Below are 58,796 nucleotides of genomic sequence, written 5' to 3'. Positions count from 1 at the left end.
TTTTAGTTCAGATTTTTACATATTCAATAGAGTCAGAAAATTCTAATCGCATTGTTCTCTATACAACTCCATTTTTTTGATAATTCAATTTTAATTCTAATCAGATACGTTCAGGATGGTAAGAGCCGAAAAAAAAGAGGACAAAAACGACTTGTAGATGAAATCCTTAGTCAAGAGCACGACGAAACAGGGAAGATTTTTGTACAAAAAGTCAAATCGGTGCCCACGATTGAAGATTTGCAACGTATAATTGAGCAACTGGAGAAGGAGAGAGATGATATCAAACGGAAGTGGGAAGAATATGAGGTAAAGTGGAAATGTGATAAAGAGCAGTGGGAAGTTAAAGAAAGCTGTTTTGCTACTGAAAGGGCTAAATGGGAAAATGAAAAAGCTAAATGGTTGGATAATAAGGTCAAGTGGGAAAAAGAAAAGGAAAACTGGGAAAAAGAGAAAACAGCGATGAATATGTAGAATTTGACACTGAAAAAGACCTTGGAGGAAACAAGAAGGAAATGGGTTCATCGTTGTAAGAGAAAGGATAACTTTAACCCTACTACTCATCGCATATGCAGTAAACATTTTGAAGAAAATGCATGTAAGAAACACCTGCATTAGGAACTTCTTGGATCACGAGCCCCAGCAATGAAATACAGACGTCTGAAGAGCAATGCAATCCCAACACTTCACATGCCTCATTCACAAGGTTGGTAATCTTTCTTTTTCAATTTTTCAGTATTACTTGAAAAACCTATTTACTTTTTTTTAATTAGTCACACTATTTACACTCACAACAGCTGTTATCTGTGTTTATATATGGGGGTTTGTGTGTACATATATAGTAAATAGAAAGAGACTATAAAGGGAAAACGTGGCATATTCCATACCTCAGTCACGACCATATTAATACAAGATCTCATGACAACTGATGCATATATATATATATATATATATATATATATATATATATATATATATATATATATATATATATATATGTGTGTGTGTGTGTGTGTGTGTGTGTGTGTGTGTGTGTGTGTAAGAGAAAGAGAGATATTAAAATGTTTTTTTTTTTACATTTCAGATGACAGTGTATCTGGTACATCTCGAATGAAAAGGATAAAAGAGAATAATCGGAAACGCTTAATTGCAGAAATGTTATCAGGTTGTGAAAATGAGCTTGATGATTACAACAATGTTTCCTGTGGAGAAGACTATCCTCAAAGTGAAGAAAGGGTTCATACAGCAACACTAGAAGCGTTGCAGAGTCAATTGAACAGGTTACTCAAGAAAGAAATTATCTCCTTACAAAGAAAGAGCAGTTAGTGTGAAATAATTTTCTTGATTCAGGTTTTAAATTACAAAATAGAAATTTTGTTCTAAGTGGATGTGTTAGGGAAATTGTCAACCAAAGTAAAAATGATTTGAAACCCACATATCGTTTAACAGAGAAACACATAAATGTAACAGGTACACAACGTATGAATGTGAGGAAAGCAGTGCAGCTTCTTTCGGAAACAACATCTAAAGCTTTAGATTTTTATGGAAGTCAGGGACTTTTGAAGAGCATGTACTGGGAAAGTACAAGGGACTTTATAAAGCTTGTCGACTCCTGGTTTAAAGGCCCGTGCCAACAACAAGTGTTGGCTTTAATACCCCAAGAAGAAGAAGAAGGTTTGATGTCTTCAATTCAAGGGTACCTTATGACAGAAAAAATCTAGACATGCCTATGGGATGCAACTGTCGGAACAGTATAAAATCCTTGACAATATGAAGTGTACAGCTGAAACGATGCGAGTTTTGAAAAGTAATAAGATTTATCAGTTCCAAAAGGGACTTATTGTGTCATGTAAATCCTTGCCAAGGTTGCATGATATGTTGAAAAGATGGACTGGAAAACATGTTTGGCTGTCTTAGACAAATGGGTGCAACTTATGATCATCCTACGCCAGTTGAAGTCAAACACAGAATAAGGTCGTATTTACTTGGCAAAGGAAATTCTATAACTGGAAAAATTGTAACTCGATGAAAGAGTGCGATTCTTCAAATATGTCGGAAGGAATGTTCAGTCAAGAGAAAAGTTATGAAAATAATGATTCAAATGAAACTGGTCTTGAAAGAGAGCTTATGATTTCTGCAATGGTGTTTGCCTCTACCGAAGATGAGAAGATGCCAGAAGAAGATTCAGAAAACTTTGAAAGTGAATTTTATGAAAGAACTTTAGAGAATGTTGCAGACGAAGAGGGCCTTCGATATGTTGGAGGTTATGTGGCATCTAAATTTCCAGATTATCAGTTCTTAGGATGTAAACTTAAAAAAGTGAAAGGTACCTGGATTAGTGCAGTAGAGCGACATGATGATAAATTAACGGAACCAAGTGCTGATTTTTTTGAAAAATTAAAGGTAATGGAAAAAATGTTTAAAACATACAATGGAGAAAATACACTGAGACCAGGCAATGGAGTATTATACGACTTGGCACGCCATATTGAAAATTGTGTATCCTTGCCTTTTAAAGTAATAATGTTTTTTGTTAGATGTCGGATGTTTTTTTAGGATGAGAGTTCTGAATGCCCAAATTATATCAAGTAGGCAAAAAGAGAAAAAGATTCATAAATTAACTAAATAATGCCATAGATTTTATTTTTTTTACTTTTACTAAATATTTCTCATTTCTATTATGAAACCAGATACTATTATGTGTTATCTATGTATATTTATATTAGTTTATCAAATAATGTATTGTAAAATTGTAAATAAGTCTTTGTAAATAAATACCAGGTCAAATGTTAATTGAATATTTTTCAAGTCCTATCAAGCATCTTAATTTATGGTTTCTATTATATATTAGAGATCCAAAATCACCAATCCACGATTTTGTATGTACATTACAGTGACCTATATGAATTCAAAAGAACACAAAAGGTATACAAGATAACAGAGTGAAAAGGACATCACACACACTTACAGACAGGCCTAATCCCTTCGACCCAAGGTACTTATGTTCAGTTGTTCCTAAGGTTGTACTTGCCTTGACCGCTCCTACCCTGACCTCCAGGAGCGTCACGGAAATACCCCACAACTACCCCTGCAACTAAAGTGACTGTACCTCTCTCCCTTATTCTATATACCTTGGTCATTATTACATCATCGACTGTAGGCCTATTCTACGTAGCAAGACGTCAACCAATCGTCACAGTTTTTAACCAATGATGACTAGCATTTTAACAAAACTAGAATCGTGTGACTTGAATACTCTGTCACCAGATGACAGTTTTACTAGGAAACTTAACACTATTCGACACTTTTCACATATTTCCCAGTGCTAATTTTTCATTATTTTGAGAGCCATGCCGGCGTGTGAACCTTAAACTTCTTGTGCGGTTTCTCAATTACAATCTACTTTGACATCAATTTCTGTGGATTTTCACCCAAGTTCTTGTCTCTTTTTATTCAAATTATAAAGATTGTATTTTGCATTATTGTGATAATATCGAAAGAATAATAAAGTACTGCCAAAATTTCGGTGTTATTAAAAGTGATGTAAGGACAGTGAGACAAGCGTCACCAAGATCAACTGATACTTTATTCAAATGTGCGTGGGAGTATATTACAAGGTGCGGACGGAAAGGTAGGATGGCGCTGGCGCCAAATCAGATTGAATTGCCCGCCAAAATATATGTGTTTTCTTACACTTACAAATATACGAATTATGAGTTAACAGAAACATGTAATGAAATAATACATATGTCAAAATGTAGCTCTGATAGAGCAGAATACATATACATGGGAAACCACGGTGTGGCGAAAGGAGAATTCAAATAAATAAACAGTTTGTTGATTTTCTGGACGACGAAGGGAGCTGTGTCCTTACAAGTACTCCCCCCCCCCCAAGACATCGGGCGGCGTAGAGGGCTGATGATCAATCTTCGTATATTTTCGGGCGTCGGAGGGTTCCTCTTGTTTTTGAACGGAGGGCCGCGTCGGTGGTCGGCGTAAGGATCTCTTCCTCTTGTCGTCGTTTGATTATTTTTCTTTCGTTGGACGCCTTGTTTTGAGGTGGCACTCTGGATCTGCCAGCTCCGGCGGAGGCGGTGTCGCTTCCTTCGAGAAACGCTGGTTTCACGCGGTCTATTGAGACCCAGTCCTCTTGGCCATGGACGTCGAGAAGGAAGGCTTTCGTTGTCTTCTTAATTACCCGGTAGGGGCCTCGATAAGGTCTAGTTAGTGGTTGTCGATGAGAGTCGACGCGGACGAAAACGTACCCGCAGTCATCCAGGTTTTTTGGCTTGAAGTGCTTGGTTCTGTCCTGGTAAGTTTTGAGACATGGCCTGAACTTCCTGGCGATGTCCCTTAGGTGATCCAGCTGCGTGTCGTCGGTTGATGAGGGAAAGAATTCGCCAGGAACTGCGAGCGCTTCCCCGTAAACCTTTTCGGCAGGCGAAGGTTCGCCGTCTGCGCAAGGGGCGGTGCGAAGGCCGAGGAGTACCCAAGGAAGTCGTGATTTCCAGTCCCCATCGGTGCAGCTCGCCATCAGGGACGCCTTGAGGGCGCGGTGAGTTCTTTCGACCATGCCGTTTGCCGCGGGGTTGTATGCCGTGGTGCTGTGGAGCGTCGTCCCCATCAGGTTCGCCAAAGCGAGCCATATTTCTGAGAGGAAAGCGGGGCCTCTGTCTGTCGTGATGTCGTCAGGAACGCCAAACTGGCTCATCCAGCTTGACAGGAGGGCTTCGGCGCATGCTTGAGTCGTAGCTTCGGTCATCGGCGATGCCTCCAACCACCTTGTGGAGTGATCGATGATCGTAAGCAAGTAGCGAGCAGATCCAGAAGGGGGCAATGGTCCCACGACGTCGATGTGTATGTGACCGAAACGTCTTTTTGGCTGGGGGAAATCGCCTACCCCCGATTCGGTGTGATAGCTGACTTTGCTTGAATGGCAGTTGATGCATGACTTCGCCCATTCTCGGGCGTCCTTTTTTATCCCTGGCCAGACGAACTTTTCAGACAGAAGGCGAGCGGTGGTGCGTCCTGAGGGGTGTGAAAGTCCATGGATGATATCGAATATTTTCCTTCTGCAGGAGGCTGGTATCCAGGAACGTGGGCGGCCGGTGCTGGTGTCGCAAAGAATAGTTACTCCTGCTGGTCCGAGGGGAATCGCACTTATCTTGAGCGCGGATGCCCCCGTCAGGTGATCCTGTGCTTCTCGGTCGGTGCGTTGTTCGGTTACGAGATTGGCGTAGTCTTTTCCCAGGTGGATTGCGTCAATTTCAATCCTTGAAAGGGCGTCCGCGACTGGGTTTTTATTTCCTGGGACGTAACGTATGGTGCACCCGAATTCAGCGATTGTTGCGAGATGACGTTGTTGTCGGGAGGACCAAGCGTCTGTCGATTTCGTGAAAGCGTGTACGAGGGGTTGATGGTCCGTCGCAATTGTGAAGGGAGTGCCCTCCAAGATGTGCCTGAAGTGGCAGACGGCGAGGAGTTCCCTATCGAAGGTGTTGTATCTTGTTTCGGCGGGTTTCAATTTCTTGCTGAAGAATGCCAGCGGTCAAGGAGAACCATCGACGAGTTGCTCCAGCACAGCCCCACAGGCGACGTTGCTGGCGTCGGTCGTTAGTCGCAGGGGCGCGTTGTCATCGAAATGAGCCAGGGTGGTGGCATTCGCGAGGGCATCCTTCGTCCGGGCGAATGCCTGTTGCTGGGGCAAACCCAATCGAGTTTTTTTGCTTTTCCTTTCAGGACGTTGTCGAGGGGTGACAGGGTTTTTGCGATGTTGGGGATGAAGCGCCTGTAGTAATTGACCATCCCCAGGAACTCCTGAAGTTGGCGGATGGTCGTAGGTATCGGGAACTTTCTGATGGCGTCAACATTGGTCGTCATGGGTTTTACCCCGCAGGACGATACGCTGTGACCAAGGAAATCCACTCCTTCCGCACCGAACGTGCACTTGTCGAAACGTACGACCAGGCCGTTCTCCTGTAGGCGTTTGAGGACGGTGCGGACGTGCCTCTGGTGTTCCTCCTTAGTTTTCGAGAATATCAGGATGTCGTCGATGTAGCAGACGCAGAAAGGTAGGTCACCCAGAATGCTATCCATTAGTCGTTGGAAGGTCGCCCCGGCGTTGCGTAGACCGAAGGTTGAGTATGCGAAGGTGTAGGATCCAAACGGCGTTATAATGGTATTTTCGGGATGTCTTCCGGAAATACGGGGACCTGGAAGTAAGACTTGAGGAGGTCCATCTTGGTAAAATACTTCGCGCCGTGCAACGCGTTCATTAGGTCCTGCATGTTGGGCAGCGGGTAGTGATCGGGCATTGTGATGAGGTTGAGGCACCTGTAGTCGCCGCAAGGTCTCCAGGACCCGTCCGGCTTTTTTACCATGTGTAGGGACGATGCCCAGGGGCTCGATGCTTTCTTACAGATACCCATGCGTTCCATGTCCTCGAAGGCGCGTTTGGCATCCTTCAGTTTCTGGGGCGGGAGGCGGCGGAATTTGGCGTGAGTAGGAGGTCCTGTCGTTGTGATGTGGTGGTAGATCCCGTGCTTGGACGGGGAACCTGGCGAGTGTCGGAGCTCGGGCTTGAAAACCTCAGGAAATTCTTGTAGGAGGTCGGCGTAGGGGTGCGTCGTTACGGCGGATACGGACATTGTTGCAGGGCCATATTCTAGGGCGCGGGACTGGCAGGTTCCCGTGTCGATGAGACGTTTGTTAGCAACGTCGACGAGGAGTCCGTGGTGGGCGAGGATATCCGCACCGAGGAGGGGGCGATTGACGTCAGCGATGGTGAAGGGCCAAGAATACGAACGGCCCATGATAAGATATCTTGAGGGTTCTAATCCCATAGCACCGTATGGGAGATCCGTTGGCGGCGATGAGTGAGGGAGCGTTTTTGTCGGGACCACGGTCTAGGTCGGACTTGGAAGGTGGGATCGTTGACTGCATTGCGCCGGTGTCTACCATGAGTCTACGGTTGGAAATGGTATTGAGGATATAGAAACCATTCTTGTTTTGGTTACCTGCGGCTGCGATGGTGGCAGGTGGATGCTTCTGGCGTCATCTTCTAGGGAAACTGCATGGTGCTCTACATGTCTTGGCGTCGCTGCCGAACTGTTGGTGGTAGAAGCACCATACTGGGTTAGTCCTAGGGTTCGGTCGTGTTGGTTGCGGCGGTTTCTTTCTTGATAGAACGTTGATCTCGTCGTCCTCAGGGGCCGTTGCCGAGGAGTCTATGGAAGAGCAGCTGCTGAAGGAGGAGAACGAAGGCGGTGCTGACGATGATGCTCCGAGGCGAGATGCTTTGGAGGCCTCGTGGAGCTTCTGAGCCTTCGACAGGAGTTCGTTCATCGGGAGCGTGTCGGCGTCTGTCAATTGGGCCCTTACGTCCTGTGGTAGGCGTCGAAGAAAGATCTCGCAAGATAAGCTAATCTCACGTCGTCGGCCGTTGCTGTCTGTTTCGGGGAGCATAAGCAGGCCGGTTAACTCGTCCCACGCCTCGACTGGAGAGGTGTCACCCATGGGCTTGCCGGCGAGGTCCAGGACTTTCTGTGCCCTTGCTGAGACCAAGAAGGAGTAGATACCGATGAGTTTCGTTCTCAGGTCGTCGTATGAAACTTGGCCGGCCTGGGCGTCGAGCCATGGGGAAATCTTGTCGAATACCTCTTCAGGTATGGAGGTGAGAACGATGTCAGCCTTGGCGTAGGAGTCGCTGAGTCTAGCGATGCGGAAGAGTACGTCTGCTCTCAGGAACTAGGAAGCAGTGTTGTGTTGAGAAAAGGGCGGCAGTTTGACTTTGGGCGTGGAGGCGAGGCCGTTGGGTGCGATGGGTGTGTTGCTTCCTGCAACGTGGCCAGACGACGAGTCGGCGAAGAGGTGAGAAGTTGATATGTCGGTTAACCTCATCCTACTGCCTTACATGCACCGAAGTGTGGGAGAACCAAAGGCAGGCTCATGCCTAAGGTAACGGAGTATAGGGAAGGTAGCACGGCCGTAATAAGTCCGTTAATGGCAAAGCCAAAACCGCTGATGCTACTTTCAACTCCGGGGTCACCAGTTGTAAGGACATTGAGACAAGCGTCACCAAGATCAACTGATACTTTATTCAAATGTGCGTGGGAGTATATTACAAGGTGCGGACAGAAAGGTAGGATGGCGCTGGCGCCAAATCAGATTGAATTGCCCGCCAAAATATATGTGTTTTCTTACACTTACAAATATACGAATTATGAGTTAACAGAAACATGTAATGAAATAATACATATGTCAAAATGTAGCTCTGATAGAGTGGAATGCACATACATGGGAAACCACAGTGTGGCGAAAGGAGAATTCAAATAAATAAACAGTTTGTTGATTTTCTGGACGACGAAGGGAGCGGTGTCCTTACAGTGAAAGTGACACTATTTGCCCCACCTGTGGTTCTAAGTGCCAACTTAATATTAACGAAAAGGCATTTCGGTGTGACAGAAGGCATGTTGTATTATTGTTGGAATTTATTTTAATTTCAACCTTACTTATATTTAATAAACAAAACAATTAACTAACAACCAAAACAACTTACTTTTATAGAGAGATCCACTAATAAACAAGCTTTGTGACATTGTCGAACATAACCTTTTTCCCTAGACATGCCCAAAGATACATGATAATGTAAAGCACTTATCACAAATTATGAAGTTGAAGTTGGCGTATTCCAAAATTGTTGTTGTCTTGGAGTTAGAACGTTCAGTTTTGTTCAAAGTTAATTTCTTATAGAATTGTCGATGCCGGCCTGGCTACTGAGTAACTGTAACTGTTCGCCGTAGCTGTGGTAACCTCACAGGTAATTTACTTCTTACCTTTGAAAGGTAGCCTACATATTACGCACGCGCGAACTTACCGCCTATTAGGCAATTACTAGTTTAAGTAATTTAATTTATTGTTATGAATTAGGTAATCATAGCCACGGGGTTGGCAATAAATAATTCCTTATTGCCATTAGACTCGGGCCCGTGATCAAATTATTGTTTCGTTCCAGCTAAAATAAGTATTGAACAAACTCTTCAAGATCACGGGACCCGTAATGGAAATAGTAAAGTAAATGATTTGGTTATAAAGTGACTTAAATGTAAAACAAAGATTTTACTATTAAAGTATTTACGCAAAACAGTATAATAATTTTCTAAAATAAATAAATGAATAAATAGATAAACAATTGAGTATTAAGTTTTGCGATAACAAGCGGTTTAGTCAGTCGAGTCTTTATTTTAGACAATAGGTGACTTCCAGCAATCGTTAAGTAAAACTTTTACATTCTACTATAAGCAACCGCTCAGTACACAGCGCGGAAACGTATTTACTGTGTATGTTTTTCTTTTTAAATATATATATATACATATATATATATATACGGTTCACATGCGATATCGCGAAACACGTCTTGAGACTCTTGACTTCAAGGAACACTTCTTGATAAAGCTCCAGCACCAAGATAAGTATGCTTCTCAATGACAATGTGTGGATTAGGTTAGACCGGTCTATACCCTTAATATCTTGCATTACTTGTAAAGCATACGACGGCGGAAGAGCTTTATCCTTTTAGGAGAAAAATGGTGAGTGTTCCTGTTAAGATAAATTGTGTTCGCAAACCAAGCGATTAATTTTGTATCTGTGCGATATACTGTGTCTTTTTCTTTTTTTTTTCGTTGCAACTTCGTAAATTTTATTTTAAATTTCAAAATTTTTTCAAGAAGTGAATTGCGACGGTAATATTATAATATTAATTACCTTTAATGTTGAATAATTCGTGCTTTACCACTGAGTTTTGTTGTCGGCGATATTAACATTGTTGACTTCGCTTACATTTGCTGGTTATCTTCAGAGTTTATATTTATCTATTTGTGAATTATAGGGTCCGAGCTAAATTAGAGGGAGTGATATGTAGGTGTTGGTTTTCAGTCAGTAAAATTTTAATTTTTGTTTTCATTAATTTTGAACATTGTATCAGTTCATTCTTGTCACAATGTCCATCTCGGGTGAGGCAACAACTTTGGAGTCTTTGGTTCCTTTTTAGGAAAACCAGAGGTACCCATAAAAGGAAAATAACCATTTGTTTAAAGAAGTTAAAAGAAATGGACTTTGAAACAGTCTCTCCATCGCTTATTAAAAAAGTTAGTAAACAATATAGAAGTTGAGCTTGCGCAGGTAAAGGAGGTCGACAGTCAAATAAACCACCTTATGGAAAAAATGGATTTAGAAAATGAAGATGAAAGACTAAACTAACTATTTGTTGCAAGTAGAGATAGAACTAGATTCCTTTAGAGTATATGAATTAAATAATGCTGACACTGTAGCTTCTAAGGATTTATTGAGGATAGTTAGCCAAATGAATATGACGGAGAGTAAACCGCCGCCAATAGAGTGTGGCACATTTACCGGAAAGGAGAAAGATAAGTTTGCCTTTAATACGTTTATTAATCAATTCATCAATGTCATAGGGTCCAAGAAAAATTTGACAGATGCCAATAAGTTAGCTTATGTAATTGGGTATTTAAGAGATTATACTCTCTCCATAGTTAAGCATATGTCCATCAATGATGCGAATTACAAGGTGGCTGTGGGAAATAATTCCGGGAAAGGCCTCCCCGTTTCTGATTTCCGGACCCGAGCCTGAAGGATAGAGCACCAACACACTCACACTTGACAAACTAGAGAACCACAACGAAGACGGTTTGCTTTCCCTACACACGTTTAAGTTCAAAGATTATTCTATACCGGGATTGTCGACACCGATATCACCTTGATGTTCAGACGCTACTCCAGGGCGTAGAATAGTAAATCCCAATCAAGTGTGGTTGGACTGAATCTGTTACGTTAACGACAGTTTCACAAAGAGTTAGGGGGAACAGTACTGTAAAAGTCAAAACGTCCTAATGACCACCGGGAGGTAATACCGTAGAACATTACAATAAAGGATTGACACCGATAGCTTTAGATTGACGTAAATATAAACTTACCCTTAAGTCATATCTCACCTCATGTGATCACTCATTTAGTCATTTCAAAATGTAAAGGTCAAGTTAAAAACAGTTAATAATTTTAACCTAAAAATGGCGTTTATTTCCATAAAGTACAACAGGAATTTTCACCTAACTGACACAGGAAAAAACAGCAGACCTACCTAATTGAAATTTGAATAAAGACCGAATGGCATATGAAAAATTAAGAATGCCAAGAAAATGGTCAAATCAATTAAATCGTAAATCAATAATCAAATGACTAATCAACCAATGAAAGTAAAAATGATGACTGAAATAATACCAAAAGTTCTACTCACTACTTTGAACACATTCCTCTCGGTCAATAAAATTTCAAACTTGATAGAGGGGAACGGAACACAACTTATGTTAATGGACACGCCATGAATGATTAAACCAGACAGTTTGAACATGACTTCCTAGCTAAATGTGCACATCGTCAAATAAAGGCTAGAAAAAAAAAGGACAGTTCCTTGGGCAAGGTTGAGCACCGTTAATTTGTACTCATGCTCTTGTGGGTTGATTGTAGACGTTGAAGTGGAAGCATCTTGTAAACTGTTAACAACACAGTGCATCTTCACTTCTGCACTGACGTGTTTTGTCTTCTTAGGTCTATCTTCTGAATAATGGCACAAAGTAAGGCATACTGTTGGTTAGTAAATGGTTGACCAACAGGTAGTTGAATCGACGCCTATGTTAACGACGTCACAGATGAAGAGGCTATGCCTACGTCCGCCTTCCTCGCTTCCTCGGTTTTAAGTGCGCCGCTCGCACGCTTCTCCCTCCCGCCGTTGAGCAGGTTCAATCAGGTCGAGTTCTTCTTCTTCAAATTTTCATGAGTACGTGGTTCACTGAAGGGTGCTTTTTATAAATACAAGGATCCTTCTTGAAACTCCAGGGGAAAGTAATTATAAAGAAATCCTACTGTCTGGTTTATAAAAATTAACATACATACAAAAAAATTAAGTGGCTTTTAGTGATGTTCAATAACACAGAAAACAATCCTAGCTAAACAGACTTATAAATAGGTACTGAGATGTAAATAGCAATAAGCTAAGCTCAATGAGTTACGTAAATTAAAGAGTTACTTAAATACAAACCAATTGTGGTTAAACATCCAAAGCTTCAAGAGCATTTGGAACAGAATGCAACCAAGTGCTGTTTTCTTAAAAATTGTCGACGGTCGGTTGCATCGTCAAGCAATGTACTGTGAGCTCACGAAATGAGAGAAAATCATCTACAGAGGAATGAGGTGATGAAAGGTTAAGCATTACAGGGGAATGATGGACATGTTAGCAGCAATGAATATTTAAGGGTATAATAAACGGATTTTGAGCGAAGCGAATGATATATTTTTGGGTGAAAGAGCCATGTCGTCCTGATGGAAGTAACTTCATTAGTAGCTTCCTAAGTTATATGTGACTACAGTGATATATCCCAGAGAATTTACCGAAGGTATCCAGAATTCTAACTCCTGGAGCGAGTATCCCTTAAATTTCTCCAAGGGATATCGCGTAAGGACGTATCTTGACACATCTCATAGTTATTTACACCCCGAATAGCCCTTCACTTCGAGAGGGAAAGTGGCAAGAAAATAAGAGAGTCGTTAAAGAGGTAAAACTACTCGACTCTCCTAATGTACTGTAAATAGTTCGGCTATCCGCCACCGCACGGCGCCACCAAACCATTCTCCGTAGCTTTGTAAGTATTACAGATACAGTACCAAAAGGGAGGGATTAACATCCTTTTACTAAAGGAGGGTGGGTCCATCAGGACGACATGGCTCTTTCACCCAAAAATAGATTTTTCGCTTCGCTCAAAATCCGTTTTTTGGGCTTAGGCCATGTCGTGCTGATGGAAGTTTACCAGAGCAATAATGTATCTGTGGATTTAATAGTGCCGTTATCTCGAATTGACTATTTCCTAACCGATCACAAAGACCAAAGACACTTGATGTTACCGTAATACATCAATCAACTGAGCATACCATATGCCAGTTCTTCCTGCCCCATATAGGGAAAAGTCTATATAGACTCTAGGAAAAAACCCGAGATTGTGAGTTCAAAGAACAACAAGCAAGCAGAAAGTATATCGTGTCGTATATACGTAAAGCGTAGTTTGTACTAGAGTTCTGAATAGAGTACTGTACCGCCCAGGTCTGGATCAGACAGACGAGTTTATGTTCACGTAGGAAACGTAATACAGTAGACAAACATAGCACAACCAAACTTACCTGATTGCATGGTAAGGGAAACTTTGTCCCACATGGTCCATAAGAGGATCAAGAATACTCTGAATATAATCTATAATCTTAAGGCGAGAGAGATGCAAAGATTCCTTCTATAGTTTATTTACAAGAAACACAGAAGTTATGATTAAATAAAATGTTTATGCTAGACATAGACATAACAAGCATAACAGTAATAACAAGGTAAATAAGTTTCATCTGAAAGAGAAAACAATGCCACTCCGTGAAATTAGGAAATTTCAATATATATGTTATTACTAAAAGACATTATGCATAGATATGCTGGCACTCATGTCAAAATATTATGCTTTTAAGTTCACTTAACTATGGAAGACAGTTTATATTGTTCATGTCAACACTAAAAATAATCATGATATACCTAAGTCTTATCATGCACACCCTTCACTAACAGTCCCAATTAGTGCACTGTCCTTCGCAGTAATCAAACTACAGGCTTTATTACACTGCCTGCAGCCACCACATGAAATTTGATTTCTTGCAATTGCTTCGCATAGTGCTTAAAAAAGACTCTGGAAGACTTCCAACCAGTATAAGCACGTAGGTTATCAAACGACATAGTTTGAAAGAAGTTAAGAGAAGAGGCAACCTTCCTCGGATCATGACCTGCGGGTGTACTGTCAGGAGCCGCTCTGCGAATAAAGTAAGTGATTTTCGCCCTTATCTGTTTCAAGGATAACGTCGAACCCGAAGTTTCTCCCCTAAAAAGCTGACCTCCAACAAAGTCTGAAGTTCTACGAAGATAGACCTTTAGGCATTCCACTGGACAGAGGGATGCTTCTTCCTTCAGAGGGCAGATTCTCCAGGGGCCCCATCTTTTAGTGGGTAGCTCATTCTTGGCGAGAAAAGTCGGATCCGGAAAGAGTTTTAGTTCTCCATTCGGTGTAAACTGAATGTGGCCATCATCCCTCGAGAGGGCCACTATTTCACTGACTCTGGCTCCTGAGGCTAGTGCAAATAAAAATATCACTTGCTGAGTCAAGTCTTTCAGCGAGCAATCTTCATTGTTCAAGGTCGAGGCCAGATGAAGAACCTTTTCCAAAGACCATGAAATAGGCTTTGGAGGGGCCGAAGTTTTGCGCAGGCTTTCGGAATCTTGTTGAAGATTTCACTTGAAAAATCCACTTGGAAGGCATATAGAATCGGTCTAGCTAAGGCAGATTTACACGTCGTGATCGTATTAGCCGCTAGCCCTTGTCCGTGAAGATGGATGAAAAAGGACAGGCAGAAATCCGTAGAAATCTCTTGAGGTTTCTTCGCCTTAACAAAGGCCACCCATTTCTTCCAGGAAGATTCGTATTGTCTTCTTGTTGACTTTGACTTATATTCTTCTAAGAAATTAATGCTGTCTTCGGAAATCCCAAACCTTTTCTTGACCGCTAAGGCGAGAAAATCATGAGATGAAGGTTCTGGGTTTTCTCTGATGAAGCGTAGACAGTCGATTTCTGTACTAGCTGGGTCAGAACTGGTTCCGGCAACGGGATCAGCTTCAGGCGTAGTTCTGTTATCAATGGAAACCAGACACTGCCTGGCCACTTGTGGGCCACTATCGCTGCCCTCCCACAAAAGGATCTCAATTTGTCGAGGGCTTTCAACAACAGGTTGGTTGGTGGGAACAGGTAAATCCTGGACCATCTGTTCCAATCTAGAGACATCGCGTCCGTCGCTTCCGCTAGAGGATCCTCGTACGGGGCTACGTACCGGGCTAACTTCTTGTTGTCGCTCGTTGCGAAGAGATCTACTTGCAATCCTGGGACTTTTCTCAATATGAAGGAGAATGATCCTGCGTCTAGGGACCATACGGACTCTATCGGGTCGAACCTGGATAGAGCGTCCGCCGTCACATTTCGGAATCCCTGAAGGTGGACTGCTGATAAGTGCCATTTCATCTTCTTGGACAGATGAAGGATGGCTATTATCACCTGATTCAACTGAGGCGGTCTTGAACCTTGACAATTTATGCATCTTATCACCACTTCGCTGTCTAGGACCAGGTGAATGTGGATTGAGCGGCGAAGTTTCAGTTTCTTCAGGGAAAGAAACACTGCCATGGCTTCCATATAGTTGAATTGAATTGAATATGGGATTTAGGCATTAAGCCAAGCACTGGGTTCCATATAGTTGAAGCATCCGTGTGGACGGTGACTGTAGGAGGAGGAGGTTGCAAGGATACTTTCCTTCTTAAGTTCTTTGTTTCCGACCATGGCTTGAGAATCGCTCGCAGACGATTTGGTAACGGTCTTAGTAGATCTCTTCGATCGTTGTAAGCGTATTTTCTCCAGATCCCAGAGGCATTTTTTAATTGTGCTCTCAAAAGTGGGTCCGTCAAAGAGGCAAACTGGAGAGACCCCAACACTCTCTCCTGTTGTCTTCTTGAAATCTTTCGTGACCGAAGCAGATTTTTGACGGCCCCTGCAATCTCCTTTCTCTTTGCCTTTGGCAAGGAGAGGCAATGCGACTGTAAGTCCCAGTGGATTCCCAACCACTGAAACTTTTGAGCAGGAGACAGCCAAGACTTTTTCAGGTTTATCTTGAACCCTAGGTACTCTAGGAATTGGATCACTTTTCTGGAGGCTTGCAAGCATTCTTCTTTGGATGCTACCCACACCAGCCAGTCGTCCAGGTAGGCCATCACCTGAACCCCTTTGAGGCGTAGTTGTCGAACAACTGCATTTGCAAGCTTTGTGAATATTCTCGGAGCAATATTCAAACTGAAGGGCATGGCTCTGAAAACGTATTTTCTTTTCTGGAGCTTGAACCCCAGGTAGGGGGAAACTTGACGGTTGATTGGCACATGCCAGTACGCATCCGTCATGTCTATGGAGACTGTGAATGCCCTTTTGGGCAGAAGGGTCCTTATGTGCTGAAGCGTCAGCATTCTGAACTTGTAGTTCACAATGAACTTGTTGAGTGGTGATAAGTCCAGAATGACTCTGAGCTTTTCTGAATCCTTCTTCGGAACACAGAAAAGCCTTCCTTGGAATTTGATGGACTTTGCTTTCCTTATCACTCTCTTGTCCAGTAGTTCCTGAACGTATTCTTCCAGAACCGGGGTCGAAGGCTGGAAGAATTGAGGAAAGCTTGGTGGAGTTGAGTTCCAACCCCACCCCAGTCCTACCTTGATTAGGCTGTGGGCCCAAGGATCGAAGGTCCACCGATCCTGAAAGTGTAGAAGTCTCCCTCCTACCGGCAGCATCTCACTTTGAGTGCTGGGTGGAAGACTTTCCACCTTGGCCACGACCACCTTTGTTGCCTCTTCCTCTGAAGGGGCGTCTAAAAGAGCCTCGAAAAGATCCCCTAAACTTTGGCTTAGAAGAAGCCGACTGCCTTTCGTAAGCTGGGATGAAAACTGGTGACTGAGTCGCCAGTGTTTGGGGCACCAGTTGAAAGGTGGTGGTAGGTTGTGCCACCGTCTGGGGCACCGTGGCCATGGGAAGCTGTTGCTGTCTTGGCTGAGAGGACAGGCGAGGCCGCTTCGCCTTGTTCTTCGGCTGGGGACCCCTGTCAGCGGAAGATTTTCTCTTGGAGGACAAGCCCCATTTAGAGAGGAGATTCCTATTCTCCGAAGCAGCCTTGTCAACGACCTCCTTCACCACATCACTAGGAAAGAGGTCTTTTCCCCAGATATTAGAAGCTATCAGCTTCCTAGGTTCGTGTTTCACAGAGGCAGAATCAAACACAAACTCCCGACAAGCCGTCCTGGCTCTGATAAAGTTGTATAGGTCCTTTGTAACTGTAGCCAAGTGCGCCTTGGCAAAGACCATATACATATCTGGAGAATCAGGGATGCTAGCCATCGTTTCTAGCCCCGTTTGTAAAGATATGGACGCTGCCAAGCGTTCCTTCGTCTCATGATCTCTCTTCAAGAGAAACTCTGACAGCTTTGGGAGGTCCTCGTTGAACTGACGTCCAGCGATATCGGCCTCCAGCTTCCCGACTGAGAAGGTAACGTAAACGTCCTTCCAGTCTTTGTCATCTGAAGGGAAAGCAAGGGAGAAAAGCTTGCTCTCTTCCAGCGTGGGGCAGGGCTTTCCTGCCCTCACGGCCTTCAGAGCTGCTTTAAACCCTTTATCTATAAAGGGAAAAGCACGTTGAGGGTCAGCAATAAACGACGGATGTTTTTTGCTTAATGCCGGCACCTTTGAGCTAGTGAATGCCCTCTCCTTTACTTTTGTGGAAAACAAAGCCTGTGCTTTAGCGAGCTCAAGGACAATTACTTCCTTGGGCTCCGTCTCTTCTTTGGATGTCGGTTCAGTTCTGAGCCGGACATAACAATCCGGGTAGGATGCCCTGCTGGGCCAGAACTCTACTTCCTCCACTGGGACGGTACCCAGTTTCTCCGAAAGGAAAATCTTGCCTGCTGACATAGGCATGTGCTCCGTGTATCTCCACGGGTTAACATCGGAGAACACAGGAAGATCCTTCACTTTTAGTTTTTTCGGGGCTAAGCGCGAGGTAACTAATTGTTCAATCTCTGACCGGAAAGTAGTCTCTTTCTCGGAGGACCTCTTCTGCAAGTCGTACACCATCGACATCAGAGATTGCAAAGTGGTCGTAAGTGCCTCCAGATGAGGCGGTTGCGAAGAGGTTGAGGATGTTGGTTCAGCCACAGCTGCTGAAGAGACCGACACCACTTCAGCATTCTCAACCTCGTTAGTAGGAGGAACAACTGCCTCCTGTTCTGACTCTTCTACGAGGAGATTCTTCTCAGTCTCCTCGGAAACGACGGACATATTGTCGTCCAGGTGGACGCTTTCCAAAGCATCCGCCACGTCAGGATCTCCAGGTTTCTGAACCTGGAGTTGCACCAAAGGGATCGAAGGTTTGGTCTGGGGAATGACAGAATCGTCACGAGCTCCGGGGAAGAGATAGTCCCTCATCCTAGCATTAGGAAGGTATGGGCCCGAGGTATTCTTTTGAAAACCTCTAACCCATTTCCGCAGCGTAATCCTAGCTGCATCCCTAGACTCCGCAGACTTTTGATCATCAAAAGCCTCCTTAACCAACTTGTCGCACACAGTACATACCTCTGGGTCCCAGTACTTGAGGGCCCCTTTGGTGACAGAACAGCGGGCGTGAGACCTACACACGCCATGTCCGTAGAAGTCCTTGCTGCGGACCCTACAAAAGTTGTTCCCGCACTCGGGATGCTCCTCCTGTAAAGAAAAGAAAAGCAAATGAGTTTTCTGTGAAATTCTCAAATTTCAACATAATACATTTATTATATTTAGCTTGGATAGGGTAAGCTATAGTAGGAAAGACACCCACATGTGTTTCCCGTCCAGCCATTTGCGATGACCCCTTCCCGTATTGAACCATGAAATTCACAAGGAATTAAATAACAGAGGGAATATCCAAGATATATAGTGTCTTCTTGACACATCCTCTTATAATGTTCAATACAGTGGATAAATTTAATGGACATAACCATTAACCCTTTAAGGACCAAATAGCCCAAACGGGATCTTTAAAACAGCTACTTTTGGGTAGTCGTGGTGAACATGTTTATGCTTGTCTGAAATTGACGCTTTGGCAACTCATAGAGACACTCCTCTGCTCTTCGAATCAGCCAATCAGAAGCCGCCTGTCCTTCTCGCCAAGTCTGTAGCTCCTTCCAAAGACACCTCACTTGTGCTTAAGTCGGAAAAGTGACAAAACGCGTCGCAGTAACGTCCACATATCCCCCCCCCTGACCTTCGTAATCATGGTAAGTACACAGTGACTGTAGGATAGTGAAGCCTAGTGATATGCTTACCTTTTGATGTGGGTTTCAAGGGCTGTAGTGTTACTGACGTGTAGTAGTGACTATCGGAAAAAGTATAGATCCCATATGGGCTACCTCGGTCAAGTTTAGGCGGACCACGCTCATCCCATATGGGATCTATTGGACCTTAAAGGTTCTACCGGGCACTACTTTATGACGCACATCATTTTTGCAATTTTTTTCTAGTGATTGTCTTAGACATTTGTGAATAGTTTTAACAATATTTATAGAAATAATAGTGATTATTTAGAGATGTTAGGCTCATGTGCATACAAATTATTACCTTACAAGGTATTGAATGATAAGTTCTTGTTAGGCAAAGTTACAATTTTTTTATTACATGATTTTAATTTTTTTTTCTTGCAGTTTCCTGGCCATATTATTTATGGGCATCGCAACGCTGCATTGGAGACTCAGGATCATACACCATGGGTTGCCCCTAATGACGCTGAAGGAAGTGATGTCAACGTGAGCCCTTTGGATGTCGACAGTAATGATGACGACCCTACGTACGTTCCTGACGAAGGCCTTACTTAGGAGGATGCCTTTGACCCTCCCAACGCTAGAGGTTAGTATGAGACATCCTTTGAGAGAGAGAGAGAGAGAGAGAGAGAGAGAGAGAGAGAGAGACAGTGAGAGAGAGAGAGAGAGAGAGAGGTATTTGTTTAATTTTCTTTTTTAAAAGTCTCGTTGTTACAATAGTTGCTGTTTAAATTTATTTTCATTGTGTTGCTCTTTAAATTTTTGTAAACAATGGGTATTTTAAAAACTTATTTGTGTACTTGCATACTCACTGACATACATATGCACACACATGCATACTCACTGATATACAGATGCACACATATGCATACTCACTGACATACACATGCATAGTCACTGACATACACATGCACACACATGCATGCACGCACACCAGCACACATGATTCATTTACTGTTTCATTAATGTTACTTTATTCTTGTTTCAGCTCGCAGGGTCAATGTTGTTGTCCCTCAGGAGATGCCTGTGGAAGAGGAAGTTGAAGTTGAAGGTGAGGTTAACCCTAAGAGGCCTCGTGTTGTTGAATGGAAGAAGGACGACATTCACATCCAGCCCCTACCGGACTTCATTCATCCACAGCCAGACTTCTTGAGGGAACCTTACGAGGACTTCCGACTGGACATCTCAAATTGGCTGAAAAGTTTCAAGACATCAAACTTCAAGATTACTAGGAATTCTCTTGGCACCAGGGATGTCGCTTTGCCCAAAAGGGGCCAACGGGCAGTTGTGCCAAGTGTAGAGTCACGCCAGGATGCCCCTACCCTACACATGCCAAAGCATGTCACCATGAGGCAGACCTGCAAGTTCTGTTCAACTGCAGGCCACATCCACAGGTCTCGCTGGATGTGTGAGGAGTGCAAGGTGGCCCTTTGCCTCACTGAAACTCGAAATTGTTTTGCTTTATTCCATAAGATTTCTAAGTAATTTTTTTGCTCTTTTTCAACAGATTTTAAAGTAAGTTTTATAATGTTTCTATTCTATCAATTAAGAGTAAGGTTTAATATATTTTTTTGCATTTTCATAGTATTTTTGTATTTTTATAGTATTTTTTGTATTTATGGAATAATGTATTTTCTTGTATTTGTAACGTATTTCTTATTTAATTAAATTGTTAAGCCATATATGTGTTTCTGTTATACATTGGAACTATAAAAAAACTGTCTGTTATACATTGGAACTATAAAAAAACTGTTGGGCGAAACTTCAAAATCTGTGCTGTTATGGTCCAATAGATCCCATATGGGATGAGCGTGGTCCGCGTAAACTCGCCCAAGGTACCCAAATGGGATACTTCATTGCATGCAATTATTTCGGTAATTTGGAAAATTTTTTAAAAGTACAAAAGAATAAAAAGGTCTTGTATTTTCTAATACTACAACATACTAAAAGGAATTTTTAAAGTTTCCCATAAAACCTAGGGTGGACCTTAAAGGGTTAAAATAAGAGAGAATCATATCTCTATGATGGTGTCACAAATGGCTGCTCAAGAACCACTTGCAGGTTGGAGAAAATTTTACCATATTTTTCTGGATACAGCAGTTGCCGGCGGCAGTATGCCGCCGACACTGCCGGCCCCACCGACACTGCCAGCCCCGCCGACGCTGCCGGCCTTGCCGACACTGCCGGCCATGCCGACACTGCCGGCCCCGCCGACACTGCCGGCCCCGCCGACACTGCCGGCCCCGCCGACACTACATCGTCGGCATGTAGGGCCAGTCGGTAAATGCCGGCAGGCAGGTGTCTACCGAGCCTGCCGGCAGCTACCTTAAATAAAATATGAATATAGTGTCAACCTGCCGACATTGTCGGCATGATGGGCTAATCAGCATATGCCAGCAGGCCGGCATCTGCCTGGCCTGCCGACCACTGCTGGCTAAAACACTATGGGTGGCATTGGCCAGCTGCCTACAAGCTACTCAGTTGCCGGCAGGCAGGCCTACTAAACTCATCAACGGCCATCGATCAACGATGTCCGAGGTAAGAGATTACAGCGAACTGTAGCCTAACCAACCCAAATCGTCGGTAGAATTAACTGCAGACTATAGCCCATGATAGAGAGTAGGAGAGAAAGGTAAGGATAGGAGACGGCAAAGAATCAGCTATGTCGTCTACATCCTGAAAGAGTGTACCAGTGGAAGAGGGAAATTAATTCGGGCTTCCACTCAACCATATCCCATCTTAAGGCATATGGAAGGCAGTCCAAGGGAGGACTCTAAGGAACACTCAAAGATATGAGGTTATCTGTCAGTAACCTAACCAGGCACTGACAGAAAAACTCATGCCAGGTCTACAGACGTCCAGAGGAGCCTATGTAGAACCACGGGCATAAGGGTGCTGGATCATTCAACACGAAAGAGATAGCGGGGAAGGGGTGAATAATCCATAAGTAAAGCAATACCCTAGGGCATTACCTAACCTGAAGGATTCTGTCCTCATATAAGCCTCAACTAGGGGAAGTTAATTCCCCAGGTTGGGTTAGGCAATGAGAGAACGTCCGAAAACAAACTCATGAGAACAGAATCTCGTACCAGGGATCAAAACAAGGAAGAAACCTATCCTCCCGTTAAGAACCCCCAATACAGGACTGTCTGCTAGACCATAAAGAGGAAATTGTAAAACAATAACCTCTACAAGATCTAGGGAGGCTAGGCCTCCTGAACAGCAACTAGCCCTACTGGAATACCAACAAGCTACTCAGTTGCCAGTATAAATCCAGGTAGCCACATGCCAAACACAGACTTACTCTGATGTCCCGTCCCCAACTCCAAACTCAATGCTGACAAGCTACTCAGTTGCCAGCTCAGAGAAAAGGAGAGGGAAACGAAACGCCCCATAAAATTTACCCAACCATAGGTTACAGTAAATTAACTGAGGATAGCCTAGGCTAATCAGAGGGAAAGAGAATTACTCTTATATCTCATAGAGATAGTATTGACTTACAGGGGCAATGATATCTATCTTACCCCTAAAGACAATACAAGAGTAATGGGGACATATAAAGTATACTAAAGCACTAAAGCTATTAAGCTAGAGAGCTTAGAGAAAAGTTCTACGTAACTCTGGTATACTATTATGGAAGAAGAAAGGAAATAGTAATATCTTAATTGTATAAAATATTGCCTGAGCTTCAATACAACTTTACCAGGAAAGTTATATCATGCATGAGGTGTGAAAGTGCCTAGGCTAGAAGCCTAGCACTCGTGAAGCTCGCAATTATAGCCAAATTCATGACAACAATGACATAATATAAAAATCCCTAGCTAAAATACTAAATAGCTAAAGTTATTAAAGCATGGATGCCGGGAATATCGTTCTTGCTAACTAAATGAACGAAAGAACGATCATGTCATGACGCCATCCGGCCGGCAACAGCTCTTGTTACGTTAATTACGATATCAATTGAAAAGCAAAACTGGCAAGAGCTTACATTTACACAATTCAAAGATATTACTTAACTTTCCAGAAGCTGATGAAGCTGGGGAATCCATAATAAAGCAGAAAAAGCTTCGAAAATAGCCTAGTGAGATAACACAGGGAATACTGGTCAGCAAAGCTACAACGAAAGAATGGTTTGGTGGCGCCGTGCGGTGGCGGATGGCCGAACTATTTACAGTACATTAGGAGAGTCGAGTAGTTTTACCTCTTTAACGACTCTCTTATTTTCTTGCCACTTTCCCTCTCGAAGTGAAAGGCTATTCGGGGTGTAAATAGCTATGAGATGTGTCAAGATACGTCCTTACGCGATATCCCTTGGAGAAATTTAAGGGATACTCGCTCCAGGAGTTAGAATTCTGGATACCTTCGGTAAATTCTCTGGGATATATCACTGTAGTCACATATAACTTAGGAAGCTACTAATGAAGGAACTTCCATCAGCACAACATGGCCTAAGCCCAAAAATGAAGGTTCCAAAGGAAACAAAAGAAAAAAGAGATGCGTAAAACCCAGAAAATAACAAACAAAAAATAAAAAATGGACTAACGGGGTTGACTAAAATAAAGCGTGGAAAGAATTTCCACACCCTGCCAAGTAAGAGCGAGAGAGAAGAGGGGTCCACTAACAAGAGGTGGAGGGTACGGAAGGAAGGGGCCATTCCCCATCCCTTTCAAATTTACAGCACTTTCTGGAATAAGGCACGAGCTTTATCTCCCGCCGCCCTACGAGGTTGCCCTCGAGCGGACACAGGATCAGGTTTGGGAAGAGGGGTGACATCATCAGAAGAATCGTCATTTAGAGGGTCCTCTGAGGGGGGAACTGGTAACTGGGGTGTCATGAGCGAATCAGGACCACCTTTCTCCAGTTCAGTGATATAGGGACCTGCGACATTTATCTCCAATGGGATAAGACGGTTACTGGGACGCATATATATTCCATGAGGGGTGCGCACCTTCACAGATCTTATATGACCATCTTGACCGGGGTAGGTTTCAAGAATACGGGCCATGGGATAATCTTCCCGATTTACTTCATCTAAAATTAACAAACATAAATCTCCAATTTGAGGAGGTACAGGGTGGATACGATTATTTTTTATGCGACGTTCACGAAGGGAATTGACATAATCCTGGGTCCATCGTTTTAAAGACACTTGCCACATGTTCGTGAGTTTCTGATAACTAGTTGGGAGGCTGTTCCCTTCCATATATGTGGGGTCATTGAGGTCGGTCATAAGGACCTGAGGAGCAAGTGAGAGGGTTCGACCGTAAAGCAGGTGACTCGGAGTCAAGGGGGTATCAGTAACGTCGTTGACATCCAAGTAAACTAAATGTCTATCGTTGAAGACTCATTCGGCTTCTTGTACCAAAGTGACAAATTCATTATAGGTAGGATACAAGTGATACATAGCTTTTCTTAAATTAAGTTTGGTGAAGCCTATTAGCCTTTCATAAAAACCTCCCTGCCAAGGGGCACAGGGAGTGATGAATTTCCAGGTCAGGTTATGGGAAGATTTAAACCCATCAATTACAGGGTGATGCATAAGTTCAGTTAGAAGAGTTTGACCAGCTTGGAAAGTGGAAGCATTATCAGAGACGATACAGTGTGGCATACCAAATCGAGCGGCAAATCTGCGCACTGCTTGCACAAATTCGATGACCGTTAACAAAGTTGTGACTTCTAGAGCTACAGCTCTGGTTGCTGCGCAGGTGAAAAGCAAGATGTAAACAAAATCTACATGTAAATTGTATACCTTAAAAGCTCCAGTGAAATCTAATCCAGTTACTCGGAAGGGCACTCTTGAAATGAGGCAATTGGGATGATACTGGGCTAATGGAGGCATTGGGTATGGGGCCGCTTGCACCTTCCGGCAATGGCTGCAACGGCGCAAAATTTTCTTGATTTGCTGCCGCATTTGGGGAACCCAAAATTGTTTACGTAATTCAACAAGGAGTGTTGAAGTATTACAGTGCAGCAATCGTTCATGCCAATGTCTGACGATAAGTGTCCAAAGGGCACAATGATGTTCCAGCAAAATGGGATCTACATAATCTAATTCCATGGGGGCATTACTGAGACGGGAACTAGCTTTGAGAAGACCTTGGTTATCCAGGTAAGGTTTACGTTGGCCGATGAAAGCTCGTTCGTCCGAATTGAGATGAACGTCTTCACCTTGCACTTGCTTCAGAATGTTAGGATAACTTTGGGCCTGGGAACATTTCAACATGACTGTTAAGGGTGGAAGGTTGAATTTATTGGTTAGATTAGGGCAACGTTGTGACAAGGGTTGTATCCATTGGGGAATTAAATGAAGGAGTGCAGTGTAGCACTTGATCGCGTCGTCAAGGGAGCTGTACTGATCAAACAGTTGTGCTCCCGGGGGATCGAGCCGAATAGGGCATGCACATATCTCCCCGTTAATAGAGAACCTGCTTTGATAGGGGTACACTGAAGGGTTACTGACCCAAGGAGGGCCTTGTAGCCAAAATTTATTCTTAAGAATATGCCTGACAGTGACACCACGCGATGCCAGGTCCGCAGGATTGCTATTAGTGGGGACATGCTTCAGGTTAAGATTACAAGTTAATTTGATGTTGATTATCTCCTCCACACGGTTAAACGACGTAAGGGGAGTTACTTTTAGAATTATGGACCCACTGGAGGGCAGTTGAAGAGTCGGACCAAACAGTGACCAAAGTGTATATGCCAGGGCGCAGTTCTGAAAAGTGTTTGGCTAAACGACAGCCCAGTAAGAGCGCAGTTAACTCAAGTTTGGTAATGGTTAAACTTTCATCCATTTCCAACATGCATTTAGGGGTGACTCGGGCTTTAGCCGTAAGGAAGCGAGAAATGCCTTCCTGGGTGACTATATAAGCAGCTACTCTGAAAGTGAGCTTGGAAGCATCGGCAAAAATGTGCAATGCTGGTTGACTGCCATCATGCGCATTACGAGGGACTTTAATTTGTTCAAGACCTTTGTACCTTTTGATGATATCACTCAGTTCTTGAACTTGCTCAGGGTCAATAGGGGTGTCCCAACCGTTGTCAGTCATCCACAGTTTTTGAATGAAGAGTTTGCCTATAATTGTAACAGGAGAAATAAGACCAATAGGGTCATAAATGGAAGAGAACAAGGACAGGACCTTTCTTTGTGTTGATGTGGGAATGACTTATATCTAATTCAAGGGGTAATTTAACATTCAAGGTATCATTAACAGTATCCCATTCAAGACCGAGGTAATCATGAATGACTCTTTCTGTGAAATTGCCATTAAGAGAGGCATTAGTTGTCCATTTGGCTAACGGCATGTTAGCCTTTGACATGAGTGCCTCAATGAGCGGCCTCTCACTCAGAATGTCTTTGGGGTCGACATAACAGCGTTGAAAGTTATCGATATAGAAACTGGTTTTGAGTGTCGACGCCAATCTACTGGACTGACTGTCCAAATGATGTTGGATAGTTTGGTTGAGCAAGTAGGGGCTCGAGGTGGCGCCAAACAGAACGACTTTAAATCGATATGCGACAATCCTTGTCATTTCTGGATCTCCAAAGAAAAGGAAGCGACAGAAGTCTCTCTGTTCTGGGACAATCTCTATGCGAAGGAATGCCTTGAAAATATCTGCAAAGGGCTTCTCGCGGAACATTAAAATCATCGATTGAATCTTCGATGCAAGATTGGGTCCTGTGTACAGAGAATCGTTCAGAGAAAGTGAATTTGGGTTCGACCTGGATGAAGCGTTTAAGACAATACGTATAGAGGTGGTGGCTGAATTCTTAACTACGGGATGATGCTGTAAATAATGTACTTTTCCATCAACAGGGGTGCCTAAGGGGAAGAGCTCAATAAAAGTTTCTTCAAGATACTCATCCAGAATCTTACGGTAATCAGTAAACAATTGAGGGTTCTTTCATTTTTTGACTGACATGAGTTGGGCAAAGGCTCTAGCATAATTTGAAGCGGGACGCTTATCACTCTTGAAAGGTAGCTGAACAACATACTTTCCAGTTTTGTATTGAGTAGTTCTCTTGAAGAGATCAACTGCTTTCTCTTCAAGATGGCTGAAGGGTTCTTTAGTGATACCAATGGTGTCAAGTTTCCAAAGGTTTTCAAGAGGCGGGTTTATAGTCATAGGCGAGTCAACATCAATTCGGTTAATGGTAATTGTGACTGCGCTGACATCTCTTGGGTCCACATCAGGACGTGACCAATCAGGCAACTCTCCCCATACCACGTAGCCGGCGGGAGTGCTAAACAGGTTTACACCTTGGATATTATGGGTACGCTTGAGGAGCCTGGGAAGATAATCGGCACCGAGAATGATCTCGATACCGGCAGCATTATCATCGGGACGTTGATCCGCAAGACGAATTCCGTTAGCTTCTAGCGTACGGACAGTACGGGTGTAACCTGGCGTATTGATGCCTTTACCTACATTGGCACTAACAATAGCCACAATCTTGTCTCCGTCGGCCGATTTTCATATTAAATTGTACTAGATCAGAACTCTTAGGGGGTTCGATACAATTAAATGAGTTAAGCTGGTACACCATCTGTCCAACAGGTTTAAGATTTAACGATTTAAAAACATTTGGGTGCACAAAAGTACGTTGGGCCCCACAATCTAGAAAAACTCTTGTGGAGTGTTTAAATTTACCGGAGACTAATTCGGCAGTGAAAGTCGGTAATGCGACTGGGGCGAGGTCATTAGGCTCAACACTCGCAGTGTTGTTGCGGATACAAGCAATGTGATTGAGGTTTACCGCAGGGGTATTGATACTGGGAGGGATGAGGGGTTGCATGTCAGGGGGGTTATTAATGGGAGGTCTAATGGGTTGCATGTTAGGGGGTTATTAATGGGAGGTCTAATGGGTTGCATGTTAGGGGGGTTATTAATGGGAGGTCTAAGGGGTTGGGAGTTAGGGGTGTTGTTAGCAAACCCACTAATGGGTTGGATGAAGTGGTTGGATACTGCAAGGATATTTGGGCATATAGGCAATTTATGAGCCTGCTGACAGTTCAGGCAAGCAATGGTTGCATTGCAATTGCTGGCAAAGTGTTGAGTGGAAAAACATTTTGTGCAACGATTCATTTCTCGCAACCTTGATATCCTACTTCTTGAATCGGGGAAATGGGGACATTTGGATTGCACGTGGTCACTATTGCCACAAAAAATACATTTACCTCTAGCATTCCCGTTACTAGGGCCAGCGATAGGCCATCCATTTGATCGACTAGGAGTCGTTTGTATATCCACGGACCGGACAGGCCCGTTATTAACTTTAAGTTTAGGTACATGATTGTTCACGTTGGAGGAAGGAGGTCTAGGCTGGTTAGGTGATTTACCGTTAGAGCGCAAGTTTTCGTAACGGTAGGCTCGTGCGGGTTTATCATGGGTATTAGGTTTGGGGCCGTTGTCAGGGCTGGTCATGAGCTTCATCATTTCCTTCATGCAAATATGAGCATACAGGGCCCCTTTCATTTCGGCCAAGGTTACTTCCTCGCGATTGTAATATCGGTAAACAATACCTAGGTGGAAGGGTCTGAGCTTACTAGTGAAAACATGCTCTAACATTACCTCTGGTAAAGACGACCCAGTTAGTTGTACATATTCAGTTTCCGTGTTGTCCCATTCCACGAGGAAACGACGGAGATCAGTGCTATCATCATTAAGGGATGATGCTTTATAAAATTTATTTATCAAGAGGTGTTTAGTCAAAACGGGGGACTCGTACTCTCGCTTAAGACTGTATATCGATCTTTCATACAGACCCTCTGTCCTCAAGGGTACGCAACAAAATCTTGTATTTTTCTGTGGGAGAGTACTTGGAATTTTCATGTACCGTCTGGTGAAACAAACTCCACCAGCCGGCCCAACAATCTCTACGACCATCGAAGGGAGTGGGATCAGGATCTGCAGCGACTGAGACGCATACAAACTGAGGGTTAGCGTTATCCGCTTGAGGGGGTTTTCCAGGGTTGATTTTTCCCTGTGTTACAAGTTGAAGGTGCATCGTTTCTGCGTCAGTTAACAAACGGACAAGATCGGTATAACTAGACAGGACAGTGGGGTTATTCCAATGAGGCTCCACAAAGTTTTAAAGTCCCTGAGTTCTGCAAGAACTCTACTTTCTTTGTTTTTACAGTGCACTAAACCCTCAGGGGTTGCACAGGCAAAATCTATTGAGGAAACAGCTTTCAGAGTTATGTTTGCCTCTTCGTAAATGAATCTGAACTCCTGCGTTTGTTCTTCAAGATGAGCATTTAGGTCTAAAGTAGCCGGCATCTCCACAGCCTGCTGTGGGAGTTTAATGTGACTGTCTTTGGCCACCATCTTGGGCTGACCACGTGTACGATGGTACAAAAGGTCCACAGAAAAACAAATTATGCAGACAAACAAAGTCAAACTTGAATAACACACGGCACAGAGAATGTTACAGACAAATGGTGACCGAGAGGGGTACAAAGGACAAGGATAAAGGTAGCCTACCTATAATGGGGAACAGTAAACCAAAGCGTGAAAACAAATTAATGGTTAAGAGGAAAAAACGAACAGATCAAAATAGCAGCTCCAAAGCTCACAGTACATACGAAAAACGTGCAAAACATACCGATGATCCAAACAAATGAAATAAAACCTGAGTTCTCCTTCAGGGTAGAACTTTCTGGCTAAAACGCTTGGTTGCACAGGTGCCTTTATTCGTCAAAGGTAACCATAAATTACGTCCTAAAACACTGTACATCTTGTTACCTATCAAAGTCTGGGCTTAATCATTCTACAAATTGGCTAGTGTGTGAGGTTTTGAGGTACGACTTAGCTGAGTGATGTTTATGTAGTGAAAATGCTACAAATGAATTTATAATGTTTAAAATTTCATTATTCCACAAATCAATGGTGTCGGATCCGGTTTGAAGGACCTCTGTTATTTATTTAAGTGTGGGAAATAATTCCGGGAAAGGCCTCCCCGTTTCTAATTTCCGGACCCGAGCCTGAAGGATAGAGCGCCAACACTCTCACACTTGACAAACTAGAGAACCACATCGAAGACGGTTTGCTTCCATTACACACGTTTAAGTTCAAAGATTATTCTATACCGGGACTGTCGACACCGATATCACCTTGATGTTCAGACGCTACTCCAGGGCGTAGAATAGTAAATCCCAATCAATTGTGGTTGGACTGAATCAGTTACGTTAACGACAGTTTCGCAGAGAGTTAGGGGGAGCAGTACTGTAAAAGTCAAAACGTCCTAAGGACCACCGGGAGGTAATACCGTAGAACATTACAATAAAGGATTGACACCGATAGCTTTAGATTGACGTAAATATAAACTTACCCTTAAGTCATATCTCACCTCATGTGATCACTCATTTAGTCATTTCAAAATGTAAAGGTCAAGTTAAAAACAGTTAATAATTTTAACCTAAAAATTGCGTTTATTTCCATAAAATACAACAGGAATTTTCACCTAACTGACACAGGTAAAAACAGCAGAACTACCTAATTGAAATTTGAATAAAGACCGAATGGCATATGAAAAATGAAAAATGCCAAGAAAATGGTCAAATCAATTAAATCGTAAATCAATAATCAAATGACTAATCAACCAATGAAAGTAAAAATGGTGACTGAAATAATACCAAAAGTTCTACTCACTACTTTGAACACATTCCTCCCAGTCAATAAAATTTCAAACTTGATAGAGGGGAACGGGAACACAACTTATGTTAATGGACACGCCACGAATGATTAAACCAGACAGTTTGAACATGACTTCCTAGCTAAATGTGCACATCGTCAAATAAAGGCTAGAAAAAAAGGGGGGACAGTTCCTTGGCCAAGGTTGAGCACCGTTAATTTGTACCCACGCTCTTGAGGGTTGATTGTAGACGTTGAAGTGGAAGCATCTTGTAAACTGTTAACAACACGGTGCATCTTCATTTCTGCACTGACGTGTTTTCTCTTCTTGGGTCTATCTTCTGAATAATGGCACAAAGTAAGGCATACTGTTGGTTAGTAAATGGTTGACCAACAGGTAGTTGAATCGACGCCTATGTTAACGACGTCACAGATGAAGAGGCTAAGCCTACGTCTGCCTTCCTCGCTTCCTCGTTTTTAAGTGCGCCACTCGCACGCTTCTCCCTCCCGCTGTTGAGCAGGTTCAAGCAGGTCGAGTTCTTCTTCTTCAAATTTTCATGAGTATGTGGTTCGCTGAAGGGTGCTTTTTATAAATACAACGATCATTCTTGAAACTCCAAGGGAAAGTAATTATAAAGAAATCCTACTGTCTGGTTTTTAAAAATTATTATACATACAAAAAAATTAAGTGGCATGTTGTGATTTTCACCAGTTTATTAAATCTGCCCGATGTACTGGGCGGATCGCAAGGCCTTGAAGAGGCGAGATTCCCAAAACCTTCCTGGAGTTAACTAAAATACGGCGACAAAATTACCATTTTATTATAAAAATAAACTCTGATACAAGACAAACAACATTCTTAAGCATTCACAAGACTTAATGAAAAACAAGATTGGCCCTTGGTAATGTAGCACGTGCTCTTCAAGCACTAAGTCCACACCGGACTCATTAAGAAACTAAAAATAGTGACAATTCGAATTCAATACACAACGAATCACACACCAAATATCCCTATTCCAATTTAACTCAGGATTCAGATCCCCAATCACAAGGATCTCTACATTAAACTGCGATATAAAAACTACATGTCTTGCACACAAACTTATACTACAACCAACCTGGTACACGAGGTAGAGAGAAGAGAACAACTAATAAATGACTTATCTTAAGGGGGGACGATGAAGCAAAGAGGCCGAGTGAGGGTCTGCAGCTTCGAAGAAAACTTTGTTTTCCCGCGTTAACTAAAGTTTCCTTAGCAAAGTGGAGGGAATTCTTAGTTTATTTATTTGCAAGGGGTTTGACAATGCCTTTTCATTTACTACAGGATCGTAAAACAGTTAAGGCTTTTCCTTAAATACAAGGGAAGGCTTGAGGCTTCGGCTGAGGGCCAGAATTTATCCATATCCAATGACTTGGAAAATCATTGACACTAAACACATACATAAGACATTTTTGTCATGTTGCCTCAATTTTACGTTAGATTCATCATTGATATATTATAAACAGACAATTTCCATAACACTCGCTCCTTCCCCACCAGGTGGTTAAGATTTAGGTCCCAATACAGTCGTGTATCAAACCTCAGTCTTTCGCCCGCGAGATCCCCCAGCCTTTCCCTCATTTGACGTGACGTTCGTGAAGTCAAATGGCGGGACTTTCGAATGGCCAGTTCAAAAATTGCCGACATGGCGTTTAGTGATGTTCAATAACAGAAAACAATCCTAGCTAAACAGACTTATAAATAGGTACTGAGATGTAAATAGCAATAAGCTAAGATCAATGAGTTACGTAAATTAAAGAGTTACTTAAATACAAACCGATTGTGGTTAAACATACAAAGCTTCAAGAGCATTTGGAACAGAACACAACCAAGTGCTGTTTTCTTAAAAATTGTCGACGGTCGGTTGCATCGTCAAGCAATGTACTGTGAGCTCACGAAATGAGAGAAAATCATCTACAGAGGAATGAGGTTAAAAAGTTAAAGTTGCGGGTTTTAGGTCTCCACAGAGACGATTTACATCGTCCTCCTCGGGCGACCATTAGCCAGCAGGGACTATCACTAGTCCCTTCTAACCTCCCCCCCAGGTGCCACGTGGGAGTATCCCCCGGTAGAAGGTCTCACAGTATTCGCGTCCCTGGCGGGGACCGAACTCGGGACCTCTATAATAGAGATCCGCGATGCTACCAACCTTGCTATCCGGAGGTGATGAAAGGTAAAGCATTACAGGGGAATGATGGACATGTTAGCAGCAATGAATATTCAAGAGTATAATAATGAAGGTTACAAAGGAAACAAAAGAAAAAAGAGATGCGTAAAACCCAGATAATAACAAACAAAAAATAAAAAATGGAATAACGGGGTTGACTAAAATTAAGCATGGAAAGAATTTCCACAGTGGCTAAGGAAATGTTGGAGAAGGAATTCTTAGACAAAGAATTTATAATTGATGAGACTTAAAAATACACTTAAAGCTAGCCTAAGTTCTTTGTCCGATCCGGAATATTCCTATGTAAAGGTTTTTCTCAATGAAATAAGATCTTATTTATATGAGCTTAGAACACATGGAATAGATTTGTTACAAGTCAATACTGCTGGACATCGCCTAATAAATCATATAATTTTTAATAAGTTGCCGGTACCCGTCAAAGGAGAATTCATTCATTTTCTAAATAATAGTTATCCCTCTCTTCATGACACATTTGACAATTACCACGGAGTTTTAACAACCCTCAGCAGACCTAGCTCTGTCAAGCCCAAGACCTTGGCTAAGTCACCTGTTAATGACCCCTTCACTCAAGCCTTTAAGTCTCCCATTTGTGATGTTGAAAGTAAAACTTTTCAAAGTAAGGGTACTGTACAGAACTAAAAAGCTACTAATTACAAATTAAAATGCAAAGTGTGTGGGGCTTCCAGGCATTCCTTACATCAATGTAATAATTTCACTAATTATGTAAGTAAAGTAGATAGACTAAAAGAATTATCCCTTTGCATCAGATGTGCTGGGTCTGGCCATGAGGAAGATACATGTTATGGAAAGCAAGGTAAACTTAGGTATCCATGTAGTGTGTCAGAAGAAGGAACACATATCTCCCTTATGTCCCATAGCTGATAAAGAAAAAACTTCTCCATCCGCTAAAACTAATGTAAACTTATGCCTAATCAAGAGAACTTGTGATTTTGGTTATATCCTCCCTACCATGACGTTGCAACTAAGGAATGGAAAGTTGAGTAGGAAAGTAAGGTGCTTAATAGATACTGGTATCAAAGGTCATACATATCTGAAAAGGCAGCTCAAGAACTTTGTCCAGACGTTCAACGACTGTACTCTCTTGATTGTGATGTCTGCACGTATATAGGGCAAGAATCCAAAGAATTCAAACAGATGTCCACAGGTATAAAATTAAAGGAGAGACTCGTGTTTGTTCCGTTATTAGTTGACAAGACTTTAGACATTCAATTTGAGGTGCCGGGAATGAACGCAATACTGTCTGAGTTTAAATCAAATCACATTAAGCTTTTTGATGAAGCATTTAATGAAACTGGAAACCATTAAATAGTGAACGTGGATATGTTGTTAGGCATTGACATAATTCAATCAATGTCTTCAATAAGCTTGGAAAGGAAATTAGGCGGGACATGTCTTGTAATTAAGAACAAAGTGGCTCCCATAGGCAATGTATTAGACTTTTTAGCTAAGGAACAAAGTAAAATGGTTATTTGCCTTTTAGCCAATAAGCAAAAAAAGGAGTTTAGAAAAAAGAACTAGAACAATAGTTAATGCAGTTATAGATCCCATTAAATCTTACTTCAACCCTCTAGAACACATACTAGAAGATACGGAAGTAGATAATGGAATTGAACATTTTTTAGCTTGGAGTCAATAGGAATAAAGACTAGTGATCAGGAACTAGTATCTTATGACAGTCGCCTCATAGAAAAGTTTGAAAACGGCATAGTTTTTTTTGGGCCACTATAAAGTAGAGTTGCCATGGTTTCCAGAGAAGATAAAATCTGTTCCCTCAAATCATAAGGTTGCCTCAAAGGTCTTGGACAGAACAGTAAAACATTCAAAACTGAAGGGTTTAACTGACAAATATCAGGCAGTCTTTGATCAGCAGTTAGCAGACGGTATAATAGAAGAAATAGATGTTAGACCAAATGAATACCAAAACAAAATCTGGATTCCTCATAGACCAGTCTTAAAGTTAGAGGAACAAGTCACGACCAAGATAAGGCCAGTTTTTAAATGCTCTCTTAAAACTGATAAAGAACTGCCATCTCTCAATGAAGCTGGATATCCCGGAGTAGATCTGATGAACAATATACTAAAGTTACTATTTTATTTCCATTCCAATAAGTTAGTAATTATAAGTGACATAAAGCAAGCCTTTCTAATGATTAAATTAAAGAATGAAGCAGATCAAAATAAGTTTTGTTTTTTCTGGAAGAGAGGTAATGAAATTGTAACATACAGATTCAAGACCATTGTCTTTGGGTTCACATGAAATGCATGAGTTTTACAGACTTGCTTATGATAGGTTGGCGACTGGTAGATTTACGCTGAGATCACAGAACTCCAATTCAGCTGAATTGCGAAAACAAATGAACAAAGATGGGAGGTTAGTTGAGTATTCTAGTCCTTTAGAGAAAGTACTTGGCTATCGTTACAACATAGAAAATGATTCGCTGAGTATAGCACCTTGCAAAATAGATGCTGAGGCAAACACTAAGAGAAAAATTCTCTCTCAAACATCTAAAGTATTTGACCCATTGAATTTTGCTCTTCCAATCACAGCAAGGGGCAAGTTGCTGATGCGTAAAATATGGAAGTTGAAAGTAAACTGGGATGAGCCTCTACCAGAAGACATATGTAATGAAATTGAAAGGTTAAGTAGGGATTTAAAAATGTTGAGCGAGATATCGTTTCAAAGACAAGCTTTGAATGAGCAAGTGTCATATGGCCTCCATATTTTTAGTGACAGTTCCATGGAGGCTTATGGTTTTGTAGCTTATGCACTAACTGAAGAAGGAAAGAGTGCATACCTATTTTCTAAATCTAAGTCTGTTCCCCTCGGTATGAATAAAGAGCATAGTGTACCCACTTTAGAGCTTTTGGGAGTCATTCTAGCTTTCAAATGTATACCCCCAATATTAGAGGCTTATCACAACATACAGTTTCAATTTGTAAATATGAGTGTGGATGTTCAGGTTGTGCTCAATTGGCTTCTGGCGAACGAAACAAAGGTAAAGTCAAAATTCCTCCGTAATAGAGTTTTGGAAGCAGACGGCTTAAAAACTGAAATAATCTCTAAATATGGGCTTCCTGTTGCGTACCATTATGTCAACACTGACGAAAATATCGCAGACTTAATCACCAAAGGGTTATCCTATCCTAAATATCTAGAACAAATGAAATTCTGGTTAGAAGGACCACATTGGTTAACTAATGACTTTAAAAAGTGGCCCAAATATCCTTTGTTGAGTTTATCACCTGTCCAAAAAGGCAAAATATGCATGGCTTATGCTTCGCAGTCCAAGAAAGTGAAGACTGGAATCCTAAATATGAATAAATATTCCAGCCTCGATGGACTGCTCAGGGTAACAAGCCATCTATTTAAATTTCTAAGTAAAGTATTGGATTGTGATCCCCAGAGAAAAGCCTTTGAATACTTGGTTAAGATGGCTCAACATGAGTGTTTCAGCAATGAACTAAAATTCCTAACAAATCCAAAGAAGAATGATAAATATATTCCACAGCTTGTGTCTAATCTAGATTTGTTTTTGGACTCCACAGGACTATTAAGATCCAGAGGTAGGATAAGTAAATGTTCCTATTTCAAATATGAAGTTCACAATCCGGTTCTGCTTCCAAGGCAGCACCCACTAACCACTCTTGTAATTAAAGACTGCCACCATAAAATGCAACACCTTGATATAGGAACTACCCTTAATCACATGAGAGAGCAGGGATTCTGGGTACCAAAGGGTAGGATTGATTGATTGATTTAAAGTTTTCAGGCATCCCCAAAGGGTAGGATGGCTGTCAAGAGTGCATTGAGTACATGTTACAGTTGTAAAAAATTTAATACTTTAGCCTTTAAATATCTCAAGTTCACAGAAATATCCAAGCATCAAATGAAATTTGTGAAACCCTTCCAACATGTGGGTGTAGATTACACTGGCCACTTTTGGATTAAAGATGAGATAAGTGATTAGTCGGTTAAAGTTTATATTCTCATTTTTACTTGTCTTAATATTAGGGCTGTTCACTTCGAGTTATTACCCGATATGTCCACTGAGAATTTTATACTAAACTTTCACAGATTTTGTAACATGTGCTATATTCCTTATTACCTATTCAGTGATAATGCCAAAACCTTAACAAAGGGTGGAAATATATTAACTAACTCTTTTCAGTTCAGTGAAGTATTAGAGGAGTTGGGAAAGGTCAATGTCAAACATGTTAAAATCCCTTTGTATTCAGCTTGGATAGGTTCAGCATGGGAAAGATTGATCAGAGTTCTGAAGAGCTGCCTCTACAAAGCTATTGGTAGGGCCAGATTAACGTACTTTGAAATGCTCACTTCTCTTTCTAGCATTCCACTGGCTATAAATTCTCGACCATTAACCTATCGATCAAGTTCAGACAATCTCGAATTCATAACGCCTCACTTGGAAAAACCCTTGAATTGCAAGAGGAAGTATTCGAGAGTTTTAAGAAGATGTGGCACGAGAGCTACCTTCTCAGTCTGCGAGAACACAGTAGAAACCTATTTTCAATCTACCTGGGAAAATAAAATCAAATTAGGGGATATAGTACTAATAAAGGCCCCAAGTAAACCTCGACCCTTCTGGTTGATGGGAAAAGTAACATAATTAATAACTGGCTATGATGGCAAAATAAGAACAGTTAAAGTAAAACAAAGTAATGGATTGGAAGAAGTACATTCAATTTGTAATCTTTACTCACTAGAACTTACCATAACTCACTCTGGAAAGGAACGAGAATCTAATGAAAGGCCTGTTGACAATATTACGAATCGGAGCAGTGAGGCCAGGGCAGTCAGGCCCAAGAGAAAGGCTACTGAGAGATTCTACAAATTGCTTAAGGATGACATAGATTTATTGTAGGCTTGGGAAGGCCTTAGGTTAAGTTAGGTTAGTTTTTGTGTTTAAAAAAAATGCTATACCTCCTTTGTGGGGTAAGGACTTTAGAATTAGGGTAATTAGCCTATTAGTTTAAGTTTAGTTTAAAAAAAAGCTACACCTTTGAGTGATGAGGATTGCTTAGTCTTAGTTATAGTCTTTAGTCTTATTTGTAATATGTATAAGTGGTAGGGGCATATATAATTGAATGAGATTTGCAACGTTCTCAACCCTCACCCCGAGTTGAATTTCATTTTTTCTCATTAGGTTATTCTTTCTTACCTATAGATAAACAAATAAGTAATACTTAGAGTAGATTATAATTACGATTTAGGGAATCGCAATCTTCTCTTGGGAATATGTTATGAATTAGGTAATCATAGTAACGGGGTTGGCAATAAATAATTCCTTATTGCCATTAGACTCGGACCCGTGATCGAATTATTGTTTCGTTCCAGCTAAAATAAGCATTGAACAAACTCCTCAAGATCGCGGGACCCATAATGGAAATGGTAAATGTAATGTATTGAGAAACACTACTCTCTCATTCTACTATGTTGAACCTTTGAGTTGTTGTTGTTGTCTCCCCTGCCATATACTGTGACGCCAGCAGAAGCATGGGTCTGCTTACTTGTATTTGATATACCAGAATAAAGTACGTGAATTACCAAACTGTCTTCTTGGGACCTAAGTACTAAGGGGCGAGGATGCAACAGTGGCGACGAGGAAGAACCCAGTGTACAAAGAGGTATGTCATATGGAAGCAGAGTTAGTGTACCAACGACAGCTGGCCGTATCTAGCCTAGCACACCCAGTTTAGGCCTGGCCAACGTCCAGACTCCAGTGAGTAGCCTGAGTTCAGCTGTAATTGTTGGGGACTACCGATTTACCGAAGTTCCATACCCAGTCAGGAAGGATGGCAACAGCAAGGAGACCGGCAATTCCCGAATTCAATCCAGATAAGTTGGAATTATCTTTATGGTTGGATCTATTTTCCATGAATTGTGAAGTAAACGAAGTAACCGAGGCGACAGCAAAAAGGGCTTTGTTGCTTTCTTCAGTGGGAGTAGAGACTTTTTCCACGATCTGTAAGTTAACAGCACCGAAATTGCCGTCTGCAGTTCCTTTTGATGACCTAGTAAATCAACTTAAGTCTCATTTCAAAACGAAACCAAGTTATCATAGAGCATTATGTGATTTCCTACAGAGGAAGAAGAAAAGTAGTGAGTCAGTGAAGGAATATTATGCAGAACTTAAATTATTAGCTTAACAGTGTGAATTTAATAATGAGTTTGATCGAAGGTTGAAGGAACAGTTATTGGTTGGTATTGATAATGAAGTATATTTCAAGGTTTTATTAGCTGATCCTTTTGAGTTTAAATCCATCTCCTCTCGTGATTTACTTGCCAAGGTTACCAATTTAGAAACTGCCTATGTTACCGAGTGTAGTCCTACTTCAAGTTCTTTTACAGATAATAGGCCACCAGGTACAGTTAACAAGGTTAGGCATAAAGTAACTAGGCCTAGGCCTAATTCTAGGGCAGACTCTAAGGGGAGAGGTAAAAGTGATTATGGTAAAGCTCAAGGTAAATGCATTCATTGTGGGCGTGATAACCATTTAGCTAATAATTGTAAATTTAAGAATGCCAAATGTTATTACTGTGGCAAGGAAGGCCATGTGAGTACAGTGTGTTCCAATAAAAAGGTTAGAAATAAATCTAGGATGACGGCGGAAGAGCTTTATCCTTTTAGGAGAAAAATGGTGAGTGTTCCTGTTAAGATAAATTGTGTTCGCAGACCAAGCGGTTAATTTTGTATCTCTGCGATATACTGTCTTTTTTTTTCTTTTTTTTTCGTTGCAACTTTGTAAATTTTATATTAAATTGCAACATTATAAGTTTAATTTTATTATTCCATTTACTTATCATTAACGCTAATAGTTACTATACTAAGCAGCTTTAAGTTATTTATTTTCAATTTATTAAGCAAAATAGATAATGCTTCGAGTCAAGCTAACGAACAAACGGCTATTCCACACAGTCGGACACAAATATTAATCCTCTCTAATTTCTAACACACCCCCCACAAAGGATTGCGATTATAGAATTGCAATGAATATCTTCATTAACCATACATTATTTATTAGGGATACCTTAAATCCAGCAACTTTGTTAAATCTTACCAACAACGCTAAATTAAATGTATGACTGACCGTTACTTTAGTACCATCCTGACGTTACAAAAGGTGTAGCATTTTAAATCTAGTCCTCACTTTATAAGTGTAGCATTTTATTTAAATGTTTACACTAATTTTAACTTAACTCAGTTCACTATAGGCTATCTCCTAATTTTAATTTTTTTTCTTTTTATTTACGTATTTATTAGTTTTATTTATTTATTACCTAAAAAGTAATTATTTGCAATGCCCTTGATCCTTTTTTAGTTGAAGGATGAAGCATTTAATAAAGTATATCCTCACACTAAAAAAGTTTTGAGTATGTAGCATTTTAGTCAAATTAAAACCTTAATTATTACAAGTATTTTAGCCATTGTTATCCGTGCACTACTTCACAAAATGAGCCAAACAACGACGTACATTCAGCAGTGTAAACAAAACTGAAAACCGTGCCGACAACCAGTGACAAATCTTTTTAGTGATTTCCATACTCTTATTATATGTCTCTCTTTGTGAACCGTAAACTGTGTTATTAATCCAATCACTATCTATCTATTGTGTAACACCCTCTCGAAACCTATTCCAATCATGGCCCAGCCTAAATGCCCAAGTATGGACTGGGCTCACCAGCCCCTGGCCGAGTCGTTTCGTGCATTCAAGGCGCGCATGAACTTATACCTCAAAGACCAGGAAGTCACAGACCCGGGCAAGCAAGCAACTAAAATTAAAATTGCCCTCGGCGATGAGGGCATGAGGCGTATCTTGGCGAGCGGCCTCACTGAACAGGAGCAACGTGTGCCGCAGAACATATGGAGGCTTATTGAAAGTGAGGTTGATGCAACTGTCAAAATAAATTTCCGAGTTCACCGCCTCGAATTTGCAAATACCAAACAGAAACCTGCTGAAACAATCAGTCAATTCCTGGCCAGACTCTGTGAAAAAGCGACAAAGTGCGAGTTTGAAGACAGAGAACTCAACGAACGACTTATCGAAATGACCATACTACGAACACAATTCGAAGAATTTCGGAAAGAACTCCTAACTAAACCGAAGGGCTATGCTGTGAGCAACGTTCTAGAGAGAGGTCGGGAATACGAGGCCATTGCGGCCTCCACGGCATCATTACGCTCCATACAAATGAGCTCTGAGAACACAAGTACAAGCCATATCAACGTGGATGCAATTCGAAGGGAAAGCAACGAGCCACGGAACAAACTACAAACCACGGGCAACCCCTGCTGGAACTGTGGGCTTAGCCATCCCATAAGGTCATGCCCCACTTACAATGACAGATGCAGTGGTTGTGGCATCAAGGGGCACTGGAAAAAGATGTGCCACAAAACTGATTTAGGCAGAACAATGCCAGGAGACAACATGCAGCAGACACAACGTCAGAGTAAGACAAGAGGGCGCTCCTACCGACGGCCGAATTGGGCTCCTAACCACAGGCAACACGAAGTCATGGTTAATGAAAACCCTAATCTTGATAAAGAAACAGATTATATGCCAAACTTCGACATGATAACGATATCCGACATAGGAGTGGCACCGAAACGAGAAGCATTCTCAAAGCTCATGGTCAAGCATGAAAACCCCCCAGCCTATGGGCCCCTGAAACTCAAAATCGACACAGGTTCCGGTGGCAATACGCTGCCCTTGCGGACATACAAGCAAATGTTTGGTGATGCACCCACCAGCCTCGTACTATCCCCAGAACCGTCAGTAAGACTAACATCATACAGTGGCGACAATATTCCCTGCCTAGGGTCACTAATGCTCAGCGTCCGCAAACTCAGCAACCCAGCATTCTCGCAAGAAAAGTTCTTCGTGGTCGATGTGTCTGGTCCAGCCATACTTGGCCTTCCCTAATGCCAAAAACTCGGTATTGTGGATATCAATGTCAACGACGTTACTGGAATACCTGAGCAACCAAGCCAACAAGGCCTGCCACACATGGGTGCCAGGCAGAGTGGTACGTAAGTCAGAAGAACCCCAATCATACATTGTGGAAGCCCAAAACGGAGCTTGCCTCAGGAGGAACCGGTCCCACATCCGTCCGACACCGCTCGCGACAAACACAGAACCGTCCAACACCCGGCAGCAGGCTCCAACATCATCAGCACAGCCTCCACCACGACCCGCCGATATATCGCTGCCGCCACCTAGTGAGACCGAAATAACCCACCAAAGACCCGCAACTAGTGATAACACTACAGACCCGACAGCGGTGTATACCAAGTCAGGCCGGCTGGTGAAAACCCCATCCAGATATATTGAAAGTAACGCGGTCACATACCGTAAATTCCCATAAAGTGTTAAGTTAAATAATAATATACAACTCCCCCCCCCCCTCGTTTCATGACCGAAAATTCTGAGAGGTCGTTACCAGAGTTTGAAACTCAAAAAAAGTTATCAGTCTCAGGACTGATAAGTGATTCAGAATAATGAATTTTATTTGAAAATTTACGAGTCTCGGACTGGAGAACAGGCTCCATTTCGAACACTGTCGTTACATGTATATCAGGTTTCCATTTTGTTTTAATATATTTTGGGTGTTGTTGTTCTTTGCATCAAAAAAGATAAATTATAATTTGCCATTTATTTTCATATTTATGACTGCCCTGCTGTAACCAACACTATTCGGACCAAAGTCTGCAAAGATAATAGCTATTATGTTTATATTACTATCCACAATCACAAATTGTACTATGCATGTTTATTGTGAAGGGATGAAAACAATGGAATACGTTTGAATATGGAACTTTCATCGTTTATTTCTTTGTAATCAATTCTTTGTATGTGATAAGGGGGATGTGGTATCATGTAGTCCCATGTAGCTATGAATAAAGGGCAGTCTCTACCTAGCACCCAAGCCATCAAGTCCTGTCTTTTAATCACTGCAACCTCTTGCATATTATATCAAGTTCCATAGGATAAATATTACAAATAGAATGATATTCTATAGCCCCATTACCTTGCTTTAGTTTCACTGAACTAATGTTATTGTCAAATCCTAATATTGATTCTAATACTTTACCCATCATCCAATATGGCCTGGGCTTATTAATTGCTTTAATTAAGACAATGTCACCAACTTTAATTCTATTTTCCCACTTACTTTGATACAAATTTCTACTATGTTCTCTCAGGCTTAAGAGATAATTTTCATACAACAATTTCTTAAGATTTTGAATAATTTCTTCCAGTATTTCTACAGTTCTCTCTAAAGAAGATTGGCTGGAATCGTCCAACCAAACATCACTATCATCTTTTCTCAAAATGAGGGATGAATTACCATGCAATTTAATAAAGGAATTTGGAGTTATAAACTCCAAATTTTCTGACCTTGATCTATATGTTAAAGGCTTGGAATTTATCACTAATTGAATGTTAGAAAGGGTTGTTAATAATTCAAAGCAAGTTAATTTAGACCATCTTATTACTTTATAAAGGCAATTCTTTAATACTCTAATCAATCTCTCCCATGCAGAACCAACTCATGCTGAATATAAAGGTATTTTAATGTGTTTGATATTACATTTACTTAATTCAGATTAAAATTCCTGCGACTCCAAAGACCTTTCAAGGATACTTCCACCCTTGAGAAAAGATTTGGCGTTGTCACTGTACAGGTATTGTGGTATTTGAAGTATACTAGAGTTCTATCCACATCTTGTTATGATTGTTGTTCAACAGTTGTATGGTCAAACGAACAGTTATTTACATATAATAATTACCACTGTTATGTTGTTTACATCTGTCGAGCCTCACGAGTGCTAGGCTTCTAGCCTAGGCACCACCACACCTCATGCATGATATAACCTTCCTGGTAAAGTTTTATTGAAGCACTGGCAATATTTTATACAATTAAGATATTACTGTTTATTTTCCTCTTCCATACTAGTATACTAGAGTTACGTAGAACGTTTCTCTATGCTCTTTAGCTTAATAGCTTTAGTGCTTTAGTATACTTTATATGTCCCCATTACTCTTGTATTGTCTTTTGGGGGGAGATAGATATCTCATATACCCCTTTAAGTCAATACTATCTCTATGAGATCTAAGAGTAATTCCCTTTCCCTCTGATTAGCCTAGGCTATCCTCAGTTAATTTACTGTAACCTGTGGTTGGGTGAATTTTCTGGGGCGTTTTGTTTCTCTCTCCTTTTCTCTGAGCTGGCAACTGAGTAGCTTGTCAGCAGTGAGTTTGGAGTTGGGGACGGGACATCAGAGTAAGTCTGTGTTAGGCATCTGGCTACCTGGTTTTATACCGGCAACTGAGTTAGCTTGTCGGTATTCCAGTAGGGCTAGTTGCTGTTCAGGAGGCCTAGCCTCCCTAGATCTTGTAGAGGTTATTGTTTTACAATTTCCTCTATGGATCTAGCAGACAGTCCTGTATTAGGGGTTCTTAACTGGAAGATAGGATTCTTCCCTGTTTTGATCCCTGGTACGAGATTCTGTTCTCTTGAGTTCGTTTTCGGACATTCTCTCATTGCCTAACCCAACCTGGGGAATTGACTTCCCCTATTTGAGGTTACTATGAGGACAGAATCCTTCAGGTTAGGTAATGCCTTAGGGTATTACTTTACTTATGGACTATTCACCCCTTCCCTGCTATCTCTTTCGTGTTGAATGAACCAATACCCTTATGGCCGTGGTTCTACATTTGCTCCTGTGGACGTCTGTAGACCTGGCAAGAGTTTTTCTATCTGCGGCTAGTTAGGTGGCTGACAGATAACCTCATAACTTTGAGTGTACCCTAGAGTCCTCCCTTGGACTGCCTTTCATATGCCTTAAGATGGGATATGGTTGAATGGAAGCCCGAATTTATTTCCCTCTTCCACTGGCACACTCTTTCAGGATGTAGACGACATAGCTGATCCATTGCCGTCTTCTATCCTTATCTTTCTCTTTTACTGTCAATCATGGGCTACCGCCGGCAGTTAATTCTGCCGGCAATTTTGGATGGTTAGGCTATCAGTTCGCTGTCATCCCTTACCTTGGACACCGTTGATCGATGGCCGTTGGTAGGGTTTTTTTAGGCCCGTCTACCGGCAACTGAGTAGCTTGTCGGCAGCTGGCCTATGCCTTTCATCCATAATTTTGATTTTAATAGCCGGCAATTGCCGACAGGCCCGGCAGACGCCGGCCTGCTGGTATATGCCGGCTAGCCCAACATGCCGACAGCGTCGGCGGGGCCGTCAGGGGCCGTCGGCGGCGTCGGGGGCCGTCGGCGGGGCCGTCGGCGGCGTCGGCGGGCCGTCGGCGGCGTCGGCGGGGCCGTCGGCGGCGTCGGCGGGGCCGGCGGCGGCGTCGGCGGGGCCGGCGGCGGTGTCGGCGGGGCCGGCGGCGGCGTCGGCGGGACCGGCGGCGGCGTCGGCGGCGTCGGCGGGTCGGCGGCGCCGGCGGGGCCGGCGGCGGCGTCGGCGGCGTCGGCGGCGACGGCGGCGTCGTCGGCGGCGGCGTCGGCGGGGCCGGCGGCGGCGGCGGCGGCGGCGGCGGCGTCGGCGGGGCCGGCGGCGGCGGCGGCGGCGGCGGCGGCGTCGGCGGGGCCGGCGGCGGCGTCGGCGGGGCCGGCGTCGGCGGGGCCGGCGTCGGCGGGGCCGGCGGCGGCGTCGGCGGGGCCGGCGTCGGCGGGGCCGGCGGCGGCGTCGGCGGGGCCGGCGGCGTCGGCGGCGTCGGCGGGGCCGGCGGCGTCGGCGGCGTCGGCGGCGTCTGCGGCGTCGGCGGGGCCGGGGGGTCCGGCGGCGTCGGCGGCGTCGGCGGGGCCGGGGGGTCCGGCGGCGTCGGCTGGGCCGGCGGGTCCGGCGGCGTCGGCGGGGCCGGCAATACTGACGGCATACTGCCGCCGGCAACTGCTGTACCCAAGAAAATATAGTATTTTTCCAACCTGCAAGTGGTTCTTGAGCAGCCATTTGTGAGACCATCACATAGAGAGTTGATTCTCTCCTATATTAACCCTTTTACCCCCAAAGGACGTACTGGTACGTTTCACAAAAGCCATCCCTTTACCCCCATGGACGTACCGGTACGTCCTTGCAAAAAAATGCTATAAAAATTTGTTTTTCATATTTTTTGATAATTTTTTGAGAAAATTCGGGCATTTTCCAAGAGAATGAAACCAACCTGACCTCTCTATGACAAAAATTAAGGCTGTTAGAGCAATTTAAAAAAAATATACTGCAAAATGTGCTGAGAAAAAAATAACCCCTTGGGGGTTAAGGGTTGGAAATTTCCAAATACCCTGGGGGTAAAAGGGTTAATGGTTATGTTCATTAAGATTATCCACTATATTGAATATTATAAGAGGATGTGTCATGAAGACACTATATATCTAGGATATTCCCTCTGTTATTTAATTCTTTATGAATTTCCTAGTTCAATATGGGAGGAGGTCATAGCAAATGGCTGAATGGGAAACACATGTTGGTGTCTTTCCTGCACTATAGCTTACCCTATCCAAGCTAAATATAAGAACTTATGTTATGTTGAAATCTTTAGATTTCACAGAAAACTCATTTGCTTTTCTTTTCTTTACAGGAGGAGCATCCCGAGTACGGGAACAACTTTTGTAGGGGCCGCAGCAAGGACTTCTACAGACATGTCGTGTGTAGGTCTCACGCCCGCTGTTCTGTCACCAAAGGGGCCCTCAAGTACTGGGACCCAGAGGTATGTACTGTGTGTGAGAAGTTGGTAAAGGAGGCTTTTGATGAACAAAAGTCTACTGAGTCTATGGATGCAGCTAGGGCTACGCTGCGTAAATGGGTAAAAGGTTTTCAGAAGAACACCTCGGGCCCATACCTTCCTAATGTTAGGATAAGGGACTGTCTCTTCCCCGGAGCTCGCGATGATTCCATCATTCCCCAGACGAAGCCTTCAATCCCCTTGGTGCAGATTCAGGTTCAGAAGACTAGAGAACCTGACGTTGCGGATACTTTGGAGAGTATCCACCTGGACGACAATATGTCTGTCGTTTCCGAGGAGGCCGAGAAGAATCTCCTCGTGGAAGAGTTGGAACAGGAGGCAGTGGTTCCTCCTACTGGCGATGTTGAGAACGTTGAAGCGGTTTCGGTTTCTTCAGCGGCTGCAGCTGAACCAGCACCCTCAACCTCTTCGCAACCGCCTCAATTGGAGGCAATTATGAACACTCTTCAATCCCTGATGTCTATGGTACACGACTTACAGAAGAGGTCTACCAAGAAAGAGACTACTTTCCGGTTGGAAATTGAACAGTTGGTTTCTTCGCGTTTAACCCCAAAGAAGATGAATGTTAAGGACCTTCCTGTGTTCTCCGACGTTAACCCGTGGAGTTATGCGGAGCACATGCCTATGTCAGCAGGCAAGATTTTCCTCTCGGAGAAACTGGGTACCGTACCAGTAGAGGAAGTCGAGTTCTGGCCCAGCAGAGCGTCCTACCCGGATTGTTATGTCCGGCTCAGAACTGAACCGGCATCGAAAGAAGAGACGGAGCCCAAGGAAGTAATTGTCCTTGAACTCCCTAAAGCACAAGCGATGCTTACATCGAAATTAAAAGAGAGGGCATTCACTAGCTCGAAGGTACCGGCCTTAAGCAAGAAACATCCATCGTTTATTGATGACCCTCAACGTGCTTTTTCCTTTATGGATAAAGGGTTTAAAGCAGCCCTGAAGGCCGTAAGGGCAGGAAAACCCTGTCCCACGCTAGAAGAAAGCAAGCCTTTCTCCCTTGCTTTCCCTTCAGATGACAAAGACTGGAAGGACGTTCATGTTACCTTCTCAGTCGCTGGACGTCAGTTCAACATGGACCTCCCAAAGCTGTCAGAGTTTCTCCTGAAGAGAGAACACGAGACTAAGGAACGCTTGGCGGCGTCCATGTCTCTACAAACAGGGCTAGAAACGATGGCTAGCATTCCTGATATCCCAGATATGTATATGGTCTTTGCCAAAGCTCACTTGGCTACAGTGACTAAAGACCTATACAACTTTATCAGAGCCAGGACGGCCTGTAGGGATTTCGTGTTTGCTTCCGCTTCTGTAAAACACGAACCTAGGAAGCTGATAGATTCTAATATCTGGGGAAAAGACCTCTTTCCTAGTGATGTGGTCACTGTCAAGGGTTACTGGCAATTAGAGTTGCATGAAGATTAATGAGATCTTACTACTTTCCTAACACCATGGGGAAGATTTCGGTACAAGAGAGCGCCTATGGAATTCATCAGCACTGGTGACAGTTACAATTTCAGAGGAGACTTGGCAATTGATGGTTTAGAAAGAACTCATAAAGTGGTGGACGATGGGCAGATTGCAAGTAGGACGTATGAGGAACACATACAAGATGTACGGGCATTCCTAAACAGGTGCATCGAACGTGGCATTTCATTGAATGAGAAAAAATTCCAATTTGCTCAACCACAAGTGCAGTTTGCTGGGTATGTTTTGTCCAAAAACGGGACAGAAGCAGATCCAAAGACAGTGAATGCTATTGCAGATTTTGCAACGCCGACAAATATCACCGAACTACGAAGTTTTATGGGATTGGTAAATCAGTTAGGATCCTTTAGCCCGCACATTAGTGTAGCGAGCACGCCGCTGAGGGAACTTTTGAAAACCAGGAATCAGTTTTAATGGTTGCCAGTACATACTGAAGCCTTTAATGAAGTGAAACAACTTCTTGTAAAAACACCAGTTCTTGCACAATTTGATCCACTTCGGGAAACTCGTGTGGAATCTGATGCAAGCAGACTAAATGGATTAGGCTTCATGAATATGGATGGAAACTCATTAGTTGTGGAAGCAGGTTCCTGACAGATGTTGAAACCAGATACTCAATGATAGAACTAGAGGCTCTATCTATCAGATATGCATTGAAGAAAAGTAGGTTATATTTGTCTGGACTACCTCAGTTTACAGTGATTACTGACCATCGTCCTCTCTTGTCAATATTCAACAAATACTCTTTGACCCAGGTTGAAAATGTTAAATTGCAGAATTTGAAGGCAGAACTCCAAAGTCAATATCAATTCACTGTCGAATGGAGAAAGGGTAAGGAACATGCTATCGCAGATTGCCTTAGCCGAGCACCCGTGGAGGATCCAGATGAAGGTGAAGACTATCTACAGGGACGTACATTGATGACTATTTGGATCGCATCAATAAGAAGTGAGAATTCAATGGATGGGAAAGGACGCACTGACCTCATCATTGAAAAGTTACGTGAAGCCGAAATAGGAGACCCAGAATACATGGAATTAGTAACTGCTGTCAAGAATGACAATGTAGGACATGAAGATGTACCTGCATGTGTGAAACAGTATAAAGCCATACGGCACCAATTACCTATTGACGAAGACCTTGTGCTATATGGGCAGCGCATTGTAATTCCAAAAGGACAGAGACGAGAAGTTCTTAATCTACTGCATACCGCTCATCAAGGAATTACAAGAACGAAGCAGCGTGCCCGTATGTGTGTATACTGGCCTGGTATCACAAATGACATAACTCAGCTAGTAGAGAAATGTGAGACATGCCAATGCCATCTACCCAGCCTGGGAAAGGAGCCACTACAATCAGACCCATTACAATCTCGACCGTTCAAATGTGTATCTGCAGACCTATTTTACTGTAATGGCTGACATTTCTTGATTTATGCTGACCGCCTGAGTGGATATCCGATGGTCCATGAATGGAAAGATGATCCATCAGCAGGATCTATTGTGGGGGCAATGATAAAAATGATGGCAATAATGGGAAACCCACACCGGATCCGAACAGATGGTGGACCGCAATTCCGAGCCGCAGAATTTCAGAAGTTTCGGGAGAGAAAGGGCATCGAGTGGGCCCCAAGGTCACCCCATTTCCCAAGTAGTAATGGTCATGCAGAAGCCTTTGTTAAGAAGGTCAAGACCTTACTAAAAAGATAAATAAAACAACGATGGAGGAAACATTTCAAGAAGCAGTGTTGGAACTAAGAAACACTTCAAGAGCAGATGGATGATCGCCAAACCAAATAGTGTTTGGACACCCTCTCAGATCTACTGTTCCCATTCATCACAGTGCTTTTCAGCAAGAAAGTGCGGAAGAAATTGAAGAAGCAGAAAGGAAAAGAAAATAAAGAGAAATGAAGACTGCAACGTGGTACAACGCATCCGCCAAAAAGCTGAAAGAATTCTTGCCTGGGGTAGAAGTTTTAATCCAAGATCCAGTATCCAAGAAATGGGATAAGAGGGGAAAAATAGTCAAAGCTGGTTTACGGAAAAAAAGCTATCATGTCCAGTTATCAAATGGAAAGTTGCTATGGAGAAACTGTAGATTTCTTCGAGAATACCGAGGAGATGTTGATGAAGATCCACAGATGAAGTTTGAAAGGACTGAGGGAGAAATAATGGAACCGAGACGAAGTGGAAGATTAAGACAAAAAACTCAGATTTGCCATGTAATTAAATGTATTTTTGTAAAAGGAATAGTATAAACTTTGTATTGTAAAATTTAATAGAGATAAGTCTTAAGTTGTAATGTACATTTATTTTCATTATTTATGATGGAACTCTAAAGTTAAATATTTCCTGATCCAATGAAAAGAAAGAAAGAAGAGAAAAAAGAAGGGGACAAGGAAAGAAAAGGAAAAGAAAAAGGGAAGTTGAAGTATACTAGAGTTCTATCCATATCTTGTTATGATTGTTGTTCAACAGTTGTATGGTCAAACGACCAGTTGTTTACATATAATAATTACCACTGTTATGTTGTTTACATCTGTCTACTGTAATGGTTTTTGCCTACCGCCTTTTCTTGTATAGGGGTCGGTATTTGTCAGCCGTGAAGGTAACACTTGGTATTATAAATAAATCGATTCGGGAATAGATAGTTGATTTGTTATCATCGGTATTTATTCGGCTCCTGACTTAAGTTAACACAGTATTGTGTACATATTACTAAATCTTTGGAAAGCGAGAACAAATTTTTTAGTGGACATGTCTGGTAACAATTCTAAGTGCACAGCGCGCACGTTAATACATGTGAAAACTAATATGAAAATTTTTGTGGTTTTACCACTAAACTCATCCCTAACCCAAAGGTATCCGGTGAAATCAATACCTACATGCTGAAAAGGCTTGACTAAATTCATGTGGTGTTTAGACATATCTGTAAACTTCAGGTATCTGTTAGCTAAGGCGTTATATTTCCTACATGTATTACAACTACTCAGCGCAGTCTTTACTGCTGACCTACCCCTGGGAACCCAAAATCCCTGTTCCCTGAGGTAGTTCAATGTAGCACCTATTCCTAAATGCTGTACCTTCAAATGACAATGCTTTATTAACAATGAGGTGAACCTATGCTCTTTGAGATGCAATACTGGGTTATAAACATCAAAGTCAAAGTACAAACATTTAGATATTCTTTCCCTAGACCTAATTATCCCCTTTGAATCTAGAAATAAATTTAAATTGGACACTAGAGGAGGTATATTATTAGTATTTTTGGCACTGCTTTGTACAAACTAACTCTACTGAAAAGTATTCTTCCTGTGCAATTTTCACCCAATACTCTAAGGCTTTCCTTTTAGGACCACCACCCTATAATCTACAACAAAATTTGAACAAGTAACTGGTAAAACTTAACAATTTTTCATAATTTGATATTCTATTTATATTGAGAATACCAGCGTTTACTTTATTTATTCGCATAGTGCATACTGTACTTATTTGATGCTTATAGTAAGGTGATATGCTCTCTGTAAAAATTATTACTCAACCATTCTGGACCTTCTAGCCAATAAGTTGATTTACTTAAATATTTAGTATAGGATAAACCTCTGGTTATCATGTCAGCAGGATTTTCTTCTGTATTTCCATAGTGATATAAGACAGGTAGTTGAAATAGCATAAATATTTCAACTTTTAAGACCATCTGCCTCAAGTACTCTATTTCTAACAAATTTAGATTTTATTTTAGTTTCTCTGGTCAATAGTCAATTTAAAACCACTTGTGCATGAACACAAATATTAATGAATTGAAAATTTATATTATTGTAGGATTTTAGTTAGGAAGGTAAAAAATTAGAAGCTAGAATTACTCCCATTAGTTCTAAAGTGGGGACACTGTTCATTTCTCTTATTCAGTGGAGCCAATTTAGATTTGGAGAACAAATAAGAACTTTTATCATTTTGATTAACCGCATAGGCCACAAACCCATAGGCCTCCACAGAGCTATCACAAAATATGTGAAGACCATAAGACTCTCTAGGAAATTTAAGTTCAGATAACATTTCAAAATCTCTACTAATAATTTTTATTTCCTCACAAATGTCTTTGGGTAAATCTTTATCCCAACCAATATCTAATTTCCATATTTTTCTCATTGAAAATCTGCCTCTTAATGTTACAGGAAGAACTATATTCAAAGAATCAAATATGTTAGAAGTTTGCGACAATACTTTTCTTTTAGTATCTGCTTCTGGGTCTATTTTGTAAAGTGCAAGACTAAAGGAATCATTATTTACGTTGAATCTATAACCCAATACTTTATCCTCTTCGCAAGAATGTTCAACAAGTCTATTATCAGACGCCATTTCTTCTCTCAACTCTACACAATTGGAGTTCCAAGACCTTAAAATAAAGCCCCCTTGTTCCATCCTATCATTAGCTTGCTTATAAAAAATTTTCATTTCATCAATGTTATTACCGCTTATAAGAAGATTGTCTACATAAAATTATTAGTCAATATTTCTTTACACTTATCATCAGGATATCTTTCTGCGTGATGTTTCCTAACAAAATTTAGTATAAAGGTTTAGAAGTATAACCAAAAACTATTGTTTTGTAGCGATAAGATACTAATTTATTTCCCCGTTTCCAGAAAAAAACAAAATAAATTTTTGTCCAATTCATTTTTTAATTTAATCATAAAAAAAAGCCTGTTTGACGTCGCTCAACATTACATACTTATTAGTTCTAAAGTAAAAGAGCAATTTCAGTATTGAGCCCATTAAATCTATCCCAGGATAAGCTGCTTCATTGAGTGAGGGCAATTCCCTGTAAGTTTTTAAAGAACAGTTAAATACTGGCCTAATTTTTGTGGTAACTTTCTCTTCTAATTTTATAACTGGTCTATGGGGAATCCAAATATACTTATGATAGTCAGGACTTACTTTAATTTCCTTTATTATGCCATCTTCAGGTTGTTTATCAAAAACTTCCTGGTATTTATCAATGAGACCTTTTTTACCACAAGATACTCTACTGTTCTTTCTAATACCTTAAGTGAAATAAAATGATTAGATGGGACGCTGTTAATTTTATTAGTATACCAGGGCAATTCTACATAATAAAATCTATTATCAAAAGAGATCCCTTCTCTAAATCTGTCAATTTGTTCTTTATCAAAGGAGACCAATTCTTTTATAATTCTTTTCTATTCCCAAGCATTCGAGACTGAAAAGGTATTCAAGTCCATTATCTACTTCACTGTCTTCTAATACTTGCTCTAATGGATTAAAATAAGATTTGAGAGGATCGATTACTAAATTTACCATGCTTTTTGTTTTAATATTCAGTGTTTTCTTATTAACTATGGAGTCCATAACAGCTCTACTTTCTGCCTCATCCAAAAAGTTCAACACTTTACCAACTGGAGCTACTCTATTATTTACGACTAAACAAGCTCCTCACAACATTTTAGTCCGATACTGTAGAACATACATATCTGATGGAAGACCTTAAAGCTGTGGGCATCGTAGAACGAGCATATGACTGGTTTGTGAGTTATCTTGAAAACCACAAAGTTAAAGTAGTAATATCAAATGTTGAATCTGATACAAGAAAACTAACCAAAGGGGTGCCTCAAGGCAGTGTACTAGGTCCTCTCCTGTTTGAAATTTACACGATTGAACTGGCAAATATACTTGAAACTCACAGAGTTAAGTTTAAAATATACGCTGATGATACACAATTCTATTTCCCAATAGAATCAGCTGATGAAGCTAAAAGAAAGATACATGAAATAATGAATGATATTAAGGCTTGGATGTTAACAAAAAAGCTCAAGCTCAATGAAGATAAAAGTGAATGTATTATTTTTGGAAATGAAAAAGATATGAAAAGAATCGAATGCTTCCAAAGAATTGAAATAGGTCAATCGATCATTGACCTAAAGAAATCTGTCAGGAATCTTGGAGTAATCATGGATGATAGACTGACAATGAATGAACATATAAATAATATGGTAAGAAATTGTAACTATCATATTAGAAACATAGCATTTATTAGTAAATACTTAGATGAAAAATCTATGGCCATACTCATTAATCACCACATATTTTCAAGAATTGATTACTGCAACTCACTGTTCTATGGCTTACCAAATTATCAGCTGAAGAAAATTCAGAGAGTACAAAACAGAGCCGCTATATTAATAAAAGGACTACACAATAGGGAAAGAGTTACCCCTGCACTAATTAAATTACACTGGCTACCGGTAAAAGCGAGAATTGAATACAAGCTACTCTTACTAACGTTTAAGATACTGAACCAAAATGAACCAAAATATCTAAAAGAATGCCTGAATAAACTAGAACTAGAAACAAATGTTAACATAAGCCACATGAGTGACAAACATAGGCTATCTGAACCAAGAACAAATAGTAAATTTGGTGAAAGGGCTTTTAGCTACTGTGCGCCTAGACATTATAATAAACTGCCAACTGAAATGAAGGACCTAAAGGGTGCAACTGAATTTAAGAAGAAACTAAAGACATTACTTTTCACAAGATCATATGATTTGGAAGATGCTACAATCAAAGAATTGTATAAGTTATAATGAAAATGTTTCGTTAGATGATTAATATGGACCCGCCCGATAAGTAGTTCACTCGACTTCAGTGGAGGGTTGGATTTAAACCCAAAACAAGTAAGTAAACAAGTAAGGTAACGACCGAACGGCTATTCCACACAGTCGGACAAAAATATCAATCCTTTCTAATTTCTAACATTAAAAAACAAGAAGAAAGTTAAAAAAAAAAAAAAAGCTGTAGTTTTACATATCCATTCTTAAGGGAACTTTGTTTGAAAAGTTTCATTTAGATATAGAATCTAATTTCTTACTTGTATATATATAATTATATTTAGTTATAAACTTGTTGAAAATTAATTAAGAATTTCTCACAGAACTATAAATAATTGGTGCTCATTCATTCGTGAGGTTATTGTGCATTGGGTATTGAGTCGGAGAGGTGCAGCTTACCTATACCCTCCAGCCTAAGTAAGCACACAAAGGATTTTAGGCTGTCTTATATTTTTAATATGGCTGTGTAAGGGGGTCGCTAGGTAAGGATACGGCTACTAGGTTAGGTTGGGTTATGATAGGTTAGGTAGATTGTTTAGGTTAGCTGGTGGCCTTGTTTATTGCTAATTCTACATGTGCCATTATTTGTATGTTAAAACGGATTCTTTAATTCAATCCCCACCCAAAAACCCCGGTATCCCACTGGGGGTCCCCCAAAATTGGAAAGATTAACAAATCGGGGTAAAAGTGCTCTTCCTCCTCCTCCTCCTCCTCAAAAAAAAAAAAAAAAAAAAAAAAAAAAAAAAGGTCAGCTTTGGATAAAGCACTAAATAATTCATCAGCGAAAAATATTATGAAAATTATTAGTGGCAGAGCTATTGTATAGGCCTAGAATTACCTTGATATATCCGAAAATATGTATTTCAGCAATAAGTAGTGCATTGTAAAAAATATATTTATATAAATATATATACAAAAATATAGCACACAAAGTTCATTTTACTAAGTTATGTACTCCAGTTATATAAATTATCAAAGACATACATACATATATGAATAGATATATCCAAAATTGCACAAGAAAAACAATATAAAGAGGATGAAACAAAGAATGCCATTAACGAAAAAGAAAAGGTGAGAATACTGGCAAGTGCTTTCTGTGTACTTTATTCTGCTATCAGAATAAAGTACAGCAAAAGTGCTTGTGAGTATATTCACCTTTCATCTTCCTTTGTAGCATACTCATGTAAAGAGGCATCTAAGCTTCATATGGCTACAATTAAATCGGCATCTTCAAAAACTCACTTGTTTTATTGGGTCAACATCTGATCTGGTGAAGCTAGTAGAACCTGTAATGTGCAATAGAGGCCAGCTTTTTAGGTAGAAAAATGTCTCACTGGTAAAAAAATCAGTTAATAATGTTGCAATGACTAAACACATAAATAGAATAGATGACACATACCTTCTACATGTAGATCTGGGCAGGCATTGTGGCAAAGTTTGTCAGAAGCTGGATGTAGGTAAGTTTTGGTGGAGAAATGCCTGCTCGACACACGATAGCTTGAATATAATTGTCGTGAAGTTTTTTGGCTCAACTCCTGAATTTGGATGAGGTTTGTCCATATCAAGCATCTAGGTGAACATATGATACTATATGTTATGCCATCCTATTTCACCAGCATACAAAAAACATTCGTCTATGCTATAGTTTTGACTTATAGCATGTTGCAGAGGAAATCCAATCACTCTTGAACGTATCACTTTAAAAGTTAGGTTAGGATAAGTTAGGTTTGGTTAGGTTAGGTTAGATTAGGTTGGGTTGGGTTAGGATGGGCAATGTAAGGTAACTTTTTGGGGGAAACTCATTATTATTGTTTTTCTTAAATATGCGTTCTTGCTATTTCTGGAACTTTCTGCAAGGTTAGCTTCTTTTCTTGTGCCAATGTCTTCCTAAGCTCTTGTGAGTTAGTCTTTACTATAATTTGCTCTATTGACCTGTGGTCTAGATCTCTAAATTCACAAGTTGAAGCTAATCTCCTTAACCTAGTCACAAATGAATCTAATGTCTCACCTGATTCCTGTGAGGCTTTGATGAGCTGATAACAGTCAAAGTACATATTTGCTTGAGGAGCAAATAGATTTGTGAGCCCTTCGATTGTCGTCTGTAAACTTCCTGAACTTCCAAACTTGCAGTATGAAGTAACAATGGTTTCTGCTGCTTTTATGAATTTTCCCCAGTACTTCTACATAAATCTAGAAGCTACCTCTCCACATTTTGGATCTTTTACTCACTGATTCTTGATCATCAAAGATACTCAATCTGTCTAACCTCTGGACATCTATCGGCATGTTTGCTGTGATACTAATAAGTTTTGGTTAGGCTAGGAATTTGGAAGTTTTTCTTAACCTTGTAGGCTATACTTCAATTGACATACCTTGAACACTTTTACTCTTTAAACCAACACTTTTTTTATTCTCTTAACACTCCTTAATTGGCACAGCAGTGCTTGGTTGCTGGTTTGCGTGTGATGAAGACATAAAGTTACTCAGTAAACTTTGAAAAAAAAAAAGTTGGAATTAAAAATGTACTATGGATGCCTTGCCTTAATCTTATATCCAATATCAGTGGGGCTTACTCATTAGCAGGATATATTTCATATATTATACTGTTAGTACTCACCGTTCTTAATCCTTAAGGAACCTGTAAAACACCAAATTAGGATCAGTTTCTATTTGTTTACTGCAAAAAACCCACTTGAGTGACTTATTCACTGTTGGTGCTATGATTTTGTTTGTGTCAACTGTCAAATTCTAAATATAAACAAACAGACGACATGCAATATACCTACAACGCAATCTGAACACTGAACGGTCAAACTATTGTGTTCACTTTGAGTTGAATAGTAACATTCATGTTTTGAGCCTTCCTATCTTCCTTCAGTATATAGTCTTTGGAAGTTACGATGCACATGTGTTTGTTTACTTGCAGTTTGTATGTACATTGTGTTTTTACAACGTACTCGTGAACTTTATAGCAAGGCTAAAGTTACCTAAGGTCAAAGAAAAACAAAAAGTAAGCAGAGAGCAACATAAAAGAAAAAAAGAAGAGAGGGAAACATGAAAAAGAGTACAAGTCTGGAATATTCTAACTAAAACTCTGGCAACAATGAGAGACCACATGGGATAGAGAGATTTTGCTAAACATAATGATATTATGAAAATTTAAATGCCACTTTCTCTAAAAGGAAATGTACTTAATCAGGTGGTCCTACCAGTAATAACTTATGCATCAGAAACTTGGAGCCTTACAAAAAAAAAAAAATGAAAACAGAAACTTGTTACAACTCAAAGAGCTATGGTAAAAATAATGAGGAATAACACTAAGAGACAGAAAAGAGCAATGTGGAAACAGAAGCAATCTAAAGTAGAGGATAATCTTACAACATGTAAGAAAATGACATGGACAGGACATATAATGAGAATGACGCATAATAAATGGGCATTAAGAATAACAGAATGGTTCCCTAGATATTGCAAAAGAAGCAGGTGAAGGAAGAAAAGAAGACGGACAGATTAGTTTAGAAAATTTGCTGATATAAACTGGTATAGAAAGAACATAATCAGACGTGAGTGGAAGGACATGTCTGAGTCCATTGTCTTACAGTGAACAAGCAACGGCTGATGATATATATATATATATATATATATATATATATATATATATATATATATATATATATATATATATATATATATATATATATATAAAATCATAAGGTCCTTGTTTTTAAGGGTGAGTGGGTCATTCCTTAGCATTCTTGTTGAATTTTTAAGTAATAGATCGCAAAGAGTTGTTGTTGATAGTGAGTACAGGCATGATATATCTGGTGTAGTGTTTTTGACCCATTACTTTCCATACTATATACTATATACTATATGCAGTTTGGCCTACAAAACAAGCTCGTTGTATAATTTGCAGACGATGCTACTCTTTTTTCATCATCTTCAATCTGGAGTCTCACTAGGTAAATCCTAAATTGCAGTTAGCAATTAGGTTCTGA

The 58,796-nt window shown here is 41.3% G+C and overlaps 3 protein-coding genes across 3 annotated transcripts; 2 read left to right on the top strand and 1 right to left on the bottom strand.

Moving 5' to 3' along the window:
• Positions 1–23,693: 23,693 nt before the first annotated feature.
• LOC137626293 (uncharacterized) lies at positions 23,694–24,179 on the bottom strand. The gene has a single exon (XM_068357392.1). It carries the CDS (start codon positions 24,177–24,179, stop codon positions 23,694–23,696), a length of 486 nt encoding a protein of 161 aa, XP_068213493.1.
• Positions 24,180–34,224: 10,045 nt separating this feature from the next.
• LOC137626220 (uncharacterized) lies at positions 34,225–35,161 on the top strand. Its single transcript, XM_068357316.1, has 2 exons — positions 34,225–34,360; positions 34,656–35,161. The coding sequence occupies exons 1-2, from the start codon at positions 34,225–34,227 to the stop codon at positions 35,159–35,161; spliced, it is 642 nt and encodes a 213-aa protein (XP_068213417.1).
• Position 35,162: 1 nt separating this feature from the next.
• On the top strand, positions 35,163–36,656 carry LOC137626130 (uncharacterized). The gene has a single exon (XM_068357240.1). The coding sequence runs from the start codon at positions 35,163–35,165 to the stop codon at positions 36,654–36,656; it is 1,494 nt and encodes a 497-aa protein (XP_068213341.1).
• Positions 36,657–58,796: the final 22,140 nt, after the last annotated feature.

This window comes from Palaemon carinicauda, chromosome 1 (genome assembly GCF_036898095.1).
Source record: "Palaemon carinicauda isolate YSFRI2023 chromosome 1, ASM3689809v2, whole genome shotgun sequence".
NCBI lineage: Eukaryota > Metazoa > Arthropoda > Malacostraca > Decapoda > Palaemonidae > Palaemon > Palaemon carinicauda.
Note: the sequence above shows the minus strand (reverse complement) of the source record. Positions and strands in the feature narration are given on the sequence as shown.

Coding starts and splice junctions, on each gene's coding strand:
- LOC137626220 (XM_068357316.1), top strand. CDS start 34,225: ATGTTGTTAGGCATTGACATAATTCAATCAATGTCTTCAATAAGCTTG. Junction 34,361..34,655: donor CTTTTTAGCTAAGGAACAAA/GTAAAATGGTTA, acceptor CATGGTTTCCAG/AGAAGATAAAATCTGTTCCC.
- LOC137626293 (XM_068357392.1), bottom strand. CDS start 24,179: ATGTGGCAAGTGTCTTTAAAACGATGGACCCAGGATTATGTCAATTCC.
- LOC137626130 (XM_068357240.1), top strand. CDS start 35,163: ATGCATGAGTTTTACAGACTTGCTTATGATAGGTTGGCGACTGGTAGA.